General features: G+C 49.0%; 1 protein-coding gene across 1 annotated transcript; it reads left to right on the forward strand.

Annotated features, from left to right (window-relative positions):
- Positions 1–1563: 1563 nt before the first annotated feature.
- On the forward strand, positions 1564–50730 carry LOC119975214 (acrosin-like). Its single transcript, XM_038814835.1, has 5 exons — positions 1564–1832; positions 14122–14320; positions 20126–20388; positions 38271–38413; positions 50307–50730. Exons 1-5 carry the CDS (start codon positions 1733–1735, stop codon positions 50682–50684), a joined length of 1083 nt encoding a protein of 360 aa, XP_038670763.1. The 5' UTR covers positions 1564–1732; the 3' UTR covers positions 50685–50730.
- Positions 50731–72089: the final 21359 nt, after the last annotated feature.

The raw sequence follows: 72089 nt of genomic DNA on the forward strand, positions 1-72089 counted from the left end.
CTGGACATCTTTGGGTTGTGGTGGTGAGACCCATGCAGACACAGGGAGAATGTGCAAGCTCCATATGGACAGTGACTCGTGGCCGGGATCGTACCTGGGTCCTCGGCGCCGTGAGAAAGTTTCAGTTATGAGGGTAGATTGGAGACATTGAGACTGTTCTCCTTCGAGAGAAGGCTGAGAGGAGTTTCGATAGAGTTGTTCAAAATCATGAAGGTGCTGGATAGAGTAGATAGGGAGAAAATATTGCTGCTGGTAAAAGGATTGAGACCAGAGGGCATAGATTGAAATTATTTGCAAAATAAGCAAATGTAATGTGAGAAATAGCTTTCTCACATAGTGAGTGTTTAAGGTCTGGAATGCACTGTCTCGGAGTATGGTGGAAGCAAGTTCATTGCAGGCATTCAAGAGGGTATTAGATAATTTAAAAATAAATTAGAGAAGCCAATTATTTTTCTTCCATTTTAACACGGCCAATCTACCTACCCTGCACATCTTTGGGTTGTGGGGGTGAGACCCACACAGACACTGGGAGAATGTGCAAACTCCACACGGACAGTGACCCAGTGCTTGGCTGGAACGTAGGTCCTCAGTGTCGTGAGGCAGCAGTGCTAACCGCTGCACCACCACCGTGCTGCCCAGGGCTTTAGACAATTACTTGAATAGGGGAGTTGCACACTAAATTGTCCCTTAATTGAAAAAGAAAGAATTAGAACATAGAACAGTACAGCACAGAACAGGCCCTTCGGCCCTCGATGTTGTGCCGAGCAATGATCACCTACTCAAACACACGTATTCACCCTATACCCGTAACCCCCTTAACCTTACTTTTTAGGACACTACGGGCAATTTAGCATGGCCAATTCACCTAACTCGCACATCTTTGGACTGTGGGAGGAAACCGGAGCACCCGGAGGAAACCCACGCACACACGGGGAGGACGTGCAGACTCCGCACAGACAGTGACCCAGCTGGGAATCGAACCTGAGACCCTGGAGCTGTGAAGCATTTATGCTAACCACCATGCTACCGTGTTGCCCCTAAATGGGTACTCTAAATTTATTTAAAAATAAATAAATATTTACTTGAATAGAAGCAAACGTTTGGGAAAAGGGCAGGAGAATGGCAGTAAATCAAGAGGCTCGTTGGGAGAGCGAAGCAGACACGATGGACCGAATGGCCTCCTACTGCGCGGGAACAATTCTTTGATTCTGATGCCCTCCACCAGGTCACCTCCCCCTCGACTTCGACAGAAAATATTAAATGCATATTTGAATGACTGTCAAAAAAGAAAGTGCTCAGGCGCTATCATTACAAATTACACTGTGTGACCTCAGAAAACACATTCCTGAGGGAGCCATCACAGCTTTGGAAAGGAAAAAGGTATCGTCACTGGGAGGAAAACTTTGGTAGAAGCAACGGAAAGTGCCAGCCAGTGGATTAATAATATATATATATTTTTTAAACTCATGACAGGGGAGCCTCAGTTTGGAAACCTGGTTGTAAAATAAACATGTACATGGGACTCCAGGGAGAACCTGTATCAGTCGCCAAGTGCATGTGGAATTGGGACAGTGCTTGGGTTCTGCCTCACGGCTGTGTCACACACTCACTCTTTGCCCTGATTTCAGACGGATTGTGAAGTGAACGCCGTGATATTTTTCGTCACAATGTGGCAGAGTGACTTCACCGCAGGAGCTGCTGAAGTGGCTGCAGTCAAAGCAAGCCTGGATAAATGAGCGCGGATTTGCGTCCAGCTGTTAGCAGTGGCCTCTTGTTCTGTGCAGCCTTCTTAGCGGCTTTCATCGCTTCTACAAATGGGGAATCGCGATTAGGTAGGTTTTCTGCCAGAAACCCTCTCGTTTGCACCATCACTGATTTTTTTTTTGTGGGGGGGGGGGGGGGGGGTTTAAAAAGAATTGCCTTCGGTAAAAGAAAGCACAACATTAGTAATTGTTGGGGTTTGTGCGCACTAACATATAGTCCAATTATATCAGGCTTTAGAAATTTAGCCATTTATGATTGAAGGGAAGAAATGAAACAACGTTTTGCAAACAGGGATTACTGACCTTGCCTCCCCCCCAGTGCTACAAATGTCAACACAGTCTATGAGGCCCACTGACATGTCTAAGGATAGGAAGGAGGTGTAATTCTGGCTCTGATCAACAGAACTTACAGCATCCTAAAGTGTCTGAAGTTTCAGCTCGCACTTTCAAAAAATATTGAAACCATCTACTGTGGTGGGATTTGAGCCGGGGCCCCTGAGCATTGCTCTCGGCTTGTGGTTTACCAGTTCTGTGAGAGAAACCACAAGGGGAACAGTTGACAGGGAAATGTGTGCCCTTTTCTGTGGACGGGAAAGAGACTCCAGGGTGGTGTGTTGCCTCCCTGGTGCCAGGGTCAAGAATGTCTCTGAACGAACACAGGACACCCTGAAGGTGAAGGGTGAACAGCCAGTGATGGTAGTAGTACACAAAGGTACTAACGGCTTTGGCAGGAAAAGTGATGAAGTTCTGCAGAAGGAGTTCAGTGAGTTAGGCAGTAAGCTAAAAAGCAGGACCTCTAGAGTTGTAATCTTAGGATTTCTCCCTGTGCCACGCGCCAGTGAGGCTAGAAATAGGAGGATAGTGCAGCTAAACACGTAGCGTTTGAGGGAGGGTTTCAGGTTTCTGGACCATTGGGATCTCTTCCGGGGCTGGTGGGTCCTGTACAAGAAGGACGGGTTGCATCTAAACTTGAGGGACACCAATATCCTGGCAGGGAGGTTTGCTGGAGTCACTTGGGAGGATTTAAACTAGTATGGCGGGGGTGGGAACCAGGCGGTTAGCTTAGAAGATGTCATAACTGAAGGGGAAATAGAGAATAAAAATAAGAGAACAACATCAACCTCAGGCAGAGCAAAAAAGGTGACAAGTGTGACAAGGGAGGTGGTCAATGCAGGACTGAGGGTGTTGTACCTTAATGCGCGCCGTGTACGGAACAAGGTAAATGTGCTTGTTGCGCATATTGAAATTGGCCAGTATGATATTCTGGGCATCACAGACACATGGCTGCAAGAGGATCAGGGCTGGGATCTAAATATACAAGGATATGTATCCTATCGAAAGGACAGGCAGATGGGCAAAGGGGGCGGAGTTGCATTGTTAGTAAGGAATGAAGTTACATTGATAGCAAGGAGTGATACAGGATCAGAAGGCATAGAATCTCTGTGGGTAGAGTTTAGGAATCACAAAGGTAAAAAGACCTTGATGGGAGTTATGTACAGGCCCCCTAGCAGTAGTCAGAATTTGGGGGAGAAAATAAATCAGGAAATAGAGAAAGCAAAGTAAAAAAGGCAATATCACAATAATCATGGGAGACTTCAATATACAGGTGGACTGGGGAAATCAGGTTGGTAGTGGATCCCAAGGAAAGGAATTTGTGGAATGTCTAAGAGATGTTTTTTCTGGAGCAGCTTGTGACAGAGCCTACAAGGGAACAGGCAATTTTGGATTTGGTGATGTGTAATGAGGCAGACTTGATTATGGAACTTAAGAACAATGAACAAAGAAAATTACAGCACAGTAACAGGCCCTTCAGGGCTGTAGATGTCATATACACGGACTTCCGTGTGGTGAATGTACATCATGTAACTCACACTGTATAGTATTGCGTTCACACTGTATAGCATTGTGTCCTTGCGGGCTCTGTCTGTGAGCCGTTGCGAGGCTCTGCCCACAGGGGGAGATGAGGAGCTTGTACAGGGCTCCACCCTCGGCTTTGCCCATGGCTCCACCCATGGCCCCTCCCACTACCGGAAGTATAAAGTGCTGCAGCCTTGTGAGCCTGCCCTCAGTTCTTCTGGTCGCAGGCAGGCTCAGTTGTAAGTCTATTAAAGCCACAGTTTACTTCCTATTGTGTCTCGAGTGAATTAATGGTCACATCATTCAGTAAGGCGTTTGATAAAGTTTGATGGAAAAAGTGAAGTCGCAAGGGGTTCAGGGTGTACTAGCTAGATGAACAAAGAACTGGCTGGGCAACAGGAGTCAGAGAGTAGTGGTGGAAGGGAGTGTCTCAAAATGGAGAAGGGTGACAAGTGGTGTTCCACAGGGATCCATGCTCGGATCACTGTTGTTTGTGATATACATAAATGATCTGGACGAAGGTATAGGTGGTCTGATTAGCAAGTTTTCAGATGATACTAAGATTGGTGGAGTTGCAGATAGCGAGGGGAACTGTCAGAGAGTACAGCAAAATATAGATAGATTGGAGAGTTGGGCAGAGAAATGGCAGATGGAGTTCAATCCAAGCAAATGCGAGGTGATGCACTTTATGGTCAATGGAAGAGTCCTGGGGAAAATTGATGTACAGAGAGATCTGGGAGTTCATGTCCATTGTGCCCTGAAGGTGGCAACGCAGGTTGATAGAGTGGTCAAGAAGGCATACAGCATGCTTGCCTTCATCGGATGGGGCATTTAGTACAAGAGGCGGCAGGTCATGTTACAGTTGTATAGGACTTTGGTTAGGCCACATTTGGAATACTGCATGCAGTTCTGGTCGCACATTACCAGAAGGATGTGGATGCTTTAGAGAGGGTGCAGAGGAGGTTAACTAGGATGTTGCCTGGTATGGAGGGTGCTAGCTATGAAGAAAGGCTGAGTAGATTAGGATTGTTTTTGTTGGAAAGACGGAGGTTGAGGGGGGACCTGATTGAGGTCTACAACATTATGCGAGGTATGGATAGGGTGGATAGCAACAAGCTTTTTCCAAGAGTGGGGCTGTCAATTACAAGGGATCACGATTTTAAGGTGAGAGGGGGAAAGTTTAAGGGAGATGTGTGTGGAAAGTTTTTTACGCAGAGGGTGGTGGGTGCCTGGAACGTTTTGCCAGTGGAGGTGGTAGAAGCGGGCACGATAGCATCATTTAAGATGCATCTAGACAGATATATGAATGGGTAGGGAACAGAGGGAAGTGGATCCTTGGTTAAGGTGAAGGAACCCCACAGGGAGCAGTGACCACAATATGATATAATTTACCCTGCAGTTTGAGAGGGAGAAGCTGCAATCAGATGTCCCAGACGGTATTACAATTAAATGAGGGTAACTGCAAAGACATGAGGGAGGAGTGGCCAGAGTTGATTGGGAAAGGGACGAAGACAGTGGAACAGCAATGGCAAGAGTTTTGGGGGGTTATTCTGGAGGCACAACAGAAATTCATCACAAGGAGGATGAAACATGATAAGGGCAGGACAAGGCTCCATGGTCGACGAGGGAAGTCAAGGGCAGCAAAAAAGCATACAAAGTGGCAAGGGTTAGTGGGCAGCCAGACAATTGGGAAGCCTTTAAAAGCGAGCAGAGGACAACTAAAAAAGCAATAAGGGGGGAGAAGATGAAATATGAGTGCAAGCTGGCTAGTAATATAGAAAAAGATTGGAAGAGTTTTTTTTCAATATATAAAAGGTAAGAGAGAGACAAAAGTGGGACGACAAAGCTCCAGGAAAATCATGGGACAGAGGTGAGTGCAGTGGCCATCACTAAGGAGAAGATTCTGGGGAAACTGAAAGGTCTGAAGGTGGATAAGTCACCTGGATCGGATGGACTACACCCCAGGGTTCTAAAAGATACACGAGGAGATTGTGGAGGCATTGGTGATGATCTTCCAGGAATCACTGGAGGCAGGAAAGGTCTGAGAGGACTGGAAAGTGGCAAATGTAACACCGATGTTTAAGAAGGGAGGGAGGCAGAAGACAGGAAATTATAGATCAGTTTGCCTGACTTCGGTCATTGGTAAGATTTTAGAGTCCATTATTAAAGATGAGATTGCAAAGTACTTGGAAGAGCATGGTAAAATAGGACTGAGTCAGCATGGCTTTGTCAAAGGGAGGTCATGTCTGACAAATCTGTTGGTGTTGTTTGAGGAGGTAACAAGGAAGTTAGTCAAAGGAGAACCAGTGGACGTGATTTAGTTAGATTCCCAGAAGGCCTTTGACAAGGTGCTGCATAGGAGACTGTTAAATAAGTTAAGAGCCCATGGTGTTAAGGGGAAGATCCTGGCATGGATAGAGGATTGGCTGACTGGCAGAAGGCAGAGAGTGGGGATAAAGGGGTCTTTTTCAGGATGGCAGCCGGTGACTAGTGGTGTGCCTCAGGGGTCTGTGCTGTGACCACAACTTTTCACAAGATACATTAATGATCTGGAAGAAGAAACTGAAGGCACTGTTGCTAAGTTTGCAGATGATATAAAGATCTGTAGAGGGACAGGTAGTATTGAGGAAACAAAGGGGCTGCAGAAGGATTTGGACAGGCTGGGAGAGTGGACAAAGAAGTGGCAGATGGAATACAATATGGAAACATGTGATTTTATGCACTTTGGAAGGAGGAATGGAGGCAGAGACTATTTTCTAAATGGGGAATGCTTATGAAATCAGAAGGACAAAGGGACTTGGGAGTCCTTGTTCACAATTCTCTTAAGGTTAACGTGCAGGTTCAGTCGGCAGTTAGGAAGGCAAATGCAATGTTAGCATTCATGTCGAGAGGATTAGAATACAAGACCATGATGCACTTCTGAGGCTGTATAAGGCTTTGGTCAGACCCCATTTGGAGTATTGGGAGCAGTTTTGGGCCCCGTATCTAAGGAAGGATGAGCTGGCCTTGGAAAGGCTCCAGAGGAGGTTCACATGAATGACCCCTGTCCTCCCCAGATTTCTATTTGTCTTTCAGTATCTCCCCAGCTTTATCCCGAGGGCCTTTTTAAAATGGGTGAATAAGGTGATTTTGGGCTTTGTGTGGGCGGGTAAAACCCCGCAAGTGAAGAAAGTGTTGTTGGAGCGCAGTCGGGGGGGAGAGTGGGTTGGCGCTGCCGAACTTCTGCAATTACTACTGGGCGGCTAATATAGCCATGATTAGGAATTGGGTGGTGGGAGGGGGTGGGCGTGGGAGCGAGTAGAGGCGGCATCATGTAAGAACACACGTTTCGGGGCACTGATAACGGCACTCCACAAGCCCGGTGGTAGTGGCGGTTCTGAGAGTCTGCGGGCAGTGGAGGAAATATAGGAGAGCGGAGGGGGCATCGGCCTGGGCCCCGATTTACAACAACCATCGGTTTGTGCTGGGAAAACTGGATGGAGGGTTCCGGAGATGGCAGAGACCAGGAATTGAGAGGATGGGAGATCTATTTATAGATGGGAGCTTCCCTCGCTTGAAGGCTTGGGAGGAGAAATTTGAACTGCCAGCAGGGAATGGGTTTAGATATCTGCAGGCCCGGGATTTTCTGAGAAGGCAGGTTCCGACCTTCCTGCACCTGCCACAATGGGGGATACAGGACTGGGTAGTTTCCAGAACATGGGTGGGAGAGGGGAAAGTATCAGCTATCTACAAAGAACTTATGGAGTCGGAGGAAACTCAGATAGAGGAACTAAAGGGCAAGTGGGTGTGGTAAACCACTGTTACTGTATTATATATATTGTAGTAAACCAGTTACTGTATTGTATATATTGTGGTAAACCACTGTTACTGTATTGTATATACTGTTTGTTGTCTCTGCGGGCTCCGCCTGTGGCTCCTCCCCTCAGGCTCTGTATAAAGGTGGCCGACCTCTGGCCCTGCCCCAGTTTGGGATCAGTTGCCAGCAAGTTCTCATTTAGCTTATTAAAGCCACAGTTTTGTTCCACAACTCGTCTTTGTATAATTGATGGCACATCAGTGGGAGGATGAGCTAGGGGGAGAGATAGAGGCGGGTCTGTGGGCAGATACTTAAGCAAGGTTAACACATCCTCAACATGTGCCAGGCTTAGCCTGATACAATTTAAGGTAGTCCACCGGGCGCACTTGACAGTGGCTCGGATGAGCAAGTTCTTTGGGGTAGAGGATATGTGTGCGAGGTCCTCGGGAGGTCTAGCAAACCATGTCCATATGTTTTGGGCATGCCCGAAGCTTAGAGGGTTTTGGCAGGGTCTTGCTCAGGCTATGTCCACGATACTTTAAACACGGGTAGTGCCGAATCCAGAGCTGGCGATCTTTGGAGTATTGGAAGAGCCAGGAGGGCTAAGGGTGCAAGAGAGGCTGACGTTTTGGCCTTTGCCTCGCTGGTAGCCCGGAGCCGGATACTGTTAATATGGAGGGACCCGAAGCCCCCAAAATTAGGGACCTGGGTTTGTGACACGGCTGGGTTTCTCACTCGTGAGAAAATAAAGTTCGCCCTGAGAGGGCCAATGTTAGGGTTCGTTCGAAGGTGGCAACCGTTTGTCGACCTTCTCGGAGAAAATTTAAATGTCAGCTGAGGCAGGAATCTGGGGTGGTGGTGGGGGGGGGGGGGGGGGGGGGGGGGGGGGCTAGGCTATTGTTTCAATGATTGTGGGTGTGAAGACGGGATAGGGATGGAAATGTTTTATGTACCGTGTTTATGTTGCTGGTGCCGTTATTACTATTATATAAACTACGAATACCCTAATAAAATGTTTTTTACTGTCCGATGAAGACATTCAGCACCTGAACCTTAAAGGTGTCGGATAGCATTGAGGGTTCTCCCCGATAACAGGTTTTAATTTTATATCATTCTGTTAACCCATTGCCAAGGTAGTTTAGTGCCGGAAGTGATAGTCAGCACTTATGCTTAAATGTTCCTGTGCAAATGACCCACATTGCAGAGTCTCAAAGTGCTTTAAGCCAATGCAGTCCATTTGAAGTGTAGTCAGTGTTGTAATGTAGGAAATGTTGTAATCCTGTACCCTATGCACCACATTACATGGACATGGATCAGTCTTAACACATCAGCAACGTATATTTTATGTGGACTGTTAGCATTTACGATTTGATATCCACTTACCTGCCCTTGTGGGTTATAATTAAAGATTAAAACTTCTCGTAGTGACAGAAAATTAAAATGATTAATATGAAATTATAAAATCATTTGTACTAAAACTCTGAGACTGGGATGAATGGGGATGAGAGGCAGGAATTCCTGATCTTGCCATAATTTAGTGGGATTAGAATTTCAGCTTGAAGCCTGAAACAGGATTGGATCCAGTCACAATTGTGTGCGTCTGAGATATGGGGAGAATGGTGTCAGCATGCCTGGAGTAACAAAAAAAGTAATGCAATGACAGGGGTGGTTAGGGGGGTGGGTGGGGGGGGGGGGGGGGGGGGGGGATCCAGTCCCACAATGGCAGCTGTTAAAAGTGAACTTAGCGATGGAGGATACCAATATATGCCCACAATTGCTGCAAATTCACCTTCAGAAACATAGTAAACTCCCTACAGTTTTTGCCACAATCTAGTCAAGTGATGGATATTTAGGTTTTTCTGTGGCTTAAATTATGGCAAAGGAATAACATTCTCAGTGTAAATTTGCATGGCCATCTGAAGCCCAGAGCTGTTTCTGGGTTACCACTTTTGTGGTCAGGTTTTGCTAATTTTTCAGCTCACATTTGGCAGACTACAGTTAAAAAGGGAAATGTAGCACCAGATTGGCGGCCCTAGTTACGGCGCCTCTGCCGCTCCCGCCAGCGCGGTACTCCACCAGCCCTATAGTGGTAGCGGCTCTTCGGACCTGGGGCCAGTGGAGGAGGCACATAGGGGAAGTGAGAGCATCGGTGTGGACCCCAATCTGCGGCAATCACCGATTTGTCCCGGGGAACATGGACGGTGGGTATCGACTGTGGCGGAGGGCAGGGATTGTGAGGGTGGGTGATCTGTTCCTGGAAGGGAGCTTTCCGAGCATGAGCGCGTTGGAGGAGAAGTTTGGGCTGGCGGGAGGGAATGACTTTAGATACTTGCAGGTGCGGGATTTTGTGCGCAGGCTGGTGCCGTCCTTCCCAAGCCTCCCGCCAAAGGGGAGGCAGGACAGGGTAGTACCGAGGGGAGAGGTAGGTGAGGGTAGAGTCTCAGATATTTACAAAGAACTAGTGGGTGCAGAGGATAAACAGGCTGAGGACCTGAAGCTTAAGTGCGAGTAGGAGCGCGGGGTGGGGGGGGGGGGGGGGGGGGAATGGAGGACGGTATTTGGGCAGTATTTGGGAAGAAGCACTGAGCAGAGTGAACACAACCGCAACATGCGCCAGACTCAGTCTGATCCAGTTTAAGGTCGTGCACTGGGCCCACATGACGGTGGCCCGGATTAGTAAATTCTTCGGGCTGGAGGACAAGTGTGCCAGATGCGCCGATTCTGGTCGGGCCCCAAACTCAGGGGTACTGGCAGGGATTCGCGGACATCATGGTCTGGGTTTTGAAAACTGTGGTGGTAATGAGTCCTGAGGTGGCAATCTTTGGGGTGTCGGAGGACCCGGGAGTCCAGGAGGAGAAGGGGGCCGATGTCTTGGCCTTTGCTTCCCTGGTAGCCTGGCGACGAATACTGTTGGCATGGAGGGACTCAAGGCCCCCGAAGACCGAAGCATGGCTATCGGATATGGCGAGCTTTCTCGGTCTAGAAAAGGTTAAGTTCGCCTCGAGAGGTTCACTATTGGGGTTCGCCCGGAAGTGGCAGCCATTCATTGACTTTTTCGCGGAGAATAAATTGTCAGCAAGGGGGGGGTGGGGGGGGGGGGGGGTGGCTAGGGTAGAGTAGAGTAGGGGGTGGTTTAGGCAGGTCCTTGCGAGAATGGAGTTGTGGGTTGTACTATGCGTTATTTGCTTTTCTTTTTGTACAGCACTATACAATGTCATTGTTTTATGTGCCAAAAATACCTCAATAAAAATTGTTTTAAAAAAAAAGGAAATGTAACTGTTCCCATAAACTGCGCAATACATTATACAAAAACAATGTAGCCAACATACAAATCCAAATAATTTTTAGCTATCATCACAGTGCCAAAATCGTAACACAGATAATAGCTTGTGCTGACCTTTTTCAGTCTGCAATTAGTTATAGCAAGCACTGAGAATCCTATTCAAAATTTTAACCAATTGGGAAATGCACTGGCTGCAGACCGAAGCGTGTCTGTTGTGAAGGAATGTTACGAGTTTTGCTGGTAAAGGGACGAGTCATAGAGTTGTCATGTGAGTGTCCCTTTAAGAACGGTTTGTGTCTTATCACACGGCTTCAGTGATGTCATTGTGTGGGTTGAGCTGGGCTGTGGCTCTGTGAGTTTTTACTTTTGCTTTGAGTTTTGGACTGGTTTGAACTGCACAGGTTGAAAGAAGTGTCTTTCTCTATCGTCATTTTAAAAGGTGTTTCAGACTGCTTGGTAACTTAAAAGAGACAATTGCTTTCTGGAAGGAATTCAAATCTGCTGTTTGAAAATGGGAACAGAGGTCCAGGGAGCGAGAGAGGCTGACGCTTTGGCCTATGCCTCCTTGGTAGCCCAGAGATGGATAATGCTAGCGTGGAGGGACTCGAAGCCCCCAAAGTCAGGGGTTTGGGTTAGCGACATGGCTGGGTTTCTTAGACTTGAGAAAACTAAGTTTGCCCTGAGAGGATCAACGTTCGGAGAAAGCCAAACTGTCAGGAGATTCGCTAAGCGGGGGGGGGGGGGGTTTAGGGAGTAAGGGGGTAGGGGGGACTTAGGCTATTTTGTGTTTAGAGTAGGCAGGAACAGTCGGAGATGGAGGGGTGTGTTACGCACTGAATTATGTTTACATTTGTATTTATAGCGTTTATTGTTATAAAACCATAAATGCCTAATAAAATGTTTTTAAAACAAAAGAAAAGGGAACAGAATATCAATAACAACAGTCTTATACCAGTGAGAGTGCCGTGTACTGGGCCACGCCTTTGAAAACGGGTTTCTGGTTTTACTTGGATTTTGTTATTGAATTGGAACAGTTAAGGGGGAATTCATTAAGGGTTATACATAGATTACTGTACCTGTGTGGGGTCTTTAAGTTTGTAATTGATAAAAATTCTTTCTGTGTGTGTTTACAAATGTTAACTAAATTCTTAGAATAAAGCTTGTTTTTTTAAAATTAAAAACACCTAAAAGCACCTGAAAGGCAGGCTCTTGTGCTCACCCCAGCCAAAATCCACACAAAGTTGTAGGCCAGGTGGACTCCATAATACATTTTGGAGTTGTTCAACCTTGGCCCATAACAGAGTCATAGGGGAGCGATTTTCAGGCCACGTTGCATCCAGCGCAAATCCCGCTGTGCCTGAAACGGGATTTGTGCCGGGCACCAAACAGTGCGCAATGTTCCTGGACACTCCCAGCAGATGGAACCTGATTCACGCCCTCACTAGGCATGAAGCAGATTAGCATGTTAAAAATCAAATTTTAATATTCCGAATTGGCTTTAGGCGGAATTTTCCTTGCTCCTGCAATTCTCCCAGAGGCCGGCGCAACGTGAAACCGGCAGGAATCACTACTGGTCTCCACAAACGGAGTCCAGGCATAATGACCAAGCCAGGGGACTTGGGGGCCATTGTAGCTCTCCGGGGCGGTCAGGGCCATGGTGGGGTAGTACCTTGCCACTGCCCCTGCACCCCGGCAGTACCAACCACACTGCCAGGTTGGCACAGCCAGGGGGAAGTGCCACTTATGCCTAGGGAATGAAAGGGAATGGGATAAAGTGGCAGGGCCTTCACCTGGAGAAGGGGCGCTGGCACCGGTGATTGGGAAGGGGTCTTTGCCAGTGAGAGGTGGGTGGGGGGGGGGGGGAATTGATGCTTGGGATGTGGGAGGAGGGGATCGCTATCAGCCAGAAGGGGGATGGGAACTGCAGGGTTATTATGAGATCAAGGCGCCCTTTAAAAATGGTGCCCTGATCTCTGAGGATCAGGCCTTGGTGGCGTCTTGGGGTCCCGCACATCTCATTCACGGCGCAAATCACCCCAAACTCCAAATAGATACGGGAAGATTGCGATCAGCATCCCAGAACAGCCGCCGCAATTTGCACCTATTTACATGCCTGAAATTGCATGTGGTCATTTGGGGGGAAAATTCCACCCACAGCGTATTACAGCACAAAAAGAGGCCATTCAGTCCATTGTGTTTGTGCTGGCCATCAAGCACCTATCTATTCTAATCCTATTTTCCACCACATGGTCTTTGGCCATGTGTGCTATGGTTTTCAACAACTTTTAAATGTTGTGTGGGTTTCCACCTCGACCACCCTTTCAGACAGTGAGCTTCAGATTCCCTCCACCCTCTGGGTGAAAAAGATTTCCCTCAAATCCCCTCCAAATGGCCTGCCCCTTAGTTTAAATCTATGCTCCCTGTTATTGAGCCATCCACTAAGGGGAAAAGTACCTTCTATGTACCCTATCTATGCCCCTCATCATTTTGTACACCTCAATCAGGTCCCCATCTCAGCGTTCTCTGCTCTAACGGAGACAACCCAAGCCTAACCAGCCTCTCATCATAGCAGAAATGCTCCAGGCAACACCCTGGTGAATCTCCTCTGCACCCTCTCTTGTGCAATCATGGCCGGGGTCCTTCCCTACCTGGTGGGGCGGGGGGTCCCGGCGTGATGGAGTGGCGTGAACCACTCTGGCTCCGCACATTTAGGGGCCAGGCTCTCACCTTGAGGGGCTAGGCCCGCGCTGGAGTGATTGGCGCTCCGCCGGCTGGCGTGGATGGCCTTTGGCGCCATGCCAGTCGGGCCCGAAGGGACTTCACTGGCCGGTGTATGTCCGCGCATGCATCGGTGCATCAGCGGCTGCTGACGTCATCCCCGCGCATGCGCAGGGGAGGGGGTCACCTCCGCATTGCGAACGCGGAAGGAAAAGAGTGCCCCCACGGCACAGGCCCGCCCGCCGATCGGTGATCCCCGATCGCGGGCCAGGCCACCGTGGGGGCACCCCCCGGGGCCAGATCCCCCCCCCCCCAGGACCCCGGAGCCTGCCCGCGCCGCCTGCTCCCGCCAGTAAGGTAGGTGGTTTGATCCACGCCGGCGGGAGAGGGTTGACAGCGGCGGGACTTCGGCCCATCGTGGGCCGGAGAATCGCCGGGGGGGGGGGCGCCGACCGGCGCGGCGGGATTCCCGCCCCCGCCGAATCTCTGGTGGCGGAGGATTCGGGACACGGCGGGGAGCGGGATTGACGCCGGGCCCGGGCGCCCCCTATCTTTCCTATAATGTGGCAATCAGAACTACGTGCAGTAACCTTGCAGTGGCCTAACCAGCATTTTATACAGCTCCATCATAACGTTCTTGCCCGTATATCGTTCTGCCCTTCTTAGATTTTAAGCTAAGTAAATTCAAATGTTTTTCTTTTCAGAATGTGGGAAAAGAGCTGTACATGTAAGAACAAGCCAATCCCGAATAGTTGGTGGTCGGGATGCAGTGGAAGGCGCATGGCCTTGGCAAGTTAGCCTTCAAGTGACAAACAGACGTGCACACGTGTGTGGAGCAACAATAATCAGTCAATGGTGGCTCCTATCAGCAGCACACTGTTTTCCTTCCACAAGTGGATTCAAGTATGTTTTCCAGAGAAGTCTATTCTGTTAATATTCTGTTGGAGATGGTCGGGCTGCCTTGATTTGTTCATTTGTTCATTCCGACTTCAAAGTTACCATTGCACCATGATAAGCCAGAATATATTATTGAGACTGCAATTCAATTCATAATATCACAACAGATTTTGGAGGGAAAGTGCTTGAGTTTCCTGCACTAGATATGAGAGATGAGGGTGGAATAGATGGGGGGAATAGTAAGCAGTTTTAGGAGGTTGCTAGTTGTGGTGAAAAGTAGTCATGGTTAATCACGACCTTCCAGAATGATCCTGGAGTGCTGTCTGAATTTCTCTCCAGAGAGCAAGGTTCAGAAAGAAGACCTCTTCACTCAAGTTTGTGATCTCCATATTTTTGAGAGTGAAGATAAGTGAATGCTGTTTTCCATGTCCAAGATCATTGCACATAGTCACTTCCCAGCTGGGTGCACATCTCTCCTCCAACTCTCTTTTTGAATCCCTTGTCTTTATGTTCTACCTGCTTGTAACACCAAGATTGGAGGCCTTGTGGTGCAGTGGGTAGTGGCCCTGCCTCTGAGCCAGAAGCTCCAGTTTCGAGTCCCACCCCAGGACTTTATGGCCAAGGAAGGTGCATTCATAATGTAGTCAAACAAGTTGAGTGTCAACCTGCAAATCCTTCCAACACACACCAGTGGCAGGCAGTAGGAGTGGGAGACACCCTTGGTCAATCATGCTTGGTGTGGAATGGTGCCCCTCAAGCTATAAGCCTTTGGCGACTGAATAGTGACCTGTTCTAGGAAAGACCTCACTATGGAAACAGATGAAAGTCTGCCTTGTGCTCCACGAGGAGCGGGACGAGAAACAATAATAATGTAACTCCAAGACCTGCCTAGTCTAGGAGACCACAAAGCATCCTTTGTGACTTCAACCATTGCATTGTGATCATCTTCATCTCTCTTGTGACATTCAATATGGCCTTGCTCCTCCACTACTTTGCCCTCGTGATGTAACTTCACCACGACTGCTCTTGGGTGGCCATTGAAATTCCCATCCCCGCCCCACCCCCTGCCCTGTCAAATAGACCCAGGATGTCTACCATCAAAGTTGACGTCAGCCAAAATGAAAATATCACCCACAAGCTGCACAACATATGACTGAATAAAAAATAAAACTACACCTACAGAAAAGCACCCTTCCATTGCCACCTGCTGTCATCTATGACCGAGCCAGTTCTGCATCCATCCTGTCAGCTCACCTCTGATCCCATGTGACTTCACCTTCTGTACCAGTCTGCCACGAGGGAGGGACCTTGTCAAAGGCACTACTGAAGCCCATGTAGCCAACATCCACTGCCCTACCTTCATCACTGATCTTCATCACTTCCTCAAAAAACTCCATCAAGTTAGTGAGACACGACCTCCACTTCACAAAACCGTGCTGCTTCTCACTAATACATCCACTTGCTTCCAAATGGGAGTAAAACCTATCTCGAAGAATCCTTTCCAATAATTTCCCTACCCTGACGCAAGGCTCACCAGCCTGTAATTTCCTGGATTATTCTTGCTACCCTTCTTAAACAAAGGAACAACATTAGCTATTCTCCAAACCTCTGGGACCTCACCTGTAACCAGTGAGGATACAAAGATTCCTGTCAAGGCACGTGCAATTTCCTCCCTTGCCTCCCTCAGTATTCTGGGGTAGATTCCATCAGGCGCTGGGGACTTATCTACATTAATGTTTTTCAAGACGCCCAACACTTCTTCCTTTTTGATCTCAATGTGACACATACTGTCTACTCATTCTTCCCGACTCATCATCTGTCAAGTCCTTCTCTTTGGTGAATACTGATGCAAAAGTACTCATTTAGTACCTCTTCCAATTTCCTCTGGCTCCACGCATAGATTCACTCCCCTATCCTTGAGTGGACCAACGCTTTCCCTGGCTACCCAATTGTTCTTCATATATGTGTAAAAAGCCTTGGGGTTTTCCTTAACCCTGTTTGCCAATGACTTTTCATGGCCCCTATTAGGCCTCCTGACTCCTTATTTAAATTCTTTCCTACTTTCCTCAAGGTTTTCATCTGTTTCAACTCTTCTAGCCCTTACAAATGCTTCCTTTTACTTTTTGACTTGGCTCACAATATCCCTCGTTATCCAATGTTCCCGAAACTTGCCATATTTATCCTTATTCCTCACAGGAACATGCTGGTCCTGAATTCCTATCAACTGACATTTGAAAGCCTCCCACATGCCATATGTTGATTTACCCTCAAACATCCGCCCCCAATCTACATTCTTCAGTTCCTGCCTAATATTGTTAGAATTAGCCTTCCACCAATTTAGCACCATCACACAAGGACTACTCTTATCTTTATCCAACTGTACTTTCAAACATACTAGGCAGGACTTTCCTGCAATTGGCGGGGCAGCCCGTACAGGTCCCAAGAGCAGCACAAACCACTCCGGCGTCGGGCTGCCCGGAAGTTGCGGAATCCTCCGCACTTCTGGGGGATAGGCCGGCGCTGGAGGGGTTGGCGCCGCGCCAACCGGCGGCGAAGGGCCGCTGCCAGCCACTGCAAGTTGGCGCATGCGCAGGACTGCCAGCGTGTTCTGACGCATGCGCAGAACCACCGGCGTGTTTCCTGCGCATACGCAGGGGGTTTCTTCTCCGCGCCGACCATGGTGGAGCCTTACAGAGGCCGGCATGGAAGGAAAGAGTGCCCCCCACGGCACAGGCCCGCCCGCAGATCTGTGGGCCCTAATCGCGGGCCAGGCCACCGCCCACCGGGGCCGGATCCCCCCGCCCCCCCCCCCCCCCCCCCCCCCCGAGGACCCCGCTAGATGGCCAACAAGCCAGGTCCCACCGGGATGGACCGTGTCCATTTCGCGACGGTGGGACTGGCCGAAAATGGGCGGCCGCTCGGCCCATTGGGGCCAGGAGAATTGCCAGGGGGGCCACTGCCAACGGCCCCCGATCGGCACGGCGCAATCCCCGCCCCCGCCCGAAAACCGGCGCTGGAGAATTTGGCAGCTGCCGTCGGAGCATCGGGGTGCGATTCACGCCGTCCCCCAGCGCCGGGTTGGAGAATCCTGCCCACTGAATTAGGTAATTGTTCCCAAAATGCTCCCTGCTGAAACTTCGACCACCTGGCCTGGCTCATTCCCAAATACCAGATCCAGTACAGCCCCTTACCTAGTTGGACTATTTACACATTGTTTCAAGAAGCCCTCCTGGATGCTCCTTATAAACTCTGCCCCATTCAAGCCCCTAACACTAAGTGAGTCCCAGTCAATATAGTGAAAGTTAAAATCACCCACCACAACAACCTTGTTGCTTTTACATCTTTCCAAAATCTGACTATATATCTGCTCCTCTATCTCCCGCTGGCTGTTGGGAGGCCTGAAGTAAATCCCCAACATTGTGACTGCACCCTTCCTATTCCTGGGCTCTACCCATATTGCCTCTCTGTATGAGCACTCCGAGGTGTCCTCCCGCAGTACAACTGTGATATTCTCCCATCCCTTTTACATCCCCCTCTATCCCGCCTGAAACATCTATATCCTGGAACGCTTAGCTGCCAATCCTGTCCCTCCTTCAACTAAGTCTCTGTAATGGCAACAACGTCATAGTTCTATCTGCCTTACCTGTTATACTTCTCTATACGAGGGTTGAGGGGTGACCTGATAGAAGTCTACAATATTATGAGGGGCATGGACATAGTGGGTAGTCAGAAGCTTTTTCCCAGGGTGGACGAGTCAATTACTGGGGGACATAGGTTTACGGTGCAAGGGGCAAAGTTTAAAGAAGATGTGTGAGGGAAGTTTCTTTACACAGAGGGTGGTGCGTGCCTGGAACTCGCTGCCGGAGGAGGTGGTGGAAGCAGGTCCAATCATGATGTTTAAGGAGTGTCTTGACAAATACACAGTAAGAAGTCTTACAACACCAGGTTAAAAGTACAACAGGCTTGTTTCAAATCACTAGCTTTTGGAGCACTGCTCCTTCCTCGGCTTCACCTGAGGAAGGAGCAGTGCTCCGAAAGCTAGTGATTTGAAACAAACCTGTTGGACTTTAACTTGGTGTTGTAAGACTTCTTATTGTGCTCACCCCAGTCCAATGCCGGCATTTCCACATTTTGACAAATACAACAATAGCATGGGATTAGAGGGATAAGGACCCCAGGAGTGTAAAAGGTTTTAGGTTAGACGGCCAGCATGGTCAGTGCAGGCTTGGAGGGCTGAAGGACCTGTTCTTGTGCTGTACTTTTCTTTGTTCTGAAACACTCTTGGTCATAATATTCCTTAATTTAATCTTTTGATTCTGGAAACATAGAAGTACAAAGGCATATCTCGAAGCACAGGGTCACTTGCTGATGGTGTCTTTATTATTTTCTATGTGCTGCTATGTATTGCAAACTTAAGATTCTTTTTAAATAGAACTCCTCATGGATTGAGCTATATTTCACCACCTGAATAGTGGCAGGAGTTAATGCAACTCATGAATGACTCATTTTATACATATTTTATTTGCTATTGATCATATAAAGTGTTTTTTTCTTAGCATTTAGCTAGGGTTGATAATCCTGGTTGGACATTTTGCTTAGTATGTCATCACATGATCTCCTGCCTTTCACCACCCTGCCCCCGCCATTGGTTACCCGGCACGTCCTTCCTCAGGGTGTCAAATCTTCCCATGGACAGCAAAGAGATTCTTCATTACTCATTGGTTGATTCTTGACTGTCAGTCAAGCAGCCTTTTTGCTGAGCGTCATATCTTTATAACCACTGAAGAAAAACTCTCAAAGGAAATACAACGTGATTTTTATTTGTGCCCGGAGATTAGTCTTTGATTCCCGGTGAGCCCATGACCACCCAAGGGGGTTGGCATCATTCATTCCGGTCCTTGGCTTTGCACGGCTGAACATGCAATTTTGGGATGATTTTCTTACTAATTTATTAACAATTTGGGTGAATTATTCTCGGGACCTTGTGCATCTCAGTAATTGAGGTTTTTTTTTGTACCCATTGTCATGCTCTGCCAGGCCATAGTGATGGGTGCAGGGCAAAACTGTTACATCGAAAGAGAACTGTGCGACTGTGCCATTTCCTGCTTCAATCCAAGGCCATTTGCCACGTTGTAATTTTCTGCCTTTTCCTTTCAACTACAAATGATTGCCTGCAGTAATATCCGACATCAAATAATTTTCATTATTCTTTCATGGGATGTGGGCATCACTGCAAGGCCAGTACATGTTGCCCATCCCTAATTGCCCCTTGAGCTGAGTGTCTGACTTGGCAAAGGTCAACCATATCGCTCTGGGTCTGGAGTCACAAGTGGGCCAGACCGGGTAAAGATTTCCTTCCCTAACTGGCAGGTGCAGTAGTGGTCGATGTAAATCATGACAGACTAATTTTAGAGAGGCTTTATTACCAAAACATTTTTTTCCCCCAATTAAGGGGCAATTTAGCATGGCCAATCCACCTAGCCGGTATATCTTTGGGTTGTGGGTGTGAGACCCACGCAAACACAGGGAGAATATGAAAACTCCGCACAGACAGTGACCCAGGGCCGAGATCGAACCCGAGTCCTCAGCGCGTGAGGCAGCAGTGCTGACCACTGCGCCGCCGCACCACCCCTTATTACGGAAACATTGATCATGAATGTTTAACTGATGGTAATTGCAGACACTGTGAAGTCCTAATGTTGTTCCTTAGGCTTTACTTGCCACTATGCCTAACAATAGGAACCCACTCAATTTTGGAAATGATTTTTGGTCCACAGTTAATGTTGTCTGTTTTTCTTTGTATTGTGATAGCAATAAAGATCAGTGGAAAGCTGTGATGGGACTGAGAGACCTATCAAGGCCCGCAAAATGGACAATTTCTCGGAAAATTGATGCCTTGATATTGCATGAAAAATACCATGAAGTCCAAAATGATGTGGCAGTGCTTAAAGTGGACAAAGCAATCAACTTTGGGGACTACATCCAAGTGGCATGTTTACCAAAACCAGGCAAATTTCATATTGAGAAGTGGAGCCATTGTCATGTTACCGGATGGGGACTTATGGAACAAAATGGTAGTATCCTTACCAGGAGCATTTATATAAAGCACTCATAAAATTGCTTCTTTTCAGGGCAGTATTGCCGTATTAAATAGTTTGTGGGACAGACTTAACTTCCAGGTTAGTTTACTTTGAAAACCCTACTGCATGAGCAATGCTGGGCAATGCCAATAACTGCACCAGAGACTGTGCCTGCTGCAGAGAAACCTTTCATTGCTGTTTTTAGATTTTTATCTCATGATTTATTGAAACCAAAAAAGAGGTGTTTCTTGTCGCTCCAGAGGTGATCAACGCTTAAACTGAGTAATTCTCTGCATTGATGGTTCAGTTATGTGGTAGTCAGCAACATGATATAATGTAACATTGCATATTCCCGGGGTTTGATGTTCGCACGGTTTCTGTGCGCGGGAACGCAGGAAGAGGAGAAGTCAAGAGCCTGCTCAATCATTCATTAAGATTATGGCTGATCTGACTGTGGCCTCAACTCTATAAAGTGTAGCATTTATATAAAAGATAAGGAAATATAGTTGCGTAGTTTGATAATAAACATGTTGTTGCCATTCAGATTAACTGACACTTCTTGTTTAAAACTGGTACCACAGTGGTTAGCACTGTTGCTTCACCCGATCGGTGCCCATCGATCGCGGGCCGTGCGTCTGTAACGGACGCACTCTTTTCCCTCCGCCACCCTGCAAGATCAAGCCGCCACGTCTTGCGGGGCGGCTGAGGGAAAAGACGGCAACTGCGCATGTGCGGGTTGGCGTTGTCCAACCTGTGCACGCGCGGCTGACGTCATCGGCCGCGCCGCCGTGATGCACGGGGCCACTCTCCTAGCCCCGCCCAGGGGGGAGAATCGGCCCCGGAAGTGGACGTGAAGACTGCCGTGGGTCACGGCAGCCTTTACGATTCTCCGCATTTGCGGAGAATCTTGCCCGTGCTTGTTAGGTGAATTGGACATTCTGAATTCTCCCTCCGTGTACCCGAACAGGCGGCGTAGTGTAGCAACTAGGGGATTTTTACAACAACATCATTGCAGAGTTAATGTAAGCCTACTTGTGATACTAATAAATTATTTATATATTATTTTATTTTTTTTAAAAGACACAATGCGAGGGAACGTATTTTTGGAGTATCTTTCAATATAATGTAGGTAATCTCAACACAATTTATTTTACAATTAATTCTCTGCTTATAGAAGTCTGATGAAATACCACAGAACAGTCTCAGAGCAGTGTCGCAAGCCAATTAAAAAGAGCTATAAGCAAAAGGCCATACTTCTTTCAAAACCAAAGGCAGAATTTTGTCCTCATTTGATGGCAGTGTGGAATTGAACTTGGACTTTCCCTGGTAAAAGAAAGAATTCTACTTCAGCTCACTCCAATGATTCACTTGGTAAATGCATAATGTGGTTACTTCAGACACGTATAGGTTTCAGGGCTCCAGCTTTGATCCTTTGCCTGTGCTGAATTAGCAACTTAGACCCTGTAGCAATAATAATTGGCATTGGTATAGAATAGGGAAATTATCCTGAGGTCCCAGTGTTGGAAACGTGTGTGGAAGGTGGGTGAGGACAGAACTAGGCTTAGCTCTGATGTCCTCCATGATAAATTGATTGTCAACTCTCAGTATCCATGGAACTACTGGAATCCATGGGGCAAAACTTGATATCTGACAAAATGAGCGCAAGAATTCTAATACATGATTAACCTGCACTATTGCTTCCAATGCAGGTAGCAGGCCGACTTTGTGATCTGCTACTTTGCATGATTGCTGTGTTTGGCCAGTGCTAAGTGTGCTGCACACCCAAGGTCGGTGCAGGATTAGCAACAATGAAAGGAAAGATACATTCTGGCTCATACAGGTGCTGGAAGTGTTTGTGGAAAAGAGTCTGATCAGGAAGAAGAGCGAATTATGGCACCATGTAGCAGAAAGCATTCTCCAAGGTTGTCTGACTCTGCACTAGAGTGAAGGAGGTGAAGAGGAGTTCCTCTCTTCGCAGAGGATCAAACAAACTCTGCAAAGACAGTGGAAGTACATAGCCTTGGTGGCCATTGCTAGCCGTCAAGCCATGTGGACCTGGATGCAATGTCGCAAGAATCTCAATGACCTGACATGAATGATCAAGGTCAGTGAATTCATCTTCAAATGCCATTTCTCACCAACCTTTGTACTGCCTCTCACCACACACACACCTATCACTAACCCACCAGCTATCTCTGTCAACCACATCGCAACACTGGACGAACTGACAGAGAAATTTCAGCTAGCTGGGGGGAACGAGCTACGGTACCTGCAGCTCAAAAACTTCCTACGAAAGGAGACAAGGACGTACCCACAACCGCCACGACAGACACTACTGGAAGACCTACTGGACGCAAGTATCCTAGAGAAAGGGAACTGTAGTGACATGTATGACCGACTGGTAGATAGGGACGACACCGTACTGGACGCAACAAGAAGGAAATGGGAGGACGACCTGGGGATGGAGATAGGGTGGGGACTCTGGAGCGAAGCACTGCATAGGGTCAACTCCACCTCCACGTGCGCAAGGCTCAGCCTGACGCAACTAAAAGTGGTACATAGAGCCCACTTAACAAGAACCCGTATGAGTAGGTTCTTCCCGGAGGTGGAAGACAGATGTGAACGGTGCCAAAGAGGCCCGGCCAACCACGCCCACATGTTCTGGTCTTGCCCCAGACTCGTGGAGTACTGGACAGCCTTCTTCGAGGTTATGTCCAAAGTGGTGGGAGTGAGGGTGGAGCCATGCCCGATAGTGGCGGTCTTCGGGGTTTCAGAACAGCCAGATCTATTCCTGGGGAGGAGGGCGGACGCCCTTGCCTTTGCCTCCCTGATCGCCCGCCGTAGAATCCTGTTTGGCTGGCGGTCAGCAGCACCGCCCAGAGCTGCGGACTGGCTGTCCGACCTCTCGGAATCTCTCCAAATGGAGAAAATCAAATTTGCCATCCGAGGGTCGGACGACGGCTTCCACAGAACGTGGGAGCCATTCATGCAACTGTTCCGGGACCTATTTGTGGCCAATGTACAAGAGGAAGAATAGTCGGGGGAAGGTAGCGGGAGGGGGGGGGCTACAGGTTCGGTACGGGGGTTCGATGGCTAGCTAAGGCCCAAAACCAAACTAAATAAACATGTTGAGGGGGGGGGGGGGGGGGGGGGCGGCGGGCGCAGTTACTACTACGAAGATGCTTACCTGTAAATATGTATGTTAATTTTTGCGTGTTTGTTTGTTTTTTTTGTTCTTTTTCTCTCCTAACAATTTGTAATTTGTTCAATATAAAATATGAAAACTGAATAAAAACATTTATAAAAAAAAATCTCTGTCAACCACAATTGAAACCTCATACTCATAACTTCATCTCACCTTCCCAAGCTCAGCACTACTGTAAGCCTCACGGTTACATCTCACAACTTGAGCAGACTGTCAGCTATTCAACCATAATTGTCACATCCCCTAAACGAATTGCATCACACTCACCGACATATTTCCCACTCTCTTGTAGGACAAGATTGTACATGCTGGGATGCAACAAGAGCTAAACAATGAGGATGAGGCATGGTGATATCCTGTCCGCCAATGGAGAAGAGGATGGTTATCATAATTAGAGCGGCCACTGAAGAGAGTGTCCAGTGCAGCATTGGACATATCGAATGTGATATCATGTTCATATCTAATCCTCTTCTTGCACCCTACTTCCCCTTCATCTCTTAAGATTTGGAAGTGTTAGGAAAATAAAGGTAGTTTTAAGGGATTTGTATTTGAATTGGTAAATATTGGAATTAAGATGTAGTTTTAAGTGGGTTTAATTTAATGTTTCTATACCTAGAAGGGTTTCAATTCCAACTCTAATTCTATTGTGCTTAGAGTGGGCTATGGCATGGAGGATAGGTAAACCAGAAGTAGTTGCTTAGTGATTGGAGTCTTGTAAGGTAGAGAAGTTTTTAAGTTTTAGTTTAGCTAATTTGATTGCAGTTGAAGACAGGACCTCAGGGAGTGAACATCTCTCAACCCTACCAGAAGAAAGACGTGGTAGGTTGGGCACTGCAAAGAGACAGGCTTCCTGAGGGGCAAGTTACAGTCCAGATAACCAGGAAATTGGGGCACAAAGAATGTCTAAGACGACTGAAGTTAAGTGAATGGAGACCAAGATACAGTATTGTTCAGAATAAGTCAAGGAATAGTAAACAAAGTGTTCTATGTTAAAGAGACAATTGCAATAACCAGATTTAAAGGGGGGCAGCAGACGTCAGAGGTAAGTAAAACATCTGATGCCATTCCGGCACCTGTTTGGGCACAAGGAGGGTGAATTCAGAATGTCCAAATTACCTAACGACACGTCCTTCGGGACCTTTGGGAGGAAACCGGAGCACCCAGAGGAAACTCATGCAGACACTGGGAGAACATGCAGACTCCGCACAGACAGTGACCCAAGCCGGCAATCGAACTGGGACCCCTGGCACTGTGAAGCAACAGTGCTAACCACTGTGCTACCGCGCCGCACTTGAAGAGGTGCAGTTCTTTTCATAGAATTTCACAAAACCCCTACGGTGCAGAAGGACCCATAGAGTCTGCACCGACCCTCCATAAGAGCACCCTACCTAGGCCCACACCCCCGCCCAAGGTCAGCATTGAACCAGGGTCTCTGGTGCTGTGAGGCAGCAGTGCTAACCACTGTGTCACTGTCCTGCCCTTCTCAGATGCATCGCATCTCAGTGTTGACACGCAACATTTGCATTTTGGCGAGTCTTTCAAACCATGGATGGAATGAGAAAATGAGGAGATTTTCGGGAAGGAGTTGCAGACTGCTCAGGAGATAAAGGTGCTGTGTTTAGGAGAGAATGCACAAGATGCCTGAGTTGAAGGATCAAAGGACAAATGCTGGAATGTAGGGCTGAAGGGGATTGCAGATATCAGGTGGGACTAGGCCATAAAGGGTTTCACAAACACAAACAAGATCTTTTTGTGTTCCGTGCACCAGATGGCGTAACCAATGCAAGTTGACAAAGACATGGACAATGGAGGCCTCTTGTGGACAGGATAGGAGAAGCTGCAATCAGTGATAACAGTATTACAATTAAACAAGGGTAACCACAAAGACATGAGAGACGAGCTGGCCAGAGTTGATTGGAAAAGCAGCCTAGCAGGGAAGACAGGGGAACAGCAATGGCAGGAGTTTTTGGGGGCTATTCAGGAGGCACAGCAGAAATTCATCCCAAGGAGGAGGAAACATGCTAAGAGGTGGACAAGGCATCCATGGCTGACAAGGGAAGTCAAGGACAGCATAAAAGCAAAAGAAAAAACATACAAAGTGGTGAGGATTAGTGGGAAGCCAGAGGATTGGGAAGCCTTTAAAAGCGAGCAGAAGACAACTAAAAAAACTATGAGGGGGGAGAAGATGACATACAAGTGCAAGCTTGCTAGTATTATAGAAGAAGATAGAAAGATTTTTTTTCAATATATAAAAGGTAAGAGTGAGGCAAAAATAGACATTGGACCACTGGAAAATGTGGCTGGAGAAGTAATAATAGGAAACAAAGAAATGGCAGAGGAACTGAATAGTTACTTTGCATCAGTCTTCACGGTGGAAGACACCAGTGGGATGCCAGAGCTCCAAGGGAATCAGGGGGCAGAGGTGAGTGCAATGGCCATCACTAAAGAGAAGGTTCTGGGGAAACTGAAAGGTCTGAAGGTGGATAAATCACCTGGATTGGATGGACTACACCCCAGGGTTCTAAAAGAGATAGCTGAGGAGATTGTTGAGGCATTGGTGATGATCTTTCAGGAATCACTGGAGACAGGAAGGGTCCCAGAGGACTGGAAAGTGGCGAATGTAACACCGCTGTTTAAGAAGGGAGGGAGGCAGAAGACGGGAAATTATAGGCCGGTTAGCCTGACTTCGGTCATTGGTAAGATTTTAGAGTCCATTATTAAAGATGAGATCGCGGAGTACTTGGAAGTGCATGGTAAAATAGGACTGAGTCAGCACGGCTTTGTCAAAGGGAGGTCATGTTTGACAAATCTGTTAGAGTTCTTAGAGGAGATAACAAGGAAGTTAGACCAAGGAGAACCAGTGATTTATTTAGATTCCCAGAAGGCCTTTGACAAAGGTGCCGCATAGGAAACTCAAGTAAATTAAGAGCCCATGGTGTTAAGGGTATCCTGGCATAGATAGAGGATTGGCTGACTGGCAGAAGGCAGAGAGTGGGGATAATCGTCTTTTTCAGGATGGCAGCCGGTGACTAATGGTGTGCCGTAGGGGTCTGTGCTGGGACCACAACATTTCACAATATACTTTAATGATCTGGAAAAAGGAACAGAAGGCACTGTTGCTAAATTTGCAGATTATATAAAGATCTGTAGAGGGGCAGGTAGTATTGCGGAAGGACTTGGACAAGCTAGGAGAGTGGGCAAAGAAGTGGCAGATGGAATACAATGTGGAAAAGTGTGAATTTTGGAAGGAGGAATGGAGGCATAGACTATTTTCTAAATGGGGAAATGCTTATAAAATCAGAAGCACAAAGGGACTTGGGAGTGCTTGATCACGATTCTCTTTAGCTAAACGTGCAGGTTCAGTCGGCAGTTAGGAAGGCAAATGCAATGTTAGCTTTCATATCGTGAGGGCTATAATACAAGACCAGACGTACTTCTGAGGCTGTATATGGCTCTGGTCAGACCCCATTTGGAGTATTTTGAGCAGTTTTGGGCCCCATATCTAAGGAAGGATGTGCTGGCCTTGAAAGGCTCCAGAGGAGGTTCACAAGAATGATCACTGGAATGAAGAGCTTGTCGTATGAAGAACAGCTGAGGACTCGTTTCCACTTGTTGGATAAACTAGAAGCAGAGGACACCATCTCAGACTGAAGGGACGACCCTTTGAAACAGAGATGAGGAGGAATTTCTTCAGGCAGAGGGCGGTGAATCTGTGGAACACTTTGCCGCAGAAGGCTGTGGAGGCCAAATCACTGAGTGCCTTTAAGACAGAGATAGATAGGTTGTTGATTAATAAGGGGATCAGGGGTTATGGGGAGAAGGCAGGAGAATGGAGATTAGAAAAATATCAGCCATGATGGAACGGCGGAGCAGATTCGATGGGCCGAGTAGCCTAATTCTGCTCCTATGTTTTATGGTCTTATCTTGCAGACTGAAAAGCCCACTCAAAACTCGCATTTGCTCAGAACCCTCAACAGAAGCTAGTGAAACAATTACATCAGAGAAAGGCTTATGAGAACACTCTGTATTCAGAATGACACTCTGTAACACTGCTCCCCCTTAAAGGACTCATCAGCGGTTTATTATTGGTACACATGGTGAATGAACGTCCCGCCCCGCACCCCAACCCCCACCCTCCACCTCACCGCCACCCACACCCAGCCCCCACACCACCACCCCCTCACCCCACCCTCCGCCATACCCACCCCAACAGGCTGCCACCTGCCGGCGGGGCATCATGCGGCCCACCCATTAGCCCCTATAGGGGGGAGTAGGACAGGGGGCGCGCAGCGTATCGCTAGCATGGGCAGTGCCAGCCAACGGTGCCCCTGGCAGCAGGGACTGGCGCTAGGGTCAGGGGCCCCCGCGGTGCCGGGCGCCGACGGGGCCAGTGGTGCGGGGATGGGGGAGGGGGAACATACAGGGGAAGGGTCCACTGTACTAACTGGGGCCACCATGTAGCTCGCTGGACCTGGTTAGGCACAGATGATACGCATCCTGCTAACATGTCGGCCTTTTACCCCTTGCAGACAATGGACATTGGAATTCAACCAGCAATGGTGGATACCTCCTAGTCGCCGCAGCCCTGGGGGGTGCTGTGTGGCTGTACGAGCAGGAACTGCTCGAGGAGGAGGAAGCTGCAGCAGCGGAGCCCCAGAGGAACAGGAGGCAGCCGCTGAGGATGGGGAGCCGGCCGCCCAACTGGCTGAGGAGGAGGAGGTCCAAAGGAGGCACCACATGAGGGTCCACGTGTACCGACACCACCGGTCACTTGAGGACCTGCCGGACCAGGCATGCTTTTGAAGACTCCGGCAGATCAGTGGGACAGTGCGACATATCTGCCAGATCATCCTCCACAACATTGCGCAGCAGAGGAGCGACATGTTGGAGGAGATGGATGGATGCCAGACCTCGTCCGACGAGATGGATGCGGGGAAGGGCGAGGATGCGCAGGACACAGGGCCCAGGCAGGCTCGGGAGGCCACATAACGTGTGCGCCAGGGCGAAAGCACACGGGACGCTCTGATCGCCTCCAGATTCATCAATTGGGGGGGGGGAACTGGCCAGGGCCACGGACATTGCACCCCCCCCCCCCCCCCACACTGCACCCCCCTCCGTGATACATACCTGCTGCACTATGGGATGCGGATCCCGGGTTGGCAATAGCAGCGGATGGAGGATGATGACGATCCACTCTGGGCTGAGCTCTGGTGCTCCCATTTTTGACACTAGCACGTTCCACCGTTCACCCAGGTGATCCCTGCATGTGAGCTGGCCTTTCCACCAAACAGTCACATCCAATCCCCTGGGGTCGCAGAGGTGGGGCCATGTGAGGGGTTGGAGGGTGGGGTGGGGTAGGATGGGGTGGGACACCAGAGCGGTGAGCGCTGGCAAAACTGCGGTCTCTGAGCCAAGCCCACTCACGGCAGTCCATTCCCCCCCCCCCCCTCCCCCCACCCACCCGCACCCACTCTGCAGCCCAGCCCAGCACAGCACACCCCTCACACCCTTCTGACAGAGCACCGAGGCAGGTTGTAACATTGTGCATCGGTGTTTAATCTGAAAATATATACGCAAATACATTCTCTAACCCCTATCACTAAACTGTGTCCTGCATCCTCGGCAACTTAACTGCTGTCTACTTTTCTGACACTAAAGCTACGTCTAGGTGGATGCCCAGAGTGTGCGTCAGGAGTGCAGGCGGCCTGCTGCGATTCCTGCCCTGTGATCTGGGGCCAAATGACGGCCGCCTTCTGGGGGTGTCTGGACCTGCCTGGGCCCGGCTGCTGCTCAGGTGTCCCAGGTTGCGCGGTACTGTCCTCTTCTCCCCGCTGCTCCCTTGATGCATCAGGGACAGGAGGGGGGGTGGGGGGGGGGGGGGGGGGGAGTCTGAGGTGCTGCGGTGCTCCGGCACCATCCCCTGCGGGAGTCACTGGTACGGGCCCCATCACCTCCTCCCTCGGGGTGCACGGTGGGCAAATCCATGAGACGGGGGTGCGAGCTGAGGCTCTCCCGCCACCTGCCACTGCCAGTCCTGGAACCCTGCTGCCGTCACGACAACGGTTTGCATTCCCGCGGTCATGAAACACAGGGAGTGGACCGCCTGCGCCTGGGAACTGTGCCACTACCTTCTGGGCCTGTGCCACATCAGCCAGTGACTGCGCCACCTCCCTCTCAGACTGAGCCACCTCCCTCTGCATCTCTGCCACCTCAGCCCAAGACCTGGGCAATGCCGGCGGCGCTCTCAGCCATGGCCCGCTGTGACTGGGCCACACTCAGGAACGCCGCTGCAGTGTCCAGGAGGCTCTGGCACATGGCTGCCTGTGAGAGGGCAGCCTTGTCCTGGGTGTCGCCCACTGCCTGCACATATTACAGGCTTTGGACATGCTGGTCCGTAGCTTAAACCCCCGCCCCCCAAGGCCTCCACCGCTAACGCCACCGATGTGGAGTTTGTCTGGGTGGCCCGCAAGGCCGGCACAACCTCCTGCACGTGGTTGGATTCCTCCACCTGTGCGTCCAGGTGCTGGATGCTCGCCGCCAACCCCTCATGTAGTCCCATGCTCTGCGACAGCATCTCCATGATCGATGCGAACGTCTTTTCCAGAAAACCCATCTGGACGACAGCTAGTCCTCGGGGTCAGCCCACTCTCCGGCCGTCTGCCCCCTTGGAAATTCCTACCTCCACCTGATGTACCAGAGCATTTGTGTGTGGTGAGCACAGATAGTGTCCCAGGAGCCTCTTCACTAAAGTACCCGATCGATCTGGGATGGTGGAGCGTGTTGGAGGCAGCTGTGAAGGGAAGTCAGTGTCATCACCGGACTCGAGCTCCGGAGTGTCCTGGGCCTCAGATATATGGGGCAGCATCCGCCGGCCCCCCCGCTGGGCTGGAGAATCGCCGGGGGGGGGGGCGGAGTGAATCCCACCCCGACGCTAGCTGCCGAATTCTCCGGGAATCGCGCCGCACTGGTCGGGAGCTGTTGGCAGCCCCCCCCCCCGCTAATTCTCCGGCCCGCGATGGACCGAGTGGCCGCCCGTAAAATACACCAGGTCCATACCGGCGGGACCTGGCTCTGCGGGCGGCCTGCGGAGTCACGGGGGGGAGGGGGGTTGGTGCAGGGGGATCTGGCCCGGGTGGGGGGGGGGGGGGGGGCACGGTGGCCTGGCCAGCGATCTGGGCCCACCGATCCGCGGGAAGGCCTCTGCCGTGGAGGCAATCTTTCCCTCCCCGCCGGCCGGTATAACAGTCTGCCATGGCCAGCACGGAGAAGAACCCCCCTGCACATGCGCTGGGATGATGCCAGCACACGCTGGCGCTCCCGCGCATGTGCCAACTTGTGCCGGCCCATGGAGGCCCTTCGCCACCGGTTGGCATGGTGCCAAGCCCTTTGACGCTGGCTGGCGCAGCGCCAACCCCGCCGGTTCACGCCACTCCTCGGCGCCGGAACGGCCCACCCTGCCGGGTAGGGGAGAATCCCGCCCATGATTTCCCTCCATGGCGATACCATCCTCGTCGCTGTCCGTTACCCTGGGCTCTGGCTCCGGCTGTTGCCAGGGGACACCAGAAGGACCTGCCCCATCACCAGCATGTCTTTCAAGAGGGTGGTGTTGGGGGGTGGGGCCGGTGGTGGCACACGTGCCATGGGGAACCGGATGTCAGGGGGATCTCACTTCTCGGTCTAGGCCGATCCTCACTCCAGCGACTGCCCTTCCTCGGGCCCACCGATCACGTCCAGGGCCCACTACTCTGCTGCAGTGAGGGCCGCAGGTCCAGGGGTCCCCATTCAGTTTTCTCCCGCTCCTGGCAGTTATGGGCTGACTTCTCCCGGAGGGGGAGAGGTGTGAATAAAGAAAGCCCACAGTGTTAGACAGTCCAACTCTTGCAGCCCAAGAAGTGGGTAGCTGGTGGCTTCAGTGGCCTGGACAGCCGGCCATGGCGGCCGATGTGGGTGCCGGCATATGGTGCAAAGTGGGGGTTCGGCCGTCCTCCATGTGTGTGTGCGTGTGTGTGTGTGTGGTGTGGGGGGGGGGGGGGGATAGGGTTGAGTGTGGGGGGCAGGGGGGGGGGGTTAGTGCTAGGGGCACAGCCCTGCTTACTCACCCTGACCGCCCTGAGGAGGTTGTGCGGTTTCTTGTGGCACTGCTGGCTGGTCTTGATGGTGTTGCTCGTGGCACTGACGGCCTCTGCCACCTGCGCCCAGGCACGGTGAATGGCGGTGGCTGGCATCCTCCTTCCTGGGCCGGGGTGCAGGGTAGCCCTCATCTCATACATATGCGGCTGCAGCTTGTCAGCCTCCTGAGTGTCAATCTGGCGAATCCGGCACCGTTTCTCAATGGAATCGATTGTGTTCCACGTCGTGCCGGTGCTAGACCCTTAACAGTCGCTGAATCGGTCCAGGTGCAACGCCAGATTAATGTTATAGACGTCCACTAACCCTGCCCCCGGCAACAACACTTAATCTCAGGAACAGAGAATTCCACCACCGGTAACTTCAGATGACACGTTAGGTAGTCGAATGGGTTGTTAAGAAAAATGGGACTTCTTTCTTGACATAAATAACAAAGTTTAACAATAATCGTAACTCACCAAAACAGTGGTGACAGTAATAACTATGAAAACAGGAGCTGCAATAAAACAGGCCTTGCTGACAGGTCTCCATCTTGCAGACTGAAAAAGCCGCCCGTAGGTCGCACATGCTCAGAACCCTCAACGGAAAAGTAATTGTGTTTTATGTGGGTTTCAGAATCCAGAATCGTCCAACGAGATAGTCCTTCATGGCAATTGGCCGACAGAAAACTGATTCTGGGTGGTTCACTTTTCCAAGGGGGTTGACTTCACATGATGATTTGGATATTGTCATGTGAGAGTACCTTTAAGAAATGGGTGTTTAAGAAATGTACCTTTAAGAAATGAGTATTATCAGTCATGTCAGAGTGTGGGTGGAGCTGGGCTGTCTGTCAGCTTTTTACTTTCGTTTTAGGCTGTTTGCTGCAGGGTGTGTTTTAGTTTTGTTTTCAGTGTGGGAGCTGAAGCCAGACCAAGCAGGTGTACTGCTGTTCTCTCTGCCATCAAAAGACTATCTCCTGATCATTTGGTGAATTCAGAATTATAAATGTTCTCAGTAGTGAATGTAAAACTAATGTGCTTCTGTTTAAAGGGTTTTTTAAAAAGTCTTCTGGATGTTAAAAGGACTGCTTACGGATGACTTAGTGTTGTATTCTTTGGGAGTGGTATTTGAATTAATGGTTGCTAAGATGTTCACTGTTTTTAAAAAATGTTAACTTGAGTTCATAGAATAGACATTAATGTGTTTTAAAAAATACTTTTCCATTTTGGATGTACCACACCTGTAGAGTGGGCCGTGTGCTCCCCATACCACAATCTATTAAAACTTGTGGGTCAGGTGAACTCCATGATACACATTGGGGTTCTCTAAACCCTGGCCCACAACAATATGCAGAGATGAATCAGTCACACAGAAATCCCAGAGGTACATTGTGGATGGGGCCAAATATTGAAATCTTGGCAGAGCTATTTTTCTGTGAGACTGCTTGTAGAATGGTAAGCAAGGGGCTAAGATGGCAGGAGCTGGTCACTGTGGCTGGGGCTGCTCACTGTGGCTGGGGCTGCTCACTGTGGGCAGGGCTGGTCACTATGGCTGGGGCTGCTCACTGTGGTTGGGGCTGGTCACTGTGACTGGGGCTGGTCACTGTGGCCGGGGCTGCTCACTGTGGGCAGGACTGCTCACTGGGCAGGGCTGCTCACTCTGGACAGGGCTGCTCACTGTGGCTGGGGCTGCTCACTGTGTCCGGGGCTGGTCACTGTGGCTGGGGCTGCTCACTGTGGCTGGGGCTGCTCACTGTGGCTGGGGCTGCTCACTGTGGCTGAGGCTGCTCACTGTGTCCGGGGCTGGTCACTGTGGCTGGGGCTGCTCACTGTGGCTGGGGCTGCTCACTGTGGGCAGGGCTGGTCACTATGGCTGGGGCTGCTCACTGTGGGAGGGGCTGCTCACCGTGGCTGGGGCTGCTCACTGTGGCTGGGGCTGCTCACTGTGCAGGGCTGCTCACTGTGGCCGGGGCTGCTCACTGTGGCTGGGGCTGCTCACTGTGGGTGGGGCTGCTCACTGTGGCCGGGGCTGCTAATTTTGATTGAAATCCCGGAATAATTAAATTGTTTGAGTGCATGATGCCAATGTGAGAGTGTGAGCCTGGGGTGAAAAAAAGTTTGTCTTATTCTGGCGGAGTGGATGAGATCATTCGTCCTCTTCTTTCACTGAGTTACATTTTACTGGTGGTTGGCAGATGCGTAGGCCTCCGCGTCTACCTCGCAGGCCATTGAGGCGAGGTTGGGGGACCACCTTAGAACCATCCTGCGGCTGAAGGATACCCCATTTTTATTGGGCAACTCATATTAAAACCGCCATGAGAATCATGGCTGGTGCTTTTCTTTGTGTGGGGGCCACCTCCGGATCAGTGGAGTAAATGTGTGCATTTGGGTGAAGAGGTGGCGGACGAATCAGTGCCCACCATGCCATGTGGTTCGGAGAGCTGCTCACCAGTGCATAATTAATGTGCTTCCAAGTGATATAACACCCTGCTGCCCAACAGGAATCGCGTCACTGAACCCGCCCATCATTGCACTTCGTTTAAAAAAATGGAATATCCTGCCTCAGGAAGGCAGACAGCATTATCAGAGACCCCTCCCACCCAGGCTTTGCCTTCTTCCAGACCCTTCCATCAGGCAGAAGGTACAGAAGTCTGAAGACCCGCACATTCAGACATAGGAACAGCTTCTTCCCCACAGCTACAAGACTCCTCAACGACTCCCCCTCGGACTGATCTGTTCCCTGTAAGAACACTATTCACGACGCCCTATGCTGCTCTTGCTCGTGTATTTGCTTTGTTTGGCCCCTTGTTCCACACTGTAACCAATCATTGTTTGCCAATGTACCATTTGTCATTGTACTCTTGTCGATTATTCTTTTTTGTCTACTATATACGTACTGTGTACGTTCCCTCGGCCGCAGAAAAATACTTTTCACTGTACTTCGGTACATGTGACAATAAATCAAATCAAATCATATCTAAATTACTCCAAGGATTGAACAGAAATCCCTTGTTACCGAGATGTCTGGCTCACTGGTTACCTGCCACTTACCTGCCACTTGGTTTCAGGTGACCTTTCTAGACATTGGAGAGTGGTGGAATAAACACTTCACTAGACCATGGCCTAGTCTATTAACATTCAACGAGAAAGTTTATTAAGCAGCAAATGGAGAAATGGGAAATAGCAAATTCCAGGTTTAACCATGCTGCTTCGAAAGCCATAAAATAGTAACCCATCGCAGTTGTTACAAATGTGAGGTATACAGGATTATTAGGATTTTTGGGCTATATCTTTTGGTTTGAAGGGTTGTTGTAGTTTGATTTTGGGGTAAATGAAGTGAGTTTTATGTGCTATGTTAGAGTGTGCCTGACAATAAGCCTGACATGACATGCTTCTCAGTCCACTTTGAGGAGACCTTAAATCTTGGCCACGTTATGAATCCACCTTCCTTGGCCACCAAGGCTTGGGATGGGACTTAATCCCGGAGCTTCTGGCTCAGAGGTCATGTGCCACAATGCCTCCACCTGCCGATGCTGAGTAGGTTTCAGACGCCATGCCAGAGGTTCCAGCTGCTGTGCTGTACTGAAACTACACGCAATTTCAGTGGAAGGCCAACAATGCCACTAGATGGAGCAATTACTGCAGAGAAAGAAGCGAATGCATAGCTATCTTCGGAAACTGAAACTCACTGAATAGCTCGTGAACATTTCCAAAGCTGCAAGGCATTCTGGCACCAGGATCATGATGGAAAATGCTTTTAATTACTTTTGAAGTCGAAATTCATCCCAACAAACAGCATCTTAATTGGTAACAAGGTGACATCAATCAGAAACCTTTTTGGGTTATCCAAATTTATTGCCACAGCAGACAAAGCGAACATATTTTAACAAGTGCTGATGAATATGCGGCTGGTGGTAAATCAGTGAAATGGAGACTTAGACTCAGTGAAACATGGACCATTATTTGCAGAGATAGAATTGCTCAATGTATTGACATGATTCATGGAAGGTAAGAAGATAACACTGTAATGTTCTATAAGAACCACCTTGGAACCTGACGCCATCACGGGATTTGAGCAAAGATCTCAAAAATGTCACAAAATTTGCAGACTGTGTGGAAAAGGGGAAAATAAACTAACAATAATAATAATCTTATTATTGTCACAAGTAGGCTTACATTAACCCTGCAATGAAGTTACTGTGAAAAGCCCCTCGTCACCACACTCGGACGCTTGTTCGGGTACACAGAGGGAGAATTCAGAATGTCCAGATTATCTAACAGCACATCTTTCGGGGCTTGGTCGTGTGCCACAAGACCTTCACCTGACGATGCCGGAGGAAGCAGGAGCACCCGGAGGAAACCCACGCAGACACGGGGAGTCCATGCAGACAGTGACCCAAGTGCTAACCACTGTGCTACCGGGCCACCCATTGAACAAGTAACAAAGAAAAAATAAAATGCATAAAAGAGGGACATCAGATCTGCTTAGCTGGAGTTGACATTAAGGATGTCCAGCTGCTCAAGAATTTGTTCCCCAACACTTCAGCAGCCTGGTAAAGCTGAAGTACAATTCTTTTTCGAAATCACCACCTTGTACTGTAAAAATAATTTGAAGGGGCTATAGTACCATTGAACTTTATAAGGACATTAGTTAATGTGGATGAAACCCTTATCAATTAGCTCTTCCAGGAGTTTTGAATTTCCGGGTTATACTGTATGTTAAATCCTAAATCACTAATTTGAGCAATCTTCTGCAAGTGTTATTGTCATCTAGGGTGATGACATGGGGATAGAGCCAAGAGGAATTGATTGGGGGTGGGTGGGGGGGTTAATTATTTGATAAGTGGACAACTAATGTCAGACACACAATACATAACAACCATCCAAAGACTGCTGCTGAGTGGGGCAGGTGAAAACCATCAATATCTTTGCTTCATCATTGGCTAGAAGTTGAACTTAACCAAGCTGTAAAAAACACCAGAGATACAAGAACAGGGATAATTCACCTTCTGAATCCTCAAAGCTTTTCACTGCCTATATAGCTCGAAGTGGGAATGTGTCGGAATGCTCACCATTTGCTTATATGGATGCAGTTGCAACAGAGCTCTAAGAAACTCAACCATTTGGGACAGAGCAGTCCATTTATTCAGTGCCCCTCCCACTGGATTCGATATCCACCGCCACCCACCAGAGGTAAATTTCAACAACACCAAAATCATAGCTCTAAATAAAAATATCAAGGCCAAAGCCAGACTTGAGGGCGGCTAGGTAGCACAGTGGTTAGCACTGTTACTTCACAGCTCCAGGGTCCCGGGTTCGATTCCCGGCTTGGATCACAGTCTGTGTGGAGTCCGCACGTTCTCCCTGTGTCTGCGTGGGTTTCCTCCGGGTGCTCTGGTTTCCTCCCACAAGTCCCAAAAGAAGTGCTGTTAGGTAATTTTGACATTCTGAATTCTCCCTCTGTGTACCCGAACAGGCGCCAGAGTGTAGCAACTCGAGGATTTCCACAGTGACTTCATTGCAGTGTTGATGTAAGCCTACTTGTGATTATTATTATAACCCTGAGGCTGACATACAAGAAGATCTTTAAAGGTATTAGAGAGCAACAACAAAAAAAACTGTGGATAAATATGTAACAGTGAAATTTCAAATTGCTTACGTATTTATTTTGTTTGAAATCATGGCAGGATTCTCCCAATGGGAGACGTGCCGACGCTGGAGTGAAAACCGGAATGTTTCACTCCGGCGTCGGAGGCCGCTCCTTGCCCCCTATTCTCCCACCCCCGGGGGGGGGGGGGGGGGGGGGGGGGGGGGCTAGGAGCGGCGCCGCGTCATTTACGTGCGCCAGGCCTTGGCGCCACGTAAAAGCAGCGCAGCGTAAATTATGCAGCCGGCGACACGTAAATGACGTCACCCGCGCATGCGCAGGTTGGCCGGCGCCAACCCACGCATGCGCGGTTGCAGTCCTCTCCGCAGGCGCCCCGGAAGAAATGTCAGTAATCTTGCGGGGCGGCGGGGGAAAGGAGTGCGTCCTTCAGAGACGCCGGCCCCCCGATCGGTGGGCACCGATCGCGGGCCAGACCCCTTCTGAGCGCCCCCCACCGGTGCTCGATCCTCCCTCCCCCCCACCCACAGGCCACCCCCGCAGCGTTCGCACGCTGTTCACGCCGGCAGTGACCAGGTTTGGACGGCGCCGGCGGGAACCCGTCAAAGGGCAGGCCGCTCGGCCCATCCGGGCCAGAGAATCGCCGCTCGCCCATTGCAAACGGCGAGCGGTGATTCTCCGAGCGGCCTGCCGTAAATCTCGGCGTGCCGTTTGGGGGGGTGGGGTGGGAGAATCGTGTGAATGTGCCGGGGCGTTGTGGTGGGACTCGCCCGGTATCCCCGCGATTCTCCCACCCGGTGTGGGGGGGGGAGAGAATTGCGCCCCTTATTTTGGATATTAGAAGTTTCAGTTATAGGGAATATGTTGTGCATTTCTAATGTATGATGGATCCTGCTGATGTGATTTACACTGACATGTGCGTTTTGCAAGATAAAATTGGCTTCTTCTTATTTTTTATTAGGTGCACCAGCGCGTATACTTCAGGAGGCTGGAGTTAGACTGATTCCTTTAGAAACCTGTCAACAGCCGAACTGGTATGGTGGCCTTGTAAATGATCACATGATCTGTGCAGGATTTGCAGGAGGAGGCATTGATGCCTGTCAGGTAAAACACTGTTTCCTTTGTTGGTAAGCCCAGAATGATGTGTTGGGTAAGCTGGGTCTGCGAGGACTGCATTTACTGCAGCAGTCAGAGAGACCGGCTTCTAACACTTAAAGAAATGCAACTCTATTTTATTGAACTCTTAACTATCATACATACCTTAACTGTGGGTTGACACTATGCTGAGTTGACTGGAGATCTGAGGCTAACCTGACCAGACTATCTTACTACCACATGGTGTATGTTCTAGTTGTTGCTCACGAGCTCTGACTGTCTCAGAGGCTGGATCCCAAGAGAGCGGGAAAACTAGTGCCCTCTGGCATTAGAGTGGCCGTGTCCTGTCTGGTGATTGGCTGCTGTGTTCTGTGTGTTCGTTGGTCATCCTGTGTGTCACTCACTGCCTGTCTGTGCAGCATCATATACCTGTGTGTATATTATGACATCTCCCCCCTTTTTTGTTACTTAAAAAAATTGTGTATCGGTCAATAAATAGTGAGTGTGCGTAGGAGCCTGACTATATACAAAGTATGTGAACGTATTTACGTGTGTGGGAGCCTGACTATATACACAGTACGTGAACGTATTTACATGGGAAGGTGTCTAGTGCAGGTAGAGGGCATACAACAAATTAGGAAGAAACAATATGTACAGATGTGTAAACGGATCACAAGGTAATGCAACATTCAGTCTATAAACTCAGTCTCTGTGGCGGGCGACGAATTCTGGTTGACCGCCTCAAGGCTGGGTCAGGGACCGCCTGCACTGGAACGGGTGGAGCTGCCTCCAATGTAGAGGGCGGTAAAAGAACTGGCAGATCGGTGGCCTCGTGGAAGGGCGCGTCCTGAGGAACCAGCAGGCGAGGCGGGACATCACGTTCAGGTGGCGAGTGTGGAGGTAGCCGCAGTGCCCGCCTATTACGCCGAAGAAAGGAGCCATCAGGCCTGCGAACGAGGAATGATCTCGGGGCCACTTGCTTGACCACCACAGCTGTGGCAGACCAGTCACCGTCAGGCAGCTGAACATGAACTCGGTCAGCAGGGACCAGAGCAGGGAGATCTGTGGCGTGGGCGTCGTACGCCGACTTGCATTGGGCCCGAGACTGTTGCATTCTTTGCAGGACCGGAAAATTGTCAAGGTCCGGGATGTGGATAGCCGGCACCATCGTCTGTGTGTGCGGTTCATTAGCAGCTGTGCTGGGGACAGGCCAGCGGACAAAGGAGTCTAGCAGCGCCAGATTAAAATCTGAACCTTTAACAATGTGAACACCCTTTTCAGCTTTCCCATTCGACTGGGGGTAGTGGGGGCTTGAAGTGACGTGCGTATAATTGTAGTGCCGGGCAAAGTCCGCCCACTCCTGACTGAAGAAGCACGGGCCATTATCAGTGATAACTGTTAGTGGAATGCCATGACGGGCAAAGGTCTCTTTGCATGCCTTGATGACTGTTGCTGATGTGAGATCAGTCAGTCTGACCACCTCGGGGTAGTTAGAAAAATAGTCCATGAGGAGGACTTAGTCTCGGCCCTTTGCATGAAAGAGGTCAATACCAACTTTGGTCCATGGGGAGGACACCGGTTCATGCGGCTGCAAAGTCTCTTTCGGCTGCGCCAGCTGGAACCGTTGGCACGTTGGGCAATTGAGCACAGTGTTGGCGATATCCTGACTGATGCCTGGCCAATATACTGCCTCTCGGGCTCGACGGCGACACTTTTTGACTCCCAGGTGACCTCGTGGAAGTGGCCGAGGACCAGCTCTCACATGCTCTGTGGGATTACTATCCTGTCCAGTTTCATTAGTATGCCGTCCACTAATGTCAGATCGTCTTTTATATTATAGAACTGTAGGCACTGCCCCTTTTGCCAACCATCCGTAAGATGGCACATGACCCGCTGGAGTAAAGGATCCCTGGCCGTCCCCTGACGAATCTGCACGACCCTTTCATCAGTGGCCGGAAAGTTGGATGCACAAAACTTCTCATGAGCGTCGATCTGACAAACGAAGGCCGACTGCTCACACGGCATGGTGAGCTCCTTGCCCGGGGTGTAGACCAGATCAAAATCATAGCGGCGGAGTTTGAGGAGGATACGTTGTAGGCGTTGCGTCATATCATTGAGGTCTTTCTGAATGATGTGAACCAATGGCCAGTGGTCTCTCTCAACTGTAAATTTGGTGAGTCCATACATGTAATAATGGAATTTGTCAATCCTGTGAGGAGGCCCAAGCATTCTTTTTCAATCTGAGCATATCGTTGCTCAGTAGGTGTCATGGCTCTCGATGCATATGTGACTGGGGCCCAGGAGGAGGATTCTTCCCACTGGAGGAGAACTGCCCCAAAGTCAGCCTGGCTCGCGTCGGTGGAGATCTTCATCTCCTTGGCAGGGTCGAAAAACGCCACTATCGGGGCCTTGGTGAGTTTCGCCCTGAGCTCACGCCACTCTCGCTCATGAGCGGGGTGCCACTGGAAGTCGGTAGTCTTTTTAACAAGATGGTGGAGAGCTGTGGTGTGTGATGTAAGGTTGGGGATAAACTTCCCAAGGAAGTTGACCATCCCTAGGAAGCGGAGGACCGCCTTCTTGTCCTCCAGGGTCTTCATAGTGTTGATCGCCGACACCTTGTCTGCATCTGGCTGCACACCGAACTGCAAAATAGGTCGCCTAGGAAATTTATTTCTGCTTGACCGAACGAACATTTGGCTCTGTTGAGTTGGAGGCCATGCTTGTGGATCCTATGGAACACTAGTTTGAGGCGATCGATTGCTCCTGAGGAGTTGTGGACCAGACAATGGTGTCATCGACGTACACTCGCACCCCCTCGATGCCCTCCATCATTTGCTCCATTATTCGGTGGAACACCTCCAAGGTGGAGATGATGCCAAAGGGCATCCGGTTGTAACAGTAACGACTGAACGGGGTGTTAAATGTGCACAGCTTTCGACTGGAAGCGTCCAGCTGTATTTGCCAAAACCCCTTGGAGGCATCCAGCTTTGTGAAAAACTTGGCATGAGCCATTTCGCTGGTGAGCTCTTCTCGTTTAGGTGCAGGGTAGTGTTCCCTCATGATGTTACGGTTCAAATCTTTGGGGTCGATACAAATGCGAAGTTCCCCTGACGGTTTTTTGACACAAACCATGGAGCTAACCCATTACGTGGGTTCCATGATCTTAGAAATGGAGCCCTGGTCCTGGAGGTCTTGCAGCTGCTGCTTGAGGCGGTCCTTAAGGGGTGCCGGCACCCGACGTGGTGCGTGAACCACGGGAGTGGCATTCGGTTTCAGAAGTATCTTGTATCGGAAGGGGAGTGTGCCCATACCGTCGAAGGCACTATGGTATTGTGCTATGATGTCATCCCATTGGGTTTGGAAGTTGACATCTGGCGAGGCCGCTGCCTCAGCGGGCGACATGGAGTGAACCCGCTGCACAAGATTCAAGATTTTGCAGGCCTGAGCACCGAGCAAGGAAGCTCTGTTGGTTCCTACAATTTCAAAACGCAGGGTTGCTTTTGAAGAATGATGAGATACCACAAGCTGGCATGAGCCACTGGCAGCAATGGCATTGCCATTGTAGTCGAGAAGCTGGCAGGCCGGTGGAAGAATGCTTGGCTTGATGCAGATGGTATCAAGGTCAGACTTCGAAATGAGGTTCGCCGAAGCGGCTGTGTCCAGCCTGAAGCGTATGCGATCCTTGTTGACCGTAAGGGTGGCACACCACTCGTCGTCCGGATCAATGCTCATCACTGGGAGTGGTTTCACCTTTTTGGCGGAAAGCATCGTATGATTGGTGATGATGTCCACCCGGAATGGGGATGTGAGGCCCTCGGTGTCGGGATCTGGAACCATGTCGGAGTCGGAGTCTGCAACGGGTTGCTGTACTGACCGGACGTTCCTGCGCTGCAGCTGGGATCGCTGTGTGCTGGGCAGTTGAGCAGATCTGCACAGAGGGCTGCGTAGTGGCCAAGCTTGCCACACTGGAGACAGCGTCGAGATTTCGCGGGACATTGCCGCTTTAAATGGGCGGAGCCACATTGTTGCACATCATAGCGCCGACGTTAGGACGCTCCGTTGCCAATCCTCACTCATCCCTCAGAGCTTCCCTCACAAATGTTGCCCTCTCTAAACATTCCATTTCTCAAACTCACAGCTCTCCACTGTCGTAGAACACTACCAAGGTGCAGAGAATGGGGGGGGGGGGGGGGCTCCAGGCTCCAGGCTCCAGGCTCCAGACATTGCCGCTCTGCCCACTGTGGAGGAGGTGATGGCAAGGAAAACCGAGTGTCAGAGTGCATGACCAGTGGAGATGGGGGCCCTTCCAGATCCCTGATGACAGAATTAGATATCACATGACCCACATCACCCACATGTTGACTTGATGTCACCACTAACTGAAATACGATCATTTGCACAATTCTGAATTCAAAACCTTTTCCTTTTCCGTTCTAAGTCATCACTTCCATCTCTCCAGGGCCAGGGCGGCACGGTGGCGCAGTGGTTAGCACTGCTGCCTACGGCGCCGGGTTCGATCCCGGCTCTGGGTCACTGTCCATGTGGAGTTTTCACATTTTACCCGTGTCTGCGTGGGTTTCGCCCCCACAACCCAAAGATGTGCAGGCTAGGTGGATTGGCCACGCTAAAGTGCCCCTTCATTGGAAAAATGAATTGGGTACTCGAAATATATTTCTAAAAAAAGAAAGCTCTCCAGGTGCAGAAGGAGGCTGAGGGATCCTCAGTGGAGGTCTGAGCAAGGATCATCACACAACTCATGCACGCCCTCTGCCAACTCAGGTGCACACACTTTGGTGGGCTTACCTAGGCAAGTAGCTGCATTGTCGCATGGTGAATCATACATCAGAAGATAGCGGGAGAGGGAAAGCGATGGAGAGTCCCCTTTAGGGAGCTGGATACTCCAGGCTCTGACTAGCAGCTCACAGATGCTCAGCCTCAGGGGTCAGTGACAAGGAAGACTGTTCTGCAGTGGCAGGTGCAAGATTCTACCAGCGTTTCCAGAGTAATTGTGCACTAATGGAGAGAGATTGGAGGAGTCCACCTGTAGCATAAGTGAAGCACATGAAGCGTAGACTGTCACTGAAGTGCAGCAAATTGTTCTCCAGCTCTCTCTTGGCTTGCAGAGCAGTACAAGATAGAGAAAGGCACTTAGAAGAACGTTCTTTGCTCGCGGTCTTCCCACTCGTTTCACAATCCCCCTTCAGTCTGAGTCACACAGGCTGACACCTGACCCAATCTTCCCCTACACAGGTGCAGGTGGGAAAGTCTTTGGCAGATCATTTTCAGCGTTTAATAGTTAGTTTTAAGCAGTGACATGGCTCAGTGGGAAGATCTGAAGATAAGCTTTGACAAAGAGTCAGCGGACTCGAAACGCCAGCTCTTTTCTCTCCCTACAGATGCTGCCAGACTTGCTGAGATTTTCCAGCATTTTCCCTTTCGATCTGAAGATGGGCTCTTTGCCTTCACATGAGTGAGGACTGCGGCTGCATTGAAATGTCCAAGGGAAGCCGGAGCTCATGGAGAGGAGGAAGGCCGATGTCGTGGCCTTCGCCTCTCTGATTACACGGTGGCGAATTTTGCTGGAGTGGCGGTCGGCGTCGCCACCAGGGGTAGCGGCATGGTTGGGTGATCTATATGACTTCCTGCGGTTAGAGAAGATAAAGTATGAGTTAAGGGGTTCAGCGGGGGAGTTTGAGAAAAGGTGGGGGATGTTTGTGACCGTGTTTCAGGAGCTGTTCGTCGCAGGGCGGATGGGGGGGGGTGAAAAAGGGGAAATTCTGTACAGACTGTATGGTTGATTGTTGGGAAGTATGTTTCCTGGGTTGTTTATTTGCTATAACATGCTTTCATAAATGTTTGTAATAAAATACAGTTAAAAAAAAATGAAATGGGCAAGGGGTCACTGTCAATTTCTGCAGTCTGACCGGAGTGAATGATGAGCTACAGAACATGTAGTTTAAAATAATTTATTATAAAACAAACAGTGGGGTAAGATAACTAGGATAAATTAACTCACAAACAACTAACACTAACAGCACGACCAACTCCCACCTGCCAGATCACATGGTGATGTGATGTGTTTACAATGCCACCTAGTGGTCGGAGGGTGCGCATAACATTATGTACAAACTTACAATACGCATCTCACATCCCCTTTCCTTTGTAAAAGTAAATTACTTAAAGCATGAAATTACTTTTTACACTTCATCATGATATGCAGAAATATATCCATGTACAGATATCTTTTGTTTCACTTTATAGTCTGCTACAAGTTCAGTATTTCTGGCTTGCGCCGTATTCTTGTGGATCTTCTTAGCGTTTGCTAAACTGGCACAGGCTCTTCATGTTCTTTAATATTTGGTGTTTGATGTTGTGCATGTGTTGATGTATCATCCTCTTGGTGGGTTGATTCCACCTCTTGTGTCGGTTCCGTGTTTTCGTGAGATGTTTAGGACAGTTGTATTCTTGCTCTGGTGGTTGCATCGCAAATGGTTGCCATACTTTGAGCAAAGCTCTTCTATTCTGCCTCAAAACAACACCTTCATCCGTCATAACAAGATATGAGTTGGAACCTGCTGGTCGCAGTACCTTTGCTGTTTAGACTATCCATTGCCTTTGTAATTTTCTACTCTCACTGTATCCTTTGGCTGCAGAGATTTAAGTCTTTTGGCAGACCTATCATAGAACGCCTTCTGCCTCCTTTTCTGAGAGGTCAATTGGCTCACTACCGAGTGGTTCATGGGCTCGTTAGGAAAACGAGGTAGAGTCGTACGTAGTTGCCTATTCATTAACATTTGAGCAGGTGAGAGGCCATTGACTAGCGGTGCCAAACGATAACTGAGGATCGCAAGATATGTATCCTCATGACTGCCGAGTGCTTTCTTTAAGAGTTGTTTGACAATATGCACTCCCTTTTCAGCCTTGACGTTCGACTGAGGGTAATGCGGGCTGGACGTAATATGCCGGAAATCAACCTGCCTGCAAAGTTCATCCATTTATTTATTTTTTTAAATTTAGAGTATCCAATTAATTTTTTCCAATTAAGGGGCAATCTTGCATATCTTTGGGTGTGGGGGCAAAACCCACGCAAACACGTGGATTATGTGCAAATTCCACACGGGCAGTGTCCCAGAGCCGGGATCGAACGTGGGACCTCGGCACCATGAGGTAGCAGTGCTACCCACTGCGCCACCGTGCTGCCAGTAAGTCCGTCTATTCATGACAGTGAAAGCAAGCACCATTATCGCCCATGACCACATACAGAATGCCGTGTTGCGCAAAAGTGTTTCGAAATTTTTTATCACACATCTTGCCGTTGAACTAGACAACTGCACTATCTCCAGGTAGTTTGTGAAATAGTCTATGATCAGAAGGTACTCCTTTCCATTGAAATGGAACAGATCCATGCCAACCTTCTGCCATGGGGCAGTGACTGTCTCACCCATCTGCATAGGTTCCTTACTCTGACTACGCTGAAATCGTAAGCATATTTCACAGTTCTCCACCATCAGCTCAATGTCCAAGTTGATCCCAGGCCAATCGACTGCCTCCCTGGCTTTCCTCTTGCACTTTTCCAACCCTAAGTGCCCTTCATGCAACTTGACGAGGATCATTGACCGCCATTCCTGTGGAATCACAATCCGCTGGTTCTGCAACAGAAATCCGTTAATGTCACTTAATTCTGCTCGAATGTTATAGAAACTCGAACATGATCCTTTGGCTCATACTTCATGGATGTACATTATCACTTCTGCAACATTGGGTCCTTCTTAGTTTCTTCTCTGACGACCTTTGACTTGTTGTCAGAGACTGACAGAGACTCTGTCACCATGTTTACATGGCCCTGTACGTCCTCATCCAACTGGAGTGGTTCCTCATTACTGATAGCTCGGGAAAGCATGTCAGCCACGATAAGATGTTTACCCGGCGAATACGCCAATTCAAAATCTTAAGACTGCAAAATCATGAACATTCTTTGCAGTCTCACAGAATTATAGGATTTACAGTGCAGACGGAGGCCATTGGGCCCATCGAGTCTGCACAGGCCCTTGGAAAGAGCACCCAAACTAAGCCCATACCGCAACCCTATCCCACACCTCCACCCTATCCCTGTAACCCCACCTAACCCTTTTTGGACACTAAGGGCGATTTAACATGACCAATCCACCTAACCTGCACATCTTTGGACTGTGGGAGATAACCGGAGCACCTGGAGGAAACCCACGTAGACACGGGGAGAACGTGCAGACTCTGCACAGACAGTGACCCAAGCCGGGAATTGAAACTGGGGCCCTGGAGCTGTGAAGCAACTGTGCTAAGCACTGTGCTACCGTGCTGCCCCTCAGCAACAATTCACTAAGATTTTCTTTATGACGGCAACCAGTAGCTTGTGGTCAGTCTCCACAATGAAGTTTGGAAGCCCATACACATAATCATGGAACTCTGTCAGCCCATTAATGAGCCCAAGACACTCTTTTTCAATTTGAGCGTGATGTGACGTGATGGGTTTGCAATGCCACCGAGTGGTTGGAGGTCGTGCATAACATTATGTACAAATTTGCATTATACATATCATCACAGTCACCTGTCACATCAAGCAAGGTGAAAGAGTTACAACTAAAATGCTGTTACTTCAAAGAGCTGTGTTTTCTCGATCTTGCTTGGGTGGTCATTGGATCAGAATTTCACACGCACAGGAGGTGTTGTACTAACTGAGTGTGCGGCGTACGGTAGCACAGTGGTTAGCACTGTTGTTACACAGCGCCAGAGTTCAAGGTTCGATTCTCGCTTGGGTCACTGCGCAGAGTCTGCATGTTCTCCCCGTGTCCGTGTGGGTTTCCTCCGGGTGCTCCGGTTTCCTCCTACAAGTCCCGAAAGACGTGCTTGTGAGGTGAACTGGACATTCTGAATTCTCCCTCAGTGTACCCGAACAGGCGTGTGGCGACTGGGGGCTTTTCACAGTAACTACGTTGCAGTGTTAATGTAAGCCTACTTGTGACACTAATAAAGATTATTATTATTAGCTCATTCCTGGGGAAGCTGGAAGAGGGTGAAGATGGCAAAGTGGTACGGTGTTGCCAGGGAGGTAGCCTGGTATTCTGAGACGTAGAAATCAGCAGAGCCTTTACTGATTGTGCTGTTTTCTTAATTATCACCACAGCTCTGTTTTAGAACATAGAACAGTACAGCACAGAACAGGCCCTTCGGCCCTCGATGTCGTGCCGAACAATGATCACCCTACTTTAAACCCACGTAACCCGTAATACCCGTAACCCAACAATCCCCCCATTAACCTTACACTACGGGCAATTTAGCATTGTCCTGATTATTATAGTCTGTATCTTATTAACGATGCCAATCTTTGTCCTATTCATAGTATTTCAGTTCCCACACATATCAGATTCCTTAGTTCGCTTTTCGCCTGTAAAACACTGTTTATTGTTTTCTTCATGTTGAGTTTCCAGTTCCATTATTCTTTGCTCCAGATCCTGATTTTGAATTAGTCTACTCCCTTCGGTAGAGGAACACACCCTGCCCACTGCTTTGCTGGCATCTTTGTGCAGCACAAAGAAGATATCCAGTTCTCTTTGAGCTGTAGCTCGAGGGAGAATAAGAATTCTGCAATCTCACCCTGGCGTTAAGCACTAGGGCAGTAAGGTACAGCAAGGAAGGTAAACCGGTTAGTAATTAATGCATTGGATCAGATATGGATAAAGGCCCAAAGGCATTAACAGTTGAAGTATGTAGTGTATTTTTTTCTTGATGTGTGTGGGCCGTGTATTTGCGTGTGTTACGGCTTCTTAGACTCATTGATCCATACCTAGTTCATTACAATGATTGTAAGTTAAAAGCCCTGGGGTACAAGGGTCTGCATGGGGGCTAATGTTCTGCAGGTTTTCTCGTGCCAGCTTTAAGGACACCTTACACATCTAAATATATCAGCCGGCAGTAGATGAGAAGATAGTTAGCCTGGCAACAATATATGGAATTTTATCCTTTGGAGAGAGGCAGCCCGGAATGCGGCTGGATTGAAAAACAGGTCGCGATGACATGGGGTGGGTCAAACTGCCAGTGTAATTTCACCACGAAGCAATTAACCCAGAGGCGGATACAGGACAAAAGGAGAACCCCATTCTCCACCTGATAAGGCCAATTAAAAGACAAACAAGATGGTATTACACTGAAATGTAACAAGGTCCACAGCATTTTACCGGCTCAGCAGCTTTTGTTGAGTGGCAGTGGGATTTCAGATATAGGGGCTGGCAGGAGTTGTACTGAAGAGCTGGAGGCAGCTGAAGTCACTGTCAGAGGTGAGGGGTAAAAATCATTGCGTCATTTGGGTGGATAAAGAACACCTCCTGACAGGGGCATCTTGGCAGTTCTCTGAAGGAAGTGGGTTTGGCAATGACTCTCCACTCAATAGCCAGGGGGAAAGGTTGTCCACACAGGCGTGTTAGTGTGCTGGGACTATGGACTTAATTGTACTCCCCAAATGGAGGTTCCTCCATTGAGGGGGAGAACTGGAGAAGGAAGGAGAGGTGGCAACTGACAGCAGCACACCAGTGGCCAACCACAGGTGTAACCTGGTGATGACAAAGTGGCAAAAGCCTCAGAGTGCCCCAAGCACAGTGAAGTACCTGGAAACATAGCTACCCAGCAGGCAGGGTCTACTGGCAGCGTTCAAACTACCTGCAGCTATTGGGGTGCCAGTATCTCCGATGAATGTGTTTGTTCTGAGGGTCTGTAGCAACTCTCAGTGACTTGATGGCGGCAGAGGTCAGTTCTAATTGAGTGCTTGGGCATCTGATGCTTGTGGCCCTCAAAGTCACAGCCACCCTGGATGTCTAAACCTCAGGTTCATTCCCAGGTGCAACTGAAACACCTGCAGCATCTCCCGAACAGCCGCACGTCATTGCATCCAGATTCTGGCCAGTGCCCTCTTCAGGAGAGCCAAATGACGGCATCAACTTCACATCAGATGCCAATAGTCTGGTAAACTGAGCCGGAGGCTTCAGGGGCCATGTCTGGCTTTTTACAGCTCAAAGAAACCATTGACTGCATGTGCTCCCAGGTGGATACCTGCTGCTGGGTTTGGCTCATTAACCTCCTGTTTCCTTTGCAGTAATTGCTGAAAATGTCGTTGCTGAACTGCCGCCTCAGCTTCTGGACGTGACCGCCATTTCGGGCTCTGGCCGCCAGCACCTACTTTTGGAAGCCAGGCTGCGGCTGCCAATCCTCCTACCCATAAGCCTCCATTTTCAGGCAGGTGCACTGGTTGGCCTCCAATTGGCCATCCGGTCTTCAATCATGGCAGATGGGGAGATCACGGTGGGAGGATCTTTGCCCCAGCTGCCACCTTTGCTGCCACCACCCTGGGTGGCGTTGAATACCACCCAAAATGTCAGCTGAATGACAAACGTAATTCCTTTGAACCCAACGTGTTTTTCTGTCAACACGATGGCAGACCAATTTCTAGTTCTGCTGGAGCAATTAACAGCATCTAAAGATTACTTTCGGATGTTGGCATTTTGTATAATTGTCTTTACCTTTGTCAACGTTCTTTCAAAACCTAAATCAAGGTAGATGCAAGAAATAGATGTTGGAATGCTTGAATTTATACTCCATCAGGGGCTGTTTAGCTCACTGGGCTAAATCGCTGGCTTTGAAAGCAGACCAAGGCAGGCCAGCAGCACAGTTTGATTCCCGTAACAGCCTCCCCGAACAGGCGTCGGAATGTGGCGACTAGGGGCTTTTCACAGTAACTTCATTTGAAGCCTACTCGTGACAATAAGCAATTTTCATTTCATTTCATACTTTACTCAACGATATGTATAAAATGCCCTGTTTGTGTTTGCAGCCAGGCTCCACACACTGACATTGCTCTGACTTTATTTTTCCTCAGGGTGACAGCGGCGGACCCCTGTCATGTCAGCTTAAAGGTACTGATCGATTTTTCGTGGTTGGAGTAGTTAGCTGGGGAAAAGGCTGCGCAGAGCGTTTTAAACCTGGCGTCTACACAAGTACAAACACATATGGGGAATGGATCGAAAAGAAAACCGGCATATCGATTTCCCAAAGTGAGGACTCTGGTGTGGAATACATGAGTGATTATGGCATCGCGGCAACAGAAAGTTCAGCAGAGAACCCCTCAGTGCCCTCCAACATACAGTTTGGCACAAACCAGCCGACCTCAATGGTGCAAAGACACTTACCTGGACGAACAATTCCTCTTTTAAATCTGCTTATTCTTTTATATCACTTTTGTACTGATTGTTTCTGAGTCAAAACCCTTTTGTTTTATAATTAAAGTACATTTCAGAAAGATACACAGAATCCCTACTAAAATTGTTGTTGCACCCAATGTCTCCAAACTTCAATTGAGAACCATCATATCCTTGCCCTCTGCTTTCATTTCAATCAATTACTTGTCCCTCAATTGCAGTCAAGTTCACCCCATAAATGTTAAAAGCAATAGAGAAAAGTTATCCCAAACTGTTTTTAAAAAATGCCTGCATGGGATGGGGGGGGCTGGTTAGGTCAGCAACCTTGCCCATCCCGAGTTGCCCTTGGGAAGGTGGTGTCGAGCTGACTTCTTGAACTGTTGGTGGTCACGTGGTGTAGGTATACCCACCGTGCTGTTAGGGAGGGATTCCATGATTGAGACCCAGCGACAATGATATACCAAGTCAGGACGGTGTGTGACTTGGAGGGGACTGACTGGAGGTGGTGGTGCTCCCATATATCACTAGATGGTAGAGGTTGTGGGTTGGGAATGGTGCTTTTGACGGAGACTTGGCAAGCTGCTGCAGGTATCGTGTAGAAAGGATGTTACACACTTCAGCCATTGTGCAATAGTGGTGGAGCGAGTGAATGTTTAAGGTCCTAAATGAGTTCCCACGGTTGCTATATCTTGGATGGTGTCGCGTTTGAGTGTTTTTGGAGCTGTTCTCATCCATAGAAGTGGAGACTTCTACCTCCATTCTACCATGGAGAATCATGAGATGATTGAGTTCCCTATCTCAGGATTCCCAGCCCCTGAACTGCTTTTTTAGTGACTGCCTAAGTTTCTGATCCCCAGGATATTGAGGATTTGGTGACTATCAAGGCAATATGTTAGATTGTTTCTTGATAAGAGATAGTTATTGTCTGACACTTGTGTGTTGCAAACGTTATTTGTCATTTAGCATTCCAAGCCCGAATGTTGTACGGATCTCACTGTTACCAGACTCCTGAATGACCCTCCAATGGACTGAACTGATCTCTCTACTCCTCTTTATTATCTGAGGAGTTACAAGTGGGACCAGACACCGTGATCATGATAAACATTCCCAATTCTGACCTTTTGATGGATGATAGGTCATTGATGAAGCACCTGAAGGTGATTGAGCCTAGCACTCTTGCAGCGATATCCTGAGACTGAAATGATTAGCCTCCGACCATCACAACCGTCTCCTCCTGCTAGGTGGAGAGTTTACCCCAATTCCTATTGATTTCAATTTGGCTTGGGCTCCTTGAAGCCGTAATCTGTCAAATGTTGCCTTGATGTCAGATGCAGTCACTCCCACCTCAGGATTTCAGATCTTTTGTTCGTGTTTGGATAAGGTTTGCAGCTGAGAGTCCCTGGCGGAATACAAACTGAGCATTAGCTAGGAGCTTGTGTGCGAGTTGAGCGACATGGTAGCACAGTGGTTACGTTCTCCCCGTGTCAGCGTGGGTTTCCTCCGGGTGCTCTAGTTTCCTTTCACAATCCAAACATTTGCAGGTTAGGTGGATTGGCCATAATAAATTGTCCTTAGTGTCCAAAAAGGTTAGGTAGGGTGGGGGTGCGGGCATAGGTAGGGTGCTCTTTCCAAGGGCCAGTGTAGACCTGATGGGCCGAATGGCCTCCTTCTGCACTGTAGATTCTATGATTCTGTAGATTCTATAGCAAGACCGGCGACACATTCCATCATTTTTCTGATGATTGTGAATGAGATGATGGGGCGACAAATAGCTATAGCAGGTTTGTCCTGCTTTTTGTGCATTTGACATACAAGAGCAATTTTCCACCTTATCAGGTAGATGATACCAGTGTTGTAGGTATACTGGAACAGCTTGTCTAGAGGTACGGCTAGTTGTGGAGCACAAATCCTTAGTACTGTGGCCAGGATCGACACAGCGGGATTCTCCATCGGCGTGATCCTCTGCTCTGCTGACAGCGCCTCCACGCCTGTGTGTTTCCTGATGGCGTGGCATGGCTCCAATGAGAAACCCCATTGGTCGGCTGCCGGACGGAGAATCCCGCTGCCGGGGTGCAGGCACGCCACGTCGGAAAACGGGGCTGGGGGGGGGGGGGGGGGGGCGGTGAATCCATCCTACAATCTTTGCTTTGCCCAGTACCATTCGCAATTTCGACGGTAAGCAGCTGGCTCTGATGACCCGATAAAGGGCCAGGAGGACAAAACTTCCTCCTGGTCACGAAAAATAATTCATTTTAAATCCCTATGACCAACCTGTTGGGAAGCATTTACTTCACACCTATACCCCAAAACCTCTCTCTGCTCTCATAAATGTCAAGCTTTTAAAAGCTAGGCTTAGCTTCGACTAACAGTTGATGTACTTGGGCTTTTATTTTGGTGAGATTTCTGGCATTGTCCTTTTGAGGTGATTTAATAAAAAGGGGCGGGATTCTCTGATCCCGCGCCGGGTCAGAGAATTGGCGGGGGGTGGGGCACGAACCACGCGACGCCGGGCCACCGATTCTCCGGCGACCAGAGAAGCAGGTTTTGGGGTATAGGTGTGAATTAAATGCTTACCAACAAGTTGGTCATAGGGGATTCAAAATGAATTATTTTTGGTCGGCGACTGCTCAACGCACCCCCACCCCCGGCGATTTTCCACGAATGCCCGGCGAGTTCGGCCGAGTCCCGGCGGCGACGTTCGCGTTTGGTGCTACCCGGCGGGACCTCGGCGTTCTGGCTGCAGGGGCCGTCCTGGTGTTGGGGAGGGGGGATTCAACCCTGGGGGGGCCTCAGCGGTGGCCAGGCCCGCAATCGGGGGCAACCGATCGGCGGGCAAACTAATTCCGGGAGGGGGGGGGGGCCTATGTTCCTCCGCGCCGAGCCCCTGTAGGGCTCCGCCATGTTGCCTGGGGATCGGTGTTGAGAAGGCCCATGCTGACGTCCGTATCGGCAGCTGGAGCAGCGTGAAGCGCTTCAGTGCCATGCTGGCCCCCTGTGGGTTGGGGGATCGCTGCTCCTAGCGGCCAGATGACGCCGTCGTTAAAAGCATTTCTGACAGCGTCAACGCTCTGCCGCTAGAACGGAAAATCCCGCCCATGGAACTTTGCCTTTCATTTTTCAATTGTGAAAATCAATGAAGAACTAATATGAATTAGTTTTAAACTTACTGTGTATACTGTCAAAATTAATAAAGGGTTTGACAGACTTGCTCGCACACACTGTTGTGGCTTGTTGATCAGATTGCTAATAACTAATGCTCTGTATTATAATGGACTTTTTGTTTAAACAATGTGTGATCAATTTTCGTTCAGATTACATACGCCATCATTTTGTATATTGTTCAAACAATGTTTTGAAAAACACCCACAAGTTATGAAGGCAATTCTTTATTTTGAATCTCATCAACTCAGAATGTACAGTGGGTAGAATTACCACTGGTTTGCGCCTGTAATATTAATACTCTCTGGGCGTAATTGGCTGAAGCAGTGCAAAGGATTGGGGAGATTTAAAGGTGAATTCAACAAGACCACATAATTCCACCTCCATAACATCAGTCGATTTGCCCCTCAGCTCATCCGTTGCTGAAACGCTCATCCATGCCTTTATTACCTCGCGACTTGACCATTCCAATACACTTCGGGCTGGTCTCTCTCATTCCAATGTCTGTAAACTTATGGTCATCCAAAACTCTGCTGCCCTTGTCATAAATTGCAGCAAGTTCTGTTCTTCTTGTGCTCACTGACCTCTATTGGCTCCTGGTCATGCCGTTCCCTATCTCTGCGTTCACCTCAAGCTTCTCCAAGATAACTGCTCTTAATTCCGACACCCTGTGTGTTTGCAGTTATTAATGTTCCACCATTGGTGGCTGTGCCTTCATTTGCCTTGACCCCTTGCACTGGATTTCCCTCCCTACCCCTCTCCACCTCTGTACCTCGCTCTCTTTCTTCAAGACACTTCTTTAAAAAAAAAGTGTACAGCAAAGAAACTGGTATTTGATTGAGTATGGTTTTTTAAGTGTCATTTTCAGTGATTTCTGAATCAGGTGAGGCAGCACGGTAGCATTGTGGATAGCACAATCGCTTCACAGCTCCAGGGTCCCAGGTTCGATTCTGGCTTGGGTCACTGTCTGTGCGGAGTCTGCATATCCTCCCCGTGTGTGCGTGGGTTTCCTCCGGGTGCTCCGGTTTCCTCCCACAGTCCAAAGATGTGCAGGTTAGGTGGATTGGACATGATAAATTGCCCTTAGTGTCCAAAATTGCCCTTAGTGCTGGGTGGGGTTACTGGGTTATGGGGATAGGGTGGAGGTGTTAACCTTGGGTAGGGTGCTCTTTCCAGGAACTGGTGCAGACTCGATGGGCCGAATGGCCTCCTTCTGCACTGTAAATTCTATGATTCTATGAAGATTGGTTAAAAATGTGTAAAATTTGTGAAAAATCCATTTTCATCTCTATTAATAAAATTGGTCTCGTTAGCACTTTTAAATGTATCAATTAGTACATTTTAATGTAAAAGAGGGAAAAAATAAATAATTGCATTCTTTAACACTGTCCAATCATGTGAATTTATTCAAGATTTTGCGTTAATAAACTTGAATGGTAACTTACCCAGAACAATGTTGAGTGCATTTTGGGCATAATTTCAAAGTGAAAAGTTTGCTCTTGAAAGTTGAAATAAAAGATCTGCAACTCAAACTCTTAAGGTAGATAGAGAAAAAGCTTTATCTACTGCCTGTGGATTTAAAACTCGGGGAGGTGGGTGTATTAGAACATTGGAGCCAAACCTTTCAGGAATGGTTAGGAAACATGGTAAAAACTGGGGACTCTCCTCCACAAATAATCTTAATTGATCAATTAAAAATGAGATTAATAGATTTTTATTAACCAAATACATTTCAGGATATGGGGCAAAGAGGGATTTCTGGAGTCAGATCACAAATCATCTGCTATCTAATTGAATGGCAGATACAGTCTACTCTAGAGGGTCTGTTCCTGTGGGTTCTTTAGCTTCATTTTTCTATTGCTTTGTACACATACAGTGAAACATTTTATTTACTAAGAAATGTTTCTTCTATACTTTGGTTTCTGCTGTAATATTAGGTGGGTACTTACAAAATTTAACTCGACCCTGATAAGATAGCACCAGACTTTGTGATTTGTAACTGGTCAAACATTTAGCAGATACTGCGAGCTCAAAACGTTAACTACATAGTGGCTACCAAAAGTCATACACTACTTAGTGCTGCCGCTTGACATAGAGTTAATCATTTATTTATATCTTAATTTGATAAGTGTTTTGCAATATTTAAGTAAAGGCTAGAATTGAAAGAATAAACAGATCTTGACATGATTACTCTCAACGCCCAACCTTTCTTGGCCAGTGAGTTCCAGTGTAGCTGCTACATATGCTGGACCACACCTTTAGCATTCAACAAACATGATCAACAGGAACAGACAATTTAATAAATCTGGTAACCACTTTCAACTGAGAAATGTTTCCAACTTGGATAGTCCAATTTACTGTCATCCAGATTCCTAACTTGCGTGTAGATTGCCAATTTGTGTGTCAGTGCGCCCAAAAATCAGTTTAAATTAAAACAGGCAATTAAACTGCATAATATTTTCACATTGTGGCAGATCTTTTGCTTACAAGCATGGAATTTCATTGATATATACCAAAACCATGTAGGTCTGAGTAAGCACTTCCAAATTGAGGCGGCACAATGGTTAGCACTGCTGCCTCACAGCTCCAGGGTCCCGGGTTCAATTCCAGCCTCGGGAGACTGTGGGCGCGATTCTCCGCAAATGCGGAGAGTCGTAAAGGCTGCCGTGAAACTGGCCGTGTTTCATGGCAGCCTCCGCGCCCCCTCCCGGGACCTGATTCTCCCCCCCGGTCGGGCTAGCAGCGCGGTCCCGTGAAGAACGGCATTGCGGGCTTAGCGACCGTCGCTAAGCCTGCGCGCCAAGCGTCACGGCGGCTGACGAGCACGATGACGTCAGCCGCGCATGCGCGGGTTGGACGGCTCCAACCCACGCATGCGCGGATGACGTCAACACGCATATGCGTCAAACCCGCGCATGCGCGGGCCGCCATGCCCCTCAGCCGCCCCGCGGACTGATCCTGCGGGGCGGCGGAGGAACAAAGAGTGCGCGGGAATCGGACCCGCTGCTCACGATCGGTGGGCACCGATCGCGGGCCCATGCCACCCTTGGCACGGCCGTGGTGAGGCTGTGCCATTCGGTGCCATGGTTGTCCGGGATGGCACTTTGCGGCCGTTTTCACGAACGGTGAGAGCAGGTGTGTTTGTGAAAACGGCCATAAAGGTCTGGGAACTCGGCCCATCGGCCAGGGGAGAATCGCTTTTCACCCAAAAAAACGGCGAGCAGCGATTCGTGTTGTGGGGCGGCCGTGGGGGGGGGGGGGGGGGGGAAGAATAGCGGGAGGTCGGGAAAAATGTCGGGAAGGCCCTCCCGCTATTCTCCGACCCGTCGTGTGGTCCCCCCCCCCCCCACGGCCGACCCACGGATTCTCCCCTAGCCGATGGGCCGATTTCCCAGGCCTTTACGGCCGTTTTCACGAACTCCAACACACCTGCTCTCACCGTTCGTGCAAACGGCCGCAAAGTGCCGTTCTGGAGAACCATGCCACCGATTGGCACGGCCGCATCACGGCCGTGCCAAGGGTGGCATGGGCCCGCGATCGGTGGGCACCGATCGCGGGCAGCGGGTCCGAACCCCGTGCACTCTTTGTTCCTCTGCCGCCCCGCAGGATCAGTTATGCTGAGGGGCATAACGGCCCGCACATACGCGGGTTTCACGCATATGCGTGATGACGTCATCCGCGCATGCGCGGATTAGAGCCGTCCAATCCGCGCAAGCGCGGCTGACGTCATTGTTTGCGTCAGCCGCCGTTACCCTTGGCGCGCGGGCTTAGCGAAGTTTGCTACGCCTGCGATGCCGAGGTTCACGGGGCCCCGCTGCTAGCCCCGACCAGGGAGCAGAATCGGGTCCCGGGAGGGGGCGCGGAGGCTGCCGTGAAACACGGCCAGTTTCACGGCAGCCTTCACGACTCTCCGCATTTGCGGAGAATCGCGCCCCTAGTCTCCACACTCCAGCCCACTGAGGGAGAATTCAGAGTGTCCAATTCACCTAACAAGCACGTCTTTCAGGACTTGTGGGAGGAAACTGGAGCGCCCGGAGGAAATCCACGCCGACATGGGAGAACGTGCAGACTCCACACAGACAGTGGCCCATGCGGGAATCGCACCCGGGACCCTGGCGCTATGAAGCAACAGTGCTAACCACTGTGCTACCGTGCAGCCCCAATAAAGTAACAGTAATCCCTTGAGACAAACAATGATTTGAAACTGTCAAGTCAACTGGCAAACCAAACAAGGTTAGATTTACAGTACAGAAAATAATGGTTGCATGTATTTTGTACAGTTGCCATACAGGTTAATACACTAACATGGGGAACAGCAAGCTGTTTGCGGAACAGACTCCAGGGTAATTTGTCTGGATCACTGAACTTTTGAGGTTAGTTTGACAGCCACATGTTAAATGCATTTCAGTGTGGGTAGTTTATTTACTTAATTCATAACTTTTTAAAGTAACGTAACATAATTTTCCATGAATGCCTATTTTTCTATCTTGAGTGACGTGCTCAACTGTTAGAAGCTCATTCATTTGAGTGTGTGAACTATCAGTAGGAGAAGTGTCAGGCCTAGTTTCTCATCATAATTTGGTGTGTATTGGACTGACATCCAGAATTAAATAGGATTAGAATACATGAAGACAGGAATAATACACACTGATTGGACCAGACCAGTGAACAAGTGGAGGAGAAACCACAAGTGAGAGGTTCAGAACAGAGCCAAATTGCACCAATTTCCCCATGCTGTTATTGTACGTGAAGTGGGTCAGGCGTCTTACAAGCAACAGCGTCAGTATTTAATATGATAAGCACCTTTGAAAACAGGTAGAAACCCAGGCTTTCATTGACAAGACGGTGGCAAAAACGAAGGGGTTTTATCAAATGTTGCATTATATTATTAGCAATGATATGCTAACTTTTTTACTGTTCTTAGAGAAGGCACCATCGCAGTTACAACAAAGTGTTTCAAATGTGCGAACCTGTTATCAGGAAGAGAACCTTTTTGGAGACTAAAACTCAATCAATAACAGCATGGTGAGTGAGGAGAAGAGAGATCCTGTACATGCACAATGGAAAGAACATATAAACAACAGGGACTTCACTGCAAGTTTTCTGCTGGATTACAGTTGCCATGAAGTAGATCAGCATGCCTGTGTAGTTAATGGTAGCATTAAGGGCTGGGGGTAGGTGGTTAATTTAAACAACTCCTCTCAGCACCTCCTCAGTAAGCAGAAAGGTGCTTTGATATTCTTCCACCTTTGTAAGCAGTGGCATATTTCCCAATTCCTCAGTTTTGGCGTGATTCAATTTTTAGTAATAACCCCACAGAAAATACGAGATCGGATGAACTCAAAGGGTTAGTTTATTTGCACACATTCAAATGCGGCAGGAAGATAGCATCTTTGTCCTCTTTGTACTCATGCAGTAAAAGAGATATAGAGAAAGGAAGATTTCTCTATACTAAATAGAATTAGAGTAGATGAAGACAGAAATAATACACACTGATTGGATTAGAGCAAATGCCACAGAGAAATTAATAATTGTTTCACATGTGTCGAGAAAGAAGAATGGAAGTCCAGTGACATATTCCTTCACAAAGGTCAGCAGGCTGAAAAACGATGCGGAATAGTATAGAAGGTCCAATAGAAAGAGTGTAGATGGAACCAGGCATTCAATCTGGAGCAGTCTCTTTTTTCTATGCTGCCGTTGTAGATAGTAACATGGCAACTGAGTTTTGCCATCCCACAAGGCAATATTACTGGTTCCACAAATGAGGTCCATGTCACATGACTCCCATGTCACAGCACCCGCCCCCCTCCCCCACCCAACCCCGCCCAACTAACAAAAAATGTCATGATGCAAAAGCCAGAGAGTGATAATGGGTCTAGCAGTGGAACAAAGGTTGTGGCATGAATGGCTACATAGCAAGCCAGCAAAAAAAAGTACAAAAGCAATATTTGCTGGATATCTGAAATAATAAAAGGAAATGCTGGAAAAAATCAGTGGCTCTGGAAGCTTGTATGGAGAGTGAAACAAAGTGAAGTGTACATGGCTCTTCTTCAGAGCTGAAGAAATGTGACAGGTTTTATGCTGCTGAAGAGGGGGTGGAGCAAAATAGAGGGTCAGGCATCGTCTGGAGCTCAGCAGAGATTAAATGACAAAGATGTCATAAACACAAGTCAAAGTGAGTGGTAATTAAAGTGTGAAGGACTAAGGCAGGTGTTAATGGTGGCGTAAAGGTCAGGCAGCTGGTAAGGGTTGATACTTTCTGAAAGCAAAAGATGAGAATAAGTTTGCACTCTTGCACTTCTGTCCTCAATCAGCTACAATCTTCAGGTTCGATTCGAATCACCAGCTTTCAGAGCACAGAACTTCCTCCAAAAGCTAGTGATTCGAAACAAACCTGGTGGACTTTAACCTGGTGTTGTAGGAATTCTCACTGTGCCCACCCCAGTCCAACGCTGGCATCTACCCCCAGTCCAACGCCGGCATCTCCACATCATATCATTCAGCTCAACAACTTCTGTCCATGAACTCTGTCCTCCATTGCTCCATTTTTATCCCCTACCCTCACTCAATCTCCTCCCTCCTGCAAGGGCCAGTCTGTAACTTATTCTCAAGCCACCAAAGAGGTGGAGGGTTTTCATGGCGAAAATTCATCCCTCATTGAGTACCAGCAACACATTAACTACAATGGTTCTGGAACCTTACTGCGTGCCAATCTGCCTACAACATTGACTACACTTGAAAAGTAATTTACAGCTTGTGAAGTCCTGAGGCTGTGAAAGAAACTAGGTGAATACAAGATACTGCTTTAAAGAGCGCGTTTGTGAATAATGTCTATTGTTTTGCATTTTGAGACATTGTCCGACTGGAGTGTCTGCTGTGTGATTGTTCCCAGCCCTTTAGTCGGCCACAGACCTTTCTCGGGTTATCAGTCAACCTGCTTCAGCTTTCTGTCAATACAGATCTCAAATTGGTCACAAGATCTGTAAGAGACAACAGCTGAGTAAATGGAACTTGCTGTTAAATGGACTGTTTGCCCAATGTCGCATCTTGCTTCCAATTCATTTTCTGGCGCAGTGGTAAGGTGGTGATCGCCAAAGTATATAAGGCTGCAGACTAAGTGCTGGGAAATAGGATTAGAATAGATAGATGCAGACATGATGGGCCAAAGGGTTTGCTGTGTGCTGTAAAACCCCAGGACGCCATGACTAAATTGTCCTTAGTGTCCAAAAAATGTTTGGTGGGGTTACTGGGTGGTGCTATGTCTTTTCGTCCAACGTCATTTCGTCCAACGACACTTCGTCCACATCTTTTGGTCCAATGTCTTTTTGTCCGCACGTCTTTTGGTCCAACGTCATTTTGTCCGATGATTTTTTTTGTCAAAGACTTTTTGTAACTTGACTTATATTGCCAGAGTTGATCTCTGCGTGGATTATTGAAATAGGGATTATATAAACAGAACATTTACTCAGTCTAAATTTGATCCGGCTCTGTAACTAGCAATGGGGACATCACTGAAAACCGATTTGTTTTCTACAAGAGGGGTGTTTGCACTTTACCTAGCAGAGGGTTGAAATCTTATATTGAATAATGTATATTCCGATCATGTACGGATTGATTCAGATTTTTCTGTGTTAGTGTACTTACGGGAACCAAGTTCCTTCCGACAATCAGTTTAATATCTGCGAAACGCAAAGCTGTCATTTCACATTTTGCAAAGACCTTTGCATTAAAATATGCCAGGCGCCAGTGCCCCAAATGATGGATATATTTTAAAATGCCAATCACCGGAAAATCAAGTACACCCTGCATATGCCTCCCTTAATGAACTAACAGAAGTTCACAGGCGTGAGGTGACAACGCTCTGCATGTCCCTCGCAGATTTTTAAAAATAAATTAAATCGGCTACATTTTATGAAGTTTTGTGGAAAAGGGTTGGTCCCGTTGATCAGACATTGGCCTTTCACCTAAACGCAACCCCAGTGCTGTCAGATGTAATGAGCTTGTAAGGGGCCAGGCTAAAGAGAGTTTGGGCAGTCTCCATTCAGTATCCAGTTGGCACGGACGTGTACCACAAAACTGTCTCTAATTGGGCACTAATTGGCAGCTCATTCTGAGAAGCCATGAATTTTAGTGTGGGAAATGGAGAAACTAATAATCTTCGCGCAGCAGCACATGCTGTTGGGACAAAATAGAAATAAGCTTTAATTCCGACCTGGGAGTGTTTGATGCTGACACCGGATGCCAAAAGCGAAAACAATTCAATCCCCAGCACAAACATGTATAAAACGAAAAGTACGTTTTTGTCACCGGGTTTAGATTTAGGAATGTGCTTCGTAGATACTAATTTAAATGGATTGGTCGTAGCTGACATTTATCGTTCAGAAATACTTTATAGTTTCATGCACTTAACAGTCAAATAAGAGCATTCGAACTCTAAACAAGTATTGTCTGTGTTACTGCACTACATCGAAGATAATTTGCAGTTATTTCTAGTTAAGAAAAATCACCAGGTAAGTCCAGCTAAATTTGTAATTGGATAATTGGACAAAAAGACGTGCGGACAAAAAGACGTTGGACCAAAAGACGTGGACGAAGTGTCGTTGGACGAAGTGACGTCGGACGAAAAGACGCGACACGTACTGGGTTACAGGGATAGGGTGGAGATGGGGCCTCACGGTAGCATGGTGGTTAGCATCAATGCTTCACAGCTCCAGGGTCCCAGGTTCGATTCCCGGCTGGGTCACTGTCTGTGTGGAGTCTGCACATCCTCCCTGTGTGTGCGTGGGTTTCCTCCGGGTGCTCCGGTTTCCTCCCACAGTCCAAAGATGTGCGGGTTAGGTGGATTGGCCATGCTAAATTGCCCGTAGTGTAAGGTTAATGGGGGGATTGTTGGGTTACGGGTATACGGGTTACGTGGGTTTAAAGTAGGGTGATCATTGTTCGGCACAACATCGAGGGCCGAAGGGCCTGTTCTGTGCTGTACTGTTCTATGTTCTATGTTCTATGTAGGGCTTAAGTGGGATGCTGTTTCCAAGAGCCGGTGCAGACTCGATAAACCAAAAGGCCTCCTTCTGCACTGTAAATTCTATGTTCTATGTTTGTTATCATAATGCCATGTGGGCTCCAAATAATTAACATTTTGAACAGATCAAATGGTCTTTTAAGTGTGTTCCACTGCAGAACCAAACTATACTGGTTTTTCTTTGTTTGCTGCAGGCACTATCCACTGCTTTGTGTTGCAAATTCACATGCCCTGCCACATGCATTCCAGCATTTTAAAAAATGTATTTATTCAAAGTTTTTCAAAACGTTTTACAGAACACGCCAAAAAGGGGCTGTTTAGCACACTGGGCTAAATCACTGGCTTTGAAAGCAGACCAAGGCAGGACGGTTCAATTCCCGTAACAGCCTCCCCGAACAGGCGCCGGAATGTGGCGACTAAGGGCTTTTCACAGTAACTTCATTGAAGCCTACTCGTGAAGCCCCCCCCCCCCAGGGTTTCTGCTGCCGTTGATCTCCACCTAACGTTCCGCGAGAAAGTCAAGGAACGGTTGTCACCGCCTGGAGAACCCCTGCAAGGACCCTTGCAAGGGAAACTTTATCTTCTCCAACCTAAGAAGCCCCGCCATGTCATTGATCCAAGCCTCCACACTTGGGGGCTTCGCGGCCCTCCACAATAACAAGATCCGTCTCCGGGCTACCAAGGAGGCAAAGGCCAGAACTCCTGCCTCTTTCAACTCCTGCACTCCCGGATCCTCTGATACCCCAAATAACGCTACCCCCAACTCGGTTTTACCCGAGTATCCAAGACCTTGGACATGACCTTTGCAAAGCCCTTCCAGAACTCCGCAAGTGCTGGGCACGCCAGAACATATGGGCGTGGTTTGCTGGGCTCCCCGAACACCTCACACATCTGTCCTCCACCCCAAAAAACGTACTCATCCTCGACCCTGTCATATGCGCCCTGTGTGACACTTTAAACTGGATCAGGCTGAGCCTGGCGCAAGATGAGGAGGAATTGACCCTGCCCAGGGTGTCAGCCCACAGGCCCTCATCCAGCTCCTCACCCAGCTCCTCTTCCCATTTGCCCTCCAACTCCTCCACTGAGACTTCCTCCGCCTCCTGCGGCTCCTGGTATATCTCCGAGATCTTACCCTCTCCGACCCACACACCCGAAATCACCCTGTCCTGACTCCTTCGGGCAATGGAAATTCTCCTACCTGCTTCCTGACAAACGGCCCAACCTGCATGTACCTGAAGGCATTTCCCGGGAGTAACCCGAATTTCTCCTCCTGTGCCCTCAGACTGGCAAAAGTCCTGTCAATGAATAGATCCCCAAGCCTTCTAATTCCTGCCCGGTGCCAGCTTCGGAACCCACCACATATCCTGCCCGGAGCAAACCTATGATTATTCCTTATCGGGGACCAAACTGAGGCCCCCGTCTCTCCCCTGTGCCGCCTCCATTGCCCCCAAATTTTCAGCGTCACCGTCACCATCGGGCTTTAACACTCGGGGCCTTATTGGCCCACACAAATCCCATGATACTCTTGCTCACTCGCTTGAAAAAGGCCTTAGGGATGAGGATGGGCAGGCACTGAAACACGGACAAAAACCTAGGGAGGACCGTCATCTTGACAGACTGCACCCGACCAGCTAGGGAGAGCGGAAGCGTGTCTCACCTCTTAAAGTCCTCCTCCATCTGGTCCACTAGCCGCGCCAGATTGAGCCTATGCAAGACCCCCTAACTCTTGGCCACCTGAATACCCAAATACCGAAAACTCCTCTCCACCATCTTGAGCGGCAGCTCCTCCAAACATTTTTCCTGGCCCCGCGCATGCACCACAAAGAGCTCGCTCTTCCCAACATTAAGTTTATACCCCGAGAAGTCTCCAAATTCCCTGAGGATCTGCATAAACTCCCCCATCCCCTCTACCGTGTCCATAATATACAAAAGCAAATCATCCGCATATAGTGAGACGCGGTGCTCCCCCCCCCCCCCCCCCCCCCCCCCCATCGGACCAATCCCCTCCAGCTTCTAGATTCCCTCAGCGCCATGGCCAATGGCTCAATCGCCAAAGCAAACAGCAGGGGGGACAGGGGGCACCCCTGCCTCATTTCATGATATAGTCTAAAGTACTCTGAGCTCAACCGGTTCATCGATACACTCACCACCGGGTCCTGGTGCAGCAATTTAACCCACCCAATGAACCCAAAACCAAACCCAAACCTACCCAGCACCTCCCACAGGTACCCCCACTCTACCCGGTCAAAGGCCTTCTCCGCTTTCATAGCCGCCACCACCTCTGCATCCCCCCCCTCAGAGGACATCATCATCACATTCAGGAGCCTCCGCACATTTGCATTCAACTGCCTGCCCTTCACAAACCCCGTCTGATCCTCATGTATCACTCCCGGGACATAATCCTCAATCCTAGTGGCCAGGACCTTTGCCAACAACTTGGCATCCACATTAAGGAGTGAAATCGGCCGCTATGAGCCACAATGCAGCAGGTCTTTGTCCCGCTTAAGAATAAGCGACATCAGAGCTCTCGACATCGTCGGGGGAAGACTTCCTTTTTCTCTCGCCTTGTTAAAAGTTTTCAATAGCAACAGAGCCAACAGTTCCAAAAACGTACTATAAAATTCAATCGGGAACCCATCCGGTCCCAGGGCCTTGCCCACCAGCATACTCCCCAACCTCTTAACCAGCTCCTCCATCCCAATCGGCGCCCTCAAGCCCTCTACCTGCTCCTCCTCCACCCTCAGAAACCTCAATTGGTCCAAGAACCGCCGCATCCCCTCCCACCACCAACGGGAATTTGTACAAGTTGTACAAGTTCTCACAAAAGTCCCTAAAGACCTCATTTATTCTGACTGGACTCCGCACCGTATTCCCTCCCTTGTCCCTGATTCCCCCAATTTCCCTAGCCGCCTCCTTCTTCCGCAGCTGATGCGCCAGCATCCGACTTGCCTTCTCCCCATATTCATACGCTGCTCCTTGTACCTTCATCCACTGGGCCTCAGCTTTCTCCCTCGTCTACAAGTCAAACTCGGTTTGGAGGCTCCGGGGCTCCTTCAACAGCCCCTCCTCTGGGGATTCCGCATATCTCCTATCCACCCTAAGTATCTCTCCTACCAATCTATCCCTCTCCCTCTTCTCTCTGTGAGCCCTGGTGGAGATCAGCTCCCCTCTAACCACCGCCTTCAGCGCCTCCCAGACCACACTCACCGAGACCTCCCCATTGTCATTGGCCACCATATACCTCTGTATAGACCCCCGGATCTGCTCACAGACCTCCTCATCCGCCAATAATCCCACGTCCAAGCGCCACAATGGGCGCTGGCCCCTCTCTTCTCCCAACTCCAGCTCCACCCAATGCAGGGCATGATCCGAAATCGCGATGGCCGAGTACTCCATCCCCTCTACTCTCGGGATCAGTACCCAGCTCACCACAAAAAAGTCTATCCATGAATAGGCCTTGTGCACGAGGGAAAAGAAGGAAAACTCCCTCGCCCTTGACCTAGCAAACGTCCACGGATCCACTCCCCCCATCTGATCCATAAACCCCCTCAGGACCTTGGCCGCATTTGGCCTCTTACCCGACCTAGACCTAAACCAATCCATTGCCGGGTCCAGTACGGGTGTTGAACTCCCCCCCCATAATTAGGTTCCCCACCTCCAAATCCGGGATCCGACTTAGCATCTGCTTCATGAACCATGCATCGTCCCGATTTGGGCATATACATCCATCAGCACCACGCTGGCCCCCCTGCAGCCTACCACTCACCATCACATACCGGCCCCCTTTATCCGCCACCATGGCCACAGCCTCGAAAGTGACCCGCTTGCTCACCAAAATTGCTACCCCCCCTGTTCTTCGCGTCCAACCCGGAGTGAAAGACCTGCCCTACCCATCCCTTGCTCAGCCTGGTCTGATCCGCAACTTTCAGGTGCGTCTCCTGTAGCATGGCTACGTCTGCCTTCAGTCCTTTTAAGTGCGCAAATACCCGGGCCCTCTTGACCGGCCCAGTTAGGGCTCTCACATTCCACGTGATCAGCCGGAGCAGGGGACTACCCCCCCCCCCCCCCCCCCCCCCCCCGACTACATGCACACGTGCACATGTCTCCCGCTCCTTCCTGCCCCCCCAGGCAGAGGCTCCCCTCCCCAACTCTCCCTATTATCTCCAGCTCCTCCTCGGTCAATACAGCAGCAACCCAATACCCCCCCCCCCCCCCCAAACCCCCCCTCCCCCGGCCAAGCAATTGCTTGACCCCCCCTACGCCCCCCATTGCACTCTCGTAAGTCAGCTGACTCCTGCTGACCCCGGCCGCTCCCGCCTTTACCACCGATCTCCGCAGAATTCCCTCCTAAAACCCAAGTCCCCCCCACCCACACCCCCTTCAAACCAATGTGGACTCCAGTCCAATACCGCCTCCCTGCGTCCCGCCCCACTCTCTCTCTTTCCGCGGGAACAGAAAACCCGCGCTCCCAGTCTGTGCTGATCCTGCCCTCTATGGCGCAGCTCCATTCTCCTACAACCTCACCCCTATCCCCAGAGGCGCAGGGTTCCCGGCCCCTTCTCCCCACAACGAACGCGGGGAACAACACCTCCCAAATCAGCGCCCACACAGAAAAAAAAAGAAACACAAGTATCACCCTCTCCCACTCCACAGCATCCCCCAAATCATGCTACAGACCACTAATTTGAGTCCAGCTTCTCATTTTTGATAAAGGTCCACGCCTCGTCCGCCGTATCAAAATAGCGGTGACGGTCCTGATATGTGACCCACAGTCGCGCGGGCTGCAACAGCCCAAACTTCACCCCCTTTCCGTGGAGAACCGCCTTGGCCCAATTGAATCCTGCCCTCTCCTTGGCCAGCTCTGCGCTCCAGTCCTGGTAAATGCGAATTCAGCATTCTCCCACCTGCTGCTCCGCTCCTTCTTCGCCCATCTCAAGACGCACTCCCTGCTGGTGTAAAGGTGAAACCTCACCACCACAGCTCTCGGCGGCTCATTCGCCCTTGGTCTCCTCGCCAGGACTCTGTGCGCCCCAACCAGCTCCAAGGGCCTCGGGAAGGCTCCCGCGCCCCTCAGCGTACTCAGCATCGTGGCTACATACGCCCCAGCATCCGACCCCTCCGCACCTTCAGGGAGACCCAGAATCTGCAAATTCTTCCTTCTCGACCTGTTCTCCAGGTCCTCGAATTTCTCCTGCCACTTTTTATGGAGTGCCTCATGCGCCTCCACCTTCACTGCCAGGCCCAGGATCTCATCCTCGTTATCAGAGGCCTTCTGTTGCATCTCTTTAATCGCTGTCCCCTGCATCCTCTGGGTCTCTACCAGCCTTTCTAATGAAGCCTTCATAGGGGCCAACATCTCTTTATTTTTATAAATTTAGATTACCCAATTATTTTTTCCAATTAAGGGGCAATTTAGTGTGTCCAATCCACCTACTCTGCACATTTTTGGGTTGTGGGGGCGAAACCCACGCAGACACGGGGAGAATGTGCAAACTCCACACGGACAGTGACCCAGAGCCGGGATCGAACCTGGGACCTCGGCGCCGTGTGGCGGTTGTGCTAACCACTAGGCCACCGTGCTGCCCTGGGGCCAACATCTCTGCATTCAATTGCGCAAAGCAGCTTCATAGAAACGCTTGCTGCTCCCGCGACCATTGAGCCCACGGTGCCTGGTCTCTGTCCGCCGCCATCTTGCTTTTCGCACCCGTTCTCCTCTCTTCTCTAATGACCCTTTTGTGACCGCACCGCTCCTAGTCCACTCCATTCAGTGCTGGTGGGACCTTACTGCTGTCTTCCCACACCGGGAATCGTCTGGGGCTCCTTAAAAGGGCCCAAAAGTCAGTTTTTGGCGGGAGCTGCCGAACGTGCGACCTACCCAGGCATAGCCGCAACCTGAAGCCATACTGCTCCACGCTGTTGGTGTAATTCCAAATCTTTGACGCATCACTCTCAAACAGAGGACTTTTGGAAAAAGAGAAGACATTGATTAGGTGGAATGTAACAATTAGACCCCCGTCACTCAGGTGGTTCAAAAAAAGTGATGGTTTCCATTCGTCCATATCCTAGTACAAACACTTATAATAATCACAAGTTGGCTTACATTATCGCTGCAATGAAGTTATTGTGAAAAGCCCCTTGTGACAAGACCGTGGCAAAAATGAAGAACATAAGAACATAAGAACTAGGAGCAGGGATAGGCCATCTGGCCCCTGGAGCCTGCTCCGCCTTTCAATGAGATCATGGCTGATCTTTTGTGGACTCAGCTCCACTTTCCGGCCTGAACACCATAACCCTTAATCCCTTTATTCTTCAAAAAACTATCTATCTTTATCTTAAAAACATTTAATGAAGGAGCCTCAACTGCTTCATTGGGCAAGGAATTCCATAGATTCACAACCCTTTGGGTGAAGAAGTTCCTCCTAAACTCAGTCCTAAATCTACTTCTCCTTATTTTGAGGCTATGCCCTCTAGTTCTGCTTTCACCCGCCAGTGGAAACAATCTGCCTGCATCTATCCTATCTATTCCCTTCATAATTTTATATGTTTCCATAAGATCCCCCCTCATCCTTCTAAATTGCAACGAATACAGTCCCAGTCTACTCAACCTCTCCTCATAATCCAACCCCTTCAACTCTGGGATTAACCTAGTGAATCTCCTCTGCACACCCTCCAGTGCCAGTACGTCTGAACACAATACACCAGGTGTAGCCTGACTAACACCTTATACAATTATACAACCTCCCTGATCTTAAACTCCATCCCTCTAGCAATGAAGGACAAAATTCCATTTGCCTTCTTAATCACCTATTGGACCTGTAAACCAACTTTTTGTGACTCATGCTCCAGCACACCCAGGTCTCTCTGCACAGCAGCATATTTTAATATTTTATCATTTAAATAATAATCCCGTTTTCTGTTATTCCTACCAAAATGGATAACCTCACATTTGTCAACATTGTATTCCATCTGCCAGACCCTAGCCCATTCACTTAACCTATCTAAATCCCTCTGCAGACTTCCAGTTACCTCTGCACTTTTCGCTTTACCACTCATCTTAGTGTCGTCTGCAAACTTGGACACGTTGCCCTTGGTCCCCAACTCCAAATCATCTATGTAAATTGTGAACAATTGTGAGCCCAACACTGATCCCTGAGGGACACCACTGATTGCCAACCACTGATTGCCAACCAGAGAAACGCCCATTAATCCCCACTCTTTGCTTTCTATTAATTAACCAATCCTCTATCCATGCCATGCATCTTTAACTTATGCAGCAACCTTTTGTGTGGCACCTTGTCAAAGGCTTTCTGGAAATCCAGAAATACCACATACATTGGCTCCCCGTTATCTACTGCACTGGTAATGTCACTGGTAATAAGAACTTTAAGAGAAATAAGGGGCTGGTTTAGCACGCTGGGCTAAATCGTTGGCTTTTAAAAAGCAGACCAAGGCAGGCCAGCAGCATGGCTCAATTCCTGTACCAGCCTTGCAAACAGGTGCTGGAATGTGGTGACTGGGGCCTTTTCACATTAGCTTCATTGAAGCCTACTTGTGACAATAAGTGATTTTCATTTCAACTTTTATCAAATGTTGCATTATACTATTAGCAATGATATGTTAACTTTGTTATTGTTCCAACAGGTTTGTTTCAAACACTAGCTTTCGGAGCACTGCTCCTTCCTCAGGTGAATGAAGAAGTATGTTCCAGAAACATATATATACACACAAATTCAAAGATGCCAGACAATGCTTAGAATGCAAGCATTTGCAGGTAATCAAGTCTTTACAGATCCAGAGATCTGTAAACATCTCTGTAAGCATTGTCTGGCATCTTTGAATTTGTGTATATATATTTTTCTGGAACATACCTCTTCATTCACCTGAGGAAGAAGCTGTGCTCCCAAAGCTGGTGTTTGAAACAAACCTGCTGGACTTTAACCTGGTGTTGTAAGACTTCTTACTGTGCTCACCCCAGTCCAACGCCGGCATCTCCACATCTTTGTTATTGTTCTTAGAGAAGGCATCATCGCAGTTACAACAAAGATTTTCAAATGTGCAAACTTGTTATCAGGAAAAGAACCTATTGGAGACTGGAACTCAATCAATAACAGCATAGTGAGTGAGGAGAAGAGAGATACTGTACATGCACAATGGAAAGAACATATTGACAACAGGGGCTTCACTGCAAGTTCTCTGCTGGATTACAGTTGCCATTAAGTAGATCAGCATGCCTGTGTATTTAATGGTAGCATTAAGGGCTGGGGTTGGAGCTGGTTAATTTAAGCAACCCTGATTTCTCCTCACAGCACCCCCTCCGTAAACAGAAAGGTGTTTTGATATACTTCCACCTTTGTAAGCAGTGGCATATTTCCCAATTCCTCAGTTTTGGCGTGATTCAATTTTTAGTAATAACTCCACAGAAAACACGAGTTCGGATGAACTCAAAGGGTTAGTTTATTTGCACACACTCAAATGCGGCAGGAAGATAGCATCTTTGTCCTCTTTGTACTCATGCAGTAAAAGAGATAGAGAGAAAGGAAGATTTACAGGGCAATGGCCACAGAGAAATTAATAATTGTTTCACGTGTGTCGAGAGAAAAGAATGGAAGTCGAGTGACATATTCCTTCACAAAGGTCAGTAGGCTGAAAAACGATTTGGAATAGTATAGAAGATCCAGTAGAAAGAGTGTAGATGGAATCAGGCATTCAATCTAGAGCAGTCTGGTTTAGCACAAGGCTAAATTGCTGTCTTTGAAAGCAGACCAAGGAAGCCCAGCAGCACGGTTCAATTCCCATAGCAGCCTCCCTGAACAGGCGCCGGAATGAGGTGACTGGGGGCTTTTCATGGTAACTTCATTTGAAGCCTACTTGTGACAATAAGTGATTTTCATTTTCATTTTTTAAGTCTCTTTTTTTCTGTTTTTGCTGCTGTTTGTAGATAGTAACATGGCGGACTGAGCTTTGCCGTCCTACAAGGCAATATTACTGGTTCCACAAGCGAGGTCCAGTCCCATGACTCCCATGTCACAACTCTTCCCCCCGACCAACAAAAAATGTCATGATGCAAAAGCCAAGAGAGTAATAATGGGTCTAGCAATGCGTGGTGAATCACAGTAGCGTAATTCACACTGCATTACACATGTTGTACTATGTCTGTGTAAGCTCGGCACACGAGCAGTTGCGCTGCTCTGCCACTAGGGGGAGATGCACTGGGAGTGTATGGGAGTTTGTACTTGGCTCCACCCTTGGCTCCACCCACGACTCCTCCCCCTAACCAGAAGTA

The sequence above is a fragment of the Scyliorhinus canicula genome, chromosome 12, assembly GCF_902713615.1.
Source record: "Scyliorhinus canicula chromosome 12, sScyCan1.1, whole genome shotgun sequence".
Taxonomy (NCBI): Eukaryota; Metazoa; Chordata; class Chondrichthyes; order Carcharhiniformes; family Scyliorhinidae; genus Scyliorhinus; species Scyliorhinus canicula.

Excerpts from the sequence above, each read along its gene's own strand:
- LOC119975214 (XM_038814835.1), top strand. The coding sequence starts at position 1,733 with ATGAGCGCGGATTTGCGTCCAGCTGTTAGCAGTGGCCTCTTGTTCTGT. Across the intron at positions 1,833-14,121 it reads AAATGGGGAATCGCGATTAG|AATGTGGGAAAAGAGCTGTA; the intron begins GTAGGTTTTCTG and ends TTTTCTTTTCAG. Across the intron at positions 20,389-38,270 it reads GGGACTTATGGAACAAAATG|GTGCACCAGCGCGTATACTT; the intron begins GTAGTATCCTTA and ends ATTTTTTATTAG.